General features: G+C 32.3%; 3 protein-coding genes across 3 annotated transcripts; 1 reads left to right on the top strand and 2 right to left on the bottom strand.

Annotated features, from left to right (window-relative positions):
• The first annotated feature begins 24,563 nt into the window (after positions 1-24,563).
• Positions 24,564-26,327, top strand: LOC7485458 (UDP-glycosyltransferase 75C1). Its single transcript, XM_002308934.4, has one exon. The coding sequence runs from the start codon at positions 24,658-24,660 to the stop codon at positions 26,074-26,076; it is 1,419 nt and encodes a 472-aa protein (XP_002308970.3). The 5' UTR covers positions 24,564-24,657; the 3' UTR covers positions 26,077-26,327.
• A 7,038-nt stretch (positions 26,328-33,365) lies between these two features.
• LOC7474665 (carboxyl-terminal-processing peptidase 3, chloroplastic) lies at positions 33,366-37,391 on the bottom strand. The gene is made up of 12 exons (XM_002308015.4): positions 37,007-37,391; positions 36,741-36,822; positions 36,471-36,601; positions 36,249-36,335; positions 36,014-36,092; positions 35,658-35,746; positions 35,087-35,122; positions 34,789-34,908; positions 34,574-34,660; positions 34,318-34,467; positions 34,107-34,214; positions 33,366-33,833 (listed from the first exon to the last, which is right to left on the bottom strand). Exons 1-12 carry the CDS (start codon positions 37,343-37,345, stop codon positions 33,585-33,587), a joined length of 1,557 nt encoding a protein of 518 aa, XP_002308051.4. The 5' UTR covers positions 37,346-37,391; the 3' UTR covers positions 33,366-33,584.
• A 996-nt stretch (positions 37,392-38,387) lies between these two features.
• LOC18099840 (DNA-directed RNA polymerase I subunit 1) lies at positions 38,388-60,048 on the bottom strand. Its single transcript, XM_024603698.2, has 21 exons — positions 59,875-60,048; positions 59,371-59,537; positions 57,733-57,892; positions 57,257-57,574; positions 55,409-55,633; positions 55,105-55,278; positions 54,632-54,791; positions 52,382-52,566; positions 51,488-51,724; positions 50,336-50,424; positions 50,033-50,180; positions 49,705-49,923; positions 48,980-49,342; positions 48,730-48,877; positions 47,805-48,013; positions 46,295-46,497; positions 45,110-45,308; positions 44,712-44,995; positions 42,779-42,919; positions 40,091-40,952; positions 38,388-39,312 (listed from the first exon to the last, which is right to left on the bottom strand). The coding sequence occupies exons 1-21, from the start codon at positions 59,887-59,889 to the stop codon at positions 38,716-38,718; spliced, it is 5,103 nt and encodes a 1,700-aa protein (XP_024459466.2). The 5' UTR covers positions 59,890-60,048; the 3' UTR covers positions 38,388-38,715.
• Between the last annotated feature and the right edge of the window lie 12,041 nt (positions 60,049-72,089).

The following is a 72,089-nucleotide window of genomic DNA, read 5'->3' as shown; positions in this document are numbered from 1 at the left end:
ACTTGTGAGATCACAAGCTATGCACCAAAAATTGAAAGAACATATGACATGAACTATATAAGTACCCTCGTAGATTCCATAGTTTCATCATCCATGCCCGTTGCCTCATCACACACATTAACCCCAGCACAATTAGTACTTAATCCATCAGCCCCCTTGTAGATTTTTGTCTCTAGATTTCGGTGATAAGCGATTATGGCACAGTTTGGTGGTTCATTTGTTCACATTGTGATGGCCATGGTGGTTGTGGCATTGTTGCATAGTTGTGGAATGATGGCACAGAGCATTGCTCCTACACCAGCAATGGACGCTGGAGCTGGGCTTGAGTTGCCAGTTTCCATGGCTATCATCTCTTCTTCAATGATATTATCTCTCCTTGCTCTTATGTTGCAGTAATTCTTACAGTTTTTGGGGGTGCTGAGATCATTCCTTTCTTGGGATATATAGGTTGTATGCGAGTTGGAGATGATATTTGTGGTTGCTGGGTTTGAAATTTTTTTTTTTTGTATCCATTTGACATGGTTCTTGTTATTTTAGTAATGTGATTATAGTATACGTACTGTAACTGGTGGTGTTGGACATCGTAAATAAAGAGATACCCGTTTTTTTTTTTTTTTGTTGATAAACTTGAAGTATGATTTGAGTTGAGAATGCATTTCCTATTTATGTTTGTTGTTATTCTTAATTTGTAGATGAAAATTTAGGGTTCACACAACCGGATTGATAAATATATTCTTAGAATGCATTATTATTTCAGATTTTAATTCAAAAATACATTCCAAACAACAAGGTAATTGAAGTGAGTTATATATATCTTCTAAAAGCAAGTAAATCATACGTCATTTTTAATTTTATTTTTTATTTTTTTCTCATCTCTCATTTTTATTTTTGAAATTTATATCAACCTGTTTTAATTATTTTGAAATGTCCCTATCTTCTACCGTGATATTTGCCAAACTATCTTATTTTGCTGAAATATTTTCTACGTGTGTTAGTTTACTAAAATATTTTCAAAGTATGTTAGAAATGTAATTTATTCTTAGGCCACCCATATGTTGCAACGTGTGATGTGCATCACTTTCACACGCACACGCATACAAACAACAGCTGTTACTTGGTGAACGTTGCCAACCAAATTCTAATTTTTTAGTGGTGTTTTTTTAGAGTATTTTGGTAAGCACATAAAAAAAAATTATTTTGTAAAATAACATAGGTATAAAAATATTTAAAAAATTAACACAACTAAAAATGTTGCAATTGACATTTGCAACACGCGAATCACAGATGTTATCTGTGACTTTATTTTCATATATTTTATTTGTAACACGCGAGTCGCGACTCTTCTAACAAAGACATTCTAGGATAGGTTATTCTACCATCAAATCCCTGAAGAAAAAAAAACAGCAATTTGTATGATCATAAATAACTAGTTTTTCAAAATCAAAACACAATTTACATAAAAAATTTAGACTGACAATTAATACAACATAATATTTTATTAAAAATTAAATTAACTATACATCTATTCATAATTCTCATAACATACAATAACATGTAAATATATCTAGTAATCTCTTCAGCTAGTAAAAGAACCTGAAACACTTGTGGATGGGCTTGAAGCACCCATGTAACTATATTTATTAATCATCCCAGCTTGTCAAACTCAAGGATAAGCCTGTAATGTCCATACAGGTGTGTGGAGGACCAATAACATATCAGTTCATAGACGGGTCTGGATCACTCATAGACAAACCTGAAATGCTCATGGATGCACCAATATCCTTAACATTTTCATAATAAAAAATCTCATTTTTTATTAATATTCTCGCTCAATCTTCTCAACCTCTTTAATTCAATTCTACCAGTAGATAAATTAAATATAGTATTGTTCACAATATATCTAATCTCATTTCTCATTGACACCTTCACGTATAAAAAAACTAGAGCGGACAATGTTGGACTCTTGAAAAAGAAGAAAAATTATAAGAGAACGTGAAGGAAAATAGCGGATAAATTGTGCCGACCATCACAAAATATGACAAGACAGCCCAGCCCACATTACTTGGAAAGTTCACTGGGCTTTGAATCCATCGTACCTTAAGCCATGGGTTTGAACTTCGAAGTCACCCCTGAGTGAAGAACCTCCCTCCCGACATGGATCTACCAAACAAAAAAGACTTCCCATCTGCTACAACGTGTAGACAACAATGCGGCGCCGCCCCCACCGTCCCAAACTTGGTAGAGTAGTTTTTAAAATATTTTTTATTTATAAATGTATTAAAATAATATTTATTTTATTTTATTTAAAATTTATTTTTGATTTTAGTATATTAAAATCATATAAAAAAAAATAAATTTAAAATAAAAAATATTTTTAAAACGTAAAAGGAAACCAGCTCTGAAGCTACTTATCAAACCCCCATGTCCAGTCTGTATGACTTTCATACACAAACACAGCTGTTTTTCTGAAGGATTAAATTATTCTGATTCTCAATCCTTTATTCTCTGTCGACGAAAGGGTTTCTTAAGCCTTTTTTCTTCATATGTGTAATGATGGATTTATTCTAGTATTGAATATTGCTTTTTTACATTTCTCCCGGTAATTCATTTCATTGATGTTGTTAAACATTCCGACGCTACCGAATAAGAAAGATAATAAAATTTGTTATAAATCGATAAGAACACAAATACTTAATTTTATTGATTAACATCTCACTTATTAAAAGATTATTATAATTCTTTATATAAAAAATCTTAAAAAAGCTCATTAATACCAAATTTTCAAGTACTCGTTATTATCATTCGAATAAGTGCTTTTCACTCAGAAATGTATTAAAATAATTTTTTTTATTTTTAAAAAATTATTTTTAATATTAGTCCATCAAAATAATCTAAAAATATCAACAAAAAAAAAACTTAAAGAAAAAAATTAAAAAAATTAATTTTTTTAAAAACACTTTTATTTTTAAAACACAAAAACAAATATATTCTAAATAGAGTAATTGTTGCAAGCTACTAGGGAATAAATAAGGCAGGAGGAGCTGTTTGGAATAAGTGTGTGTATAGACATGAAAACACGAGTAGGGTTAATATCGAATGCATAAATTTTATCAAATAAATAATGGAAACACAGTACCATGCATCTTATTTTATGCAATCCATTTATAGATAGGAGGCGTTTTTCTTTTTATTTTAGTTTAACGTGGGTGTTCGGGTCAGCTTGCGTGCACCTCGACTAATCCCACGGGCCCTGAAGTTAACGACCATGTAAACCTCTAGTGGCCATCATATAAGCAACCACATGGCTCGAACCTGAGACCACAGAGGTAACAAACCTCTTGATCCCAAGTTCTTACCACTGAACTAACACCTAGATGGTTATGCGTTTTTCTTTCTAACATGATTCATGTACATTAACATTTTCAAAACTCTTGCAACCATAATTAATTAATGTACGTAGATCTTGCCATCTACCACAATTTAGCTCTAACAATTCAGCAATGGTGTCAGCTAAAAGAACCTCGTTGGTGAAGCTTAACTGATCTTTATTGCATTTCATTTTAATTTTATCTATCCATTTATATATATTCTAACTTCAAGGGAGCTAAATCCATTAGTAATAATTAGCTAGCCTTGGCTCAACTTCACTGCAGGGATATTATTATTTTCATGGCTAACATCAATATTATTATTATTATCATTATTATTATCACCATTACTACCACTAATTTAATTATCATTATCATCCTTACTAATTTAATAATAATAATAATTATTATTATTATTATTATTATCAATAATATTATTCTTTTCATTACTATTTTTTTATTTCATTATCATCATCATCATCATTATTATTTTCATAATAATTATTATTGTTGTTGTTGTTGAAAAAATAAAAACCATGAACATGATTTGAAAAACAGAATTGAAAACTATAAAAACTTTAATAAAAAACCAAGAAAAATAATAAGAAATCAAAAGAAGAGGGACCAAATAAATGTCACTATTATTATCATTGAAAAAGTCAAAATCATAAACTTGATTTGAAGGATAAAATTGAAAGCCATAAAAACTTTATCAAAAATAAAAAAATAAAATTAAAAGAAGAAGGACCAAATAAAAAATCATTATATATACAAATTAGAAACCAAGGGTTAAATTAAAAACACATAAAACTTTAACAAAGGGGAAAATGAGAAAAATATAAAAATAAAACTAAAAGGACTGAATCTGAAATATTAGTAGCACTAAGGACCATAATGTATTTATCGAGGTAGGAGAGAGAAGTGAGGGGGGAAAAAAAAGGATCACTAGCGATAAACTGAGAATATTTAGACTACACGTGCTACCTAGAATGGAAGAGAAGACAATGGGAAATCATACTATATGGTGGAATCCCATTTTTGGCCGCCGAGAGATGCTGCATGCGTTGTCAAAAAGACACGGCGTCTCCCACTATCTGACACGTGCACAACACACGATAACAATTTTTTTAATTAAAAATATTATTTTAATGGTAAATTATAACACTACTCCTATGCAAACCAACAATTGACAAAAATGTTGAAACCAAAAGACTTTAATACCCCTGACCCTAGTGTATTAAATTTATTGGATCCAAGGGCACATTTGTAATTCAATTGTACATAAATAGCTAAAAATACCTTTATACCCTTACCCGAAACAATTGATTTTTTTTACTTTTGAGAGTTTTTTTGTTATTTATTATTTATAAATATACTGTATAGACAAAAAAAACACCCTCACACAAATTAATAATAACAAATGAATAGTGTAAAAATATCAAAATATCTCTTAATCAAATTTATTTTTTTGTCGAGGCCATAGACATCACTTACCATTGTATTGAAAAGTGAAGTGAGTCTATAGCTATGGTGATTCTCCCGTGTATTTTAGTATATTTATTATGTCACATATTCAATAAGAAAAAAAGTATTTTTCGGAGTACGGAAGAAAATCTAAGATACTCTTTGTCAATTTTATGCCCAAGATTAAAAAACTTTTCATCAAGAACAATGCTAAACTATAGAATTATTAACAATATATACTTACAATTCTAAAGATATATTTTGTTTTTTTTATAAAAAAAAAAAGCATATTAAAAGTAATTGATTTATCCTTCACGCAAAGGGCAGCATACGACTAGTTTACTTATTAAAATATCAAATTTTTTTTTTTAAGATTTTAACATGTACATCGGATAATAGAAAATCTAAATATACTCTTTGTTAATTTCAATTCTTATAGAAAAACCAACATTGAAATTTTAAAAAAAATATATCATTTTTTTTAAAAAAGACTACGGTTATCGAGAATCAAAGAATTAAGTATAGGTTTGCAAATATGAAGGACTAATTATAATGAAATGAAAAATATAAGGGACTAAACAATCATTAATCTTACTTTTAATTAGGTGAAAGGTTGCCAACCCAAATTCTAAAATTTTATAGTCGTTGTGAATTATTTGAAGTCGAAGGCACCCCTTTTAGGACCTACTCCCCGCACAAAATCCACTATAAAATCTCCCTCTTTCTTACAAGCCCAAAGACACAACTCAACTCTTGTCTAAAACCAAAACAAAGAAACATATAAAGTCTAATTTAATCTCTCTTGTTTCTCTAATCTCCTGTATTATTAGAAATGGCTGCTCAGGTTATTATCCCCAAGGCATTCTTGCTTTTTCTTTTGATTGCTGCATTCGCTGTTGTTTCTGCCCAAGATAGTGAATCAATGGCTCCTGCACCTGCACCAGGAATGGAAGCTGGAGCTGGGTTCTCTTTACCAGTTTCTGGTGCCATGGTTGGGTTCTCTCTTGTCGTTTCTCTTCTTGGTTTCTTGAAACATTGATTCATTTGTTGTTTTACTTGATTTTTTTCAAGTTATGAGGAGGTTTGGTTGTTAATTACATTTGCTGTGAGGGTGAGATTGAGAGGTGCTGGAAAATTGTTGAATACTGGATTCATTCCTTGTTACTATTTATTTGCTACATACAATTAATGAATTAAATTAATTAATTATTTTGATTTGTTATCGTTTGTTTATTAATTACTGTTACTAAATCCGGTCCATAAAATGTGACTCGAACTGATTTAATAAATAATTCAGTTAAATTTGATTTAGAATACTTTTCATCAACATTAATTTTTTTTTATAAACAATAACATCATTTATGATAAAAACATAGGTTAGATTAACCTAAGTTGAATCTACAACCTATTAACCTGGTACCTTTTCAGATTAGATCCTGGGCAATGCAGTGACACTCTTTTTTTCGATTATGTAAAGGCAACCTTCGTATTTTATCAATGTAAATGCATATACCGACTGGTTTCATAGGAATTCATTCATATGGTGACAATAGAGTGACCGATTTTATGTTTGAGTTTTTTCAACAAAAATATAAGAAATTATTGCTTTTACTCGACCTTTCATAGTTATATATTTGGCAATTTCAAAGGAAAAAGAAGATCAATTTCAAGTTAGAATTCTCCACGATTTACCTGACACCTTCCCACGTTATTGAAGTCTGAGCACAAACTTCTCCCTCGAGGGTTGCTAGACCAATGACCCTAAAAACAACCACAGTAATCTCTCTTGCTCTCCTCTGCGTTTGTGTATGCTCGCCTTGTACAGGGAGATTTCATTTTCTCTTTTATTTCTATTAAACAGTACTTTACTATTGAAAAATGCAACCAACTACATTTGTTGTTTTTATTTTATTTTTATTAATATGAGTGTTCGGACTAACTCTTTGTTTTCTTGATAATATATGTTATGAACATGCTCTACTTGTATTTTTTGTAATATCTTACCAGATTTTTTTATTCCATACTCTTTTTTAGATAAGCCACACACCCACTTGAATATTTTCCAAGACAATCTCAAATTTAGACAATATTGTAATATTCTACTAAAATATATATGGGTTTAGAAGTTAAGATAAACCACTCTCCTTTGTAGTTCGGGTTTCAGTAAACGTCAAATGAATGAACTTGTTATATTTTCGGAGACCAAATTAGGGTTCTAGAAATAGGTTTGTGAGTAGGTAGTATTATTAAAGATAAATAATTTTTTGTTGAATATAATGAATAAATTAATAAGTGGTAGGTCTACATATCATAAGGGCCAGGATATATAATTTTCAAAAGAAATTTCAAAAATGTTTTTAGTAGATTTGAGACTTGAAAAAAAACTTAAACTAACATAAAACATTTGCTCGAATTTTGGTGTCATAACCACATCCTCATGCTTTGAAAGTTTGGACTTTGGAGGGCTCGAATATTCAAATCTGGACACACTTGCTTACTTTATAGGTTTCTTCCTTAAATGCGTTACTTCTAAATTAATGATTTATATAGTATAATGATGTCCAATATAATTTAATTTTTAGTCTACAAAATAAAAGAATAATAAAATTTAGGTTTTTTTTTCTCCAAGATTTTTGAGATATTTTTCACTTGTCAATTAAATAAGTGTCGAATAACCAAACAATGAGTTATTCTATATAGAATACTTATTTATAAGATTGAGAGTTTAAATCGTACTTATTATAACATTTAATTAATTGCATATTTATATTTTTACAAGTGATTGTAGTTATTATTGATAAGATTTTAAAATTCGGTTTTAACACAGCTATAATAAATATTTCGTACAAAAAAAATGACACATAATTGTATAAGTTATCGATCGTTGAAAAGATAAAAAGGTGTGAAATAAAGAGTAGTTCGCAGGCATCATTACACTGCAGGTTGAATTAAAATTATTTTGGACGTGAAAAAAGTATAGATTTTACGACGTTGTTTAGTATTGTTATTAAAATTATTAGTTAATTTTAAAATCTCAATTCTAGACTTTTTTATTATATAGTGTAGGAATTATCTGTATAAATTAATTAATTTAGTAGGTTCAAAATCACCCATAAATAATAGTTTGGATTAAAAAATTAAATTTAAGATGATATATTTTTTTAAAATATTAAAATGTTAATATATTTGATTGATTCATATTAATTTTATAACAAATTATAATAAATTATGAAGATAAATTTAAAATTAAAAAAATATAAAAAAAGGCAAAAAAAAGGCAAAAAATTCTTCTTCACTACTTATTTATGTGAACAGTAAATGGAATGGTCCCACATAACAATTTGTATAGTTTAGAGTATGATACGAAACAATGTTTTGTTGAAGAAAAAAAGGCATTCAGTAAGTAAATCATATCTATGTTAGAAAATAATATAAATTATATCTTAGAATCTCATCTATCAGTTTAATTTTTTAGGTTGAACTGGTTCTTTAACATGGTATTAGAGCCTTAATGACTAAGTAGTCACAAGTTAAAATCTCACCATCTTCATTTATTTGATAAAAATTAAGCACATGGTAATATGAATTTGTACAAGTTTCAAGTTCAAAGGACTTTCAATGAGAGGGTGTGTTAGAGAATAATATAAATCATATCTTGAACTTTACCTAATAGTTTAATCTATCGGGTTGAGATGATTTTTTTGACAATTGGTACATTCAATTTTTTTTATTCATAATTTGTATCCAAAGTTGATAATATAGGAGTATAAACACACTTAAAATGAGAATCAAATCTATGAAAATACTGATAATTATTGAAACGAGCTAAATGCTAACCCACAATTATTTGAACCATGGGCTCGGAGTCACCGCTGAACTTGCCGACATACATTTTCGAAAAGATCGCCCAACTGCTGCGACGTGCAGGGCAACACTGCGGCGCCCCAACCACCGAAACACCTAGACCGCTACATGTCATCGTCTGATAACTTTTTTGGTCGGAGTCTGTATTCCTTTCACGCATAAAAAAGATAGCTAGCTGTTGTGAGTGTTAAGTGAACGTTGCCAACCAATTATTATTCTAGAAAATTTAAAATTTCTAGTCGTTATAAAGTACTATAAAAATCAAGGCAAAAGATACCTTTTAGGACCCACTAGCCACACAAACCTCCTATAAATATAGAGTTTAACCTAGGTCAGAAAACATAAACACATACACCTTGTCTAAAGCCAAGCTCCAGCCCTAAGCTTTCCAAAGAAACACATCAATCTCTCTTTTTTTGTTCTCTCCAATCTCTTTGTATCATTAGCAATGGCTGCCACTCAGGTTACTCTCTCCCGGGCATTCTTGCTCCTCCTAGTGATTGTTACATTCGCTGTTGTTTCTGCTCAAGAAAGCGAGATGGCTCCTGCACCAGCACCGATGGATGCTGGAGCTGGGTTCTCTTTGCCAGTCTCTGGTGCCATTGTTGGATTCTCCCTTGTTGTCTCCCTTCTTGGTTTCTTGAAACATTAATTATTATTTTATTTCTTTCTCGATTGATGAGGAGTTTTGGCTGATATATTAATTTGTTGTGGGAGAGTGATGAGAGGTGAATGATATATTGTATCATATATATATATATATCGATCCATTCTTTGTTGTCTATTTATTACGCCAGCAATGAGATATTGATTGTTTTCGTTATTTATCAAATTGCTCCACTCTCTATTAACACTCTATTTACAGTTGCGTTTGGAAACTGTTTTAAACACAAGATTTGGAAATTTGAACATTTGGCATGATGGGCCTTTTGTAAATGGGATTTCATATAAGATCACAAACTTGGGCTTCAATTCGGGGCTAAAAGACTTTTCCTTTTGAGAAGGGACTCAACCAGCGAAGGCATCTTGGGAGTGCTTTTCAAAATCACTTCTTAAAAAATTTGAATTTTTTTTTTTTTTTTACTTTGAAGTAATACATTTTTGATATTTTCAAATTATTTTGATATGCTGATCTCAAAAATAATTTTTTAAAAATAAAAAAATATTATTAGTACACTTTTCTGAATGAAAAGCACTTTGAAAATCAACCATATCCACACTCCCAAACACCCCCTAAACACAGTGAAGGCATCTAAATTCATATTAATAATAATTAAAAAAAAAGGACCACTTTCACAGTGAAGGAGATGAGCCAACATCCCGACTTGTTTAGTTTGGTGTATAACATGAAATAATGTTTTGTAAAAACAAATATAAGGCATTCAGTAAGCAAATCACATCTAAATTGGTACATTCAATTTTGTCTTTTCGTAATTTGTATCAAAAGGTATGAAAATAGGGTGTTTGTTCTGAAAGGCTAAGAGGATATTTTTCAGTGCTCCTAGTGTATAACAATTCACTTTGACTTGTTTTTATAGTTTATATATTTTTGTATTATCTTTTTTTATTGTTGTATTTATGTTAATCTATTTTTTCAATGATATGTGATCGAATAAAATATTTCGGATCCTTTATAACTTTATTCTTTTCTATTTTTTTATTTTTATTTATAGAGAATATAGATCATAGATATTTATAATCAATCATTAATCAATTAGGGGAGTAAGAATAGTATTTAATTGCTATAAATATAAAATTATTGAAAAGAATAAGATATGTATTTAGATATTTCCCTTCAACTAAAAAAAAATATTATTTATACTTCTTGAACCTCGTTGTTTTGTTTGTTGGAGGAGTGAAGAGTTATTTCCTTTTGAAAACCTTTATAATAAGAAATATTTTTTAAATAACATTTAATGTTAATGGAAATAACCATTACATCAATAATAATATGTTAATCTAAATATCTCTTATATAATATTAATGTTGATGAAAATAACCATTACTTCAATAACAATATGCTGATTTAAATATCTCTTACACAATATTAATGTTGATAGAAATAACTCTTATATCAACATTAATGTTAATTGGAACATGACATCTTGTTGAAAGATTTTTATATAGAGAGAGGTGTAGAGAAATGACTATTCTAGATTCTTAGAATCATAAAAATAGCTTTGTAACTCGTTATGAGGCCTATAAAGACTATCAATTCTATATGTATCTGGTCTTGGAATGATTCCAAATCAAAGAATGTTGGATTTAACATCGTACCAGACTAATATGCACTTGAGATCAGCGTGTGGCTGAATTTAAGAGTGTTGACTCTAGTATCTTGCCAGACCTAGAAGTATTTGGGCTCAATGTGTAGCTGAGTCCAAGGAATTGGGTATGACATCTTGCTATATATATATATATATATATATATATATATATATATATATATATATATGCTCTTGATCTACGCACGTGGCTAAACAAAAAAATATTGGTTTTGATATTTTACCAGAGCCATGTTATTCGGGTTTAACTTTCTACCAAACCCAAGTATATTATGTTAGTATCTTGCATTTGGCCCTTTCAATCATGGATTTCTTGAAGCAAATGAATCATAAATAAAATACCTTGATTCATTATAACTAAAACTGTTTTTTTAAATCAAACCAACCAACAAAAAATGCCAACCCATAATAATTTTTTAAAAAAATTCATTAAAGTTTTGCACCTATCTCACCTTGAATGATGGTCTTGAAATGTTTGGTACCGTGATAAATATTTTTTAATTAAAAATATATTAAAATATTTTTTATTTTTAATATGAGTATATAAAAAATATCATTAAATAATTAAAAAAATATTAATTTAATAATCTTAAAAACTAAATATATTTTTAAAATATGCTGGTTCTAAAAACAAAAACAAACATTCAAGAACTTGCCGACATACATTTTCTCGCAGATCGCACAACTGCTGCAACGTGTTGGGCAACAATGCGGCGTCCCCACCACCGAAACACCTAGACTACTTATCAAACCCACGTGTCATACCCTGTTAACTTTTTTGGTCACAGTCTGTATAACTTTCACGCATAAAAAAGACAGCTAGCTGTTGTTACAGTTAGGTGAACGTTGCCAGCCGATTATTATTCCAGAAAATTTAAAGTTTCTAGTCGTTAATAAAGTACTAAAAAAATAAAGGCAAAGGATACCTTTTAGGACCCACTGGCCACATAAACCTCCTATAAATAGAGAGTTTAACCTAGTTCAGAAACACAAACACATTCTCTTTGTCTAAAGCCAAGCTCCCAGACCTAAGCTTTACAAAGAAAACACATCAATCTCTCTCCTTTTCTTCTCTCCATTCTCTTTGTATTATTAGCAATGGCTGCCACTCAGGTTACTCTCTCCCGGGCATTCTTGCTCCTCCTAGTGATTGTTACATTCGCCGTTGTTTCTGCTCAAGAAAGCGAGATGGCTCCTGCACCAGCACCGATGGATGCTGGAGCTGGGTTCTCTTTGCCAGTCTCTGGTGCCATTGTTGGATTCTCCCTTGTTGTCTCCCTTCTTGGTTTCTTGAAACATTAATTATTATTTTTATTCTTTCTCCATTGATGAGGAGTTTTGGCTGATATATTAATTTGTTGTGGGAGAGTGATGAGAGGTGATGAATGATATATTGTATATATATATATATATATATATATATATATATATATATCGATCCATTCTTTGTTGTCTATTTATTACGTCAGCAATGAGATATTGATTGTTTTCGTTTATTTATCAAATTGCTCCACTCTATTAACACTCTATTTACAGTTGAGTTTGGAAACTGTTTCAGACACAAGATTTGGAAATTTGAACATTTGGCATGATGGGCCTTTTTGAATGGGAACTCATACAAGGTCACAAACTTGGGCTTCAAGATTTTTCTTTTCGAGAAAAGGAATATTTAATAATCTCACAAATATTTAATAATATTTCCTCTTACAAAAAAATGAAAAGATAAGAGCAGTTATTCTTAAGTTTTTCCAACTCAATTCACACAATTCCATAACGAGTCTTTTTGGGATCCTTGATTTCAAGTGATTTCAAAATCTCTTAATTTTCTCAATATTTGTGTTCGTGGAATCGTATAAATCAGTCCCAAGAGATATTACTCTAGTTTTAGATACGCTTCCCATGCATGTCCTCATGTTCATGATTTAGGTTTGAACATGTCGAGCTGTGTTAGAGAGGATAACTTATTAGACATCTGCAGTTCACAGCATAAAAAAAGACAGATGAATTCGCAACAATCTTTTGTGAGACCATTTAAGTCATCAAAAAATTATTAAAAGTTTTACGAATTGCTATTTTAGAGCTTGAAACAATAATACCCTATCACTGGATTGCCCTCTGCGAAGTTGAAGAACAGGAAAAAAAGAGGATGGAATTCTTGAGGTCATCTTGAGGTTAATTGCTTAATTTGCATAATTCTGAGCCAATATAAAAATATTTTTGTAAATGATGTGACTTAAATGAACATCTTTAAAAATACAAGGACTGAAAAAACTTAAAAGTGGTTTATCTACAATAATATAATTGTATGTTAATTTGTACTGTCTAATATTCCATCACATTTTTTTTCCTATGATAGTGTTAATATATCCTGAATATATTAAGTACCATTTGTTGTTATGCTTGTAACAATTAGTTTAGTTTGAAATTTTTTTTATGTATTTTTATTTTTTTGGTAATCATGGATGTTCAGGTCAGCTTACGCGCATATCGACTAATCCCCAAGACCCTAAAGTTAATGACCATGTAAGTCTCTAATAGCTCTAATGTTTGTGACACTCGAACTGATAATTTATGGAGAACAAACCTAAAATCTAATCAATTGAACTACACTCTCCAAGTTAATTTTACTATTTTTTTATTGATTTTAATGTATTTGTATTAAAAATATGAAAAATTATTTTAAAACAAAAATTATTTTTTAAAAAAATACCTTATACTACAGTAATAAAACACACGTAAAAGTATCTCGATTGTTTTAATAACAAACCAAGAATAAACGTTCTGCCACCAAAGGTCAAGATTTCATATTCATCCTTGAACTTATAAATTTATAAAGCCAATTACTATATATTTTGGCTCCCCCACTTTATAAATTCTAGATTCGTCCCTGCTTGTATCGCCATTGAAAGCAGAAATAAAACCTGATTGTTTAGTACCCATCGCCTGTCTCATATTTATCAGTACCGCCCTAAAGTAGAGAGATTTACCAAAAAATGGAATTTAGTATTTATTTTCATCAAATTTTCAAGCCATGGTGTTTTTTCAGACAAACACTATTAGAAAGTTTTGAAGAAATAACATCTGCGAAATTTTATTTTTTTAAAATAACATAATTAATGAAAAATTGCAAATGAAACACGTGATATTCAAAAAAATTGCAGCTAGAAAATGCAATATTTAAACAAACGGCATATGAGTTTTTTTTTTTAAAAAACCACAGTTCTCACTTGCTGTTTTTTTTTAAACTGCAATATACATGGGTGGCTTTGGGGTGTTTGGGATTGAGTTTTATTTTTTTTTTTAAAATTTTTTTTTTAGTATTTTTAAATTATTTTTATGATATTAAAAATAAACTTTAAAAATAAAAAAATATAATATTTTAATATATTTTTAAATAAAAAATACTTTAAAAAACTATAATATTAAAACACTTATTAAAAAAAATCTGGCCCTAGCTTAGCTGCCATGCCCACTGGGCACAGCTAGCCCACCCACATGGTGAGTTGGGTAAGATCACATGTGCCCATATAGAAACCGGCCGACAGATTTAACAGTGAAATGCCACCTAATCTTTTCTTTTGTGTCAATCTCCCATTTGACGCCGTCCATTTTTTTGACCACGCCAAGTGACCCAAAATCTGAGTTGTCCTACATTTTCACATCCAGATGGCAAGACCCATGCTAGGCTGTTAAGGACCCACACGGACCCTATCAATTACAACCATATACACCTTCCCCATAACATCATCTCGACAACAAAATAAATAAATAAATAAATAAAATTATTGAGCCTACAGAGTTATTTCAATTTGTTGTGTTTATTTTTTGTACAATTCCTTCGTCATTTTCAGTCATGGCCAAGGTTAGCGTATCCAAGGCAGTTCTGTTCACGTTCATTGTTGCAATGCTCTCGGTGGCCGCTTCTGTGTCAGCTCAACTGGCACCGGCTCCGGCACCATCTATGAACACTGGAACAGGGTTCTCGTTGCCTGCTCCTGGTGTTATCGTTGGATTTTCTCTCATGGTCTCTCTTCTTGCATTCTTGAAGCTTTAGATTATAATGACGTTGATTTTTTTTTTAATTTCTTATAATTGGATTGGATGGGTTTGGTGATTGAGAGAGGATAGGGGATTGCACGCATGTGATGATTCTTTTGCTGTTAAATTTTATCTACACATACTATATTATGAAATAAATTATTCTCTCAGTATTTTTTTTTTTTGAGAAATGATCTTTTAATTTCACTAATGCATTTATTCTTCAATATGGCAAGGGCATGATAATTTTAAGAAAGTATTCCCTTTACTTGTATAATATTTTTTATTTTTTAAATTAACGTATGAAAACAATTCGAAAATGTTAAAAAATAAATTTTTAATCACTAATATTTTAATTATAATGGCTTGCTCTCGGAGCCATGTAATTATCTCGATCTAGAGTTTTCATCTTGTTTTTTTAATATTATTAATGTGGATGTTCGGGTCAGCTTATATGCATCTTGACTAATTCTACGAATCCTAAAATTAATAATAATGTAAGTCTTTAATAGTTAATAAGACTCAAATTTGCAATGATTAAAAAAATAAATTTAAAATGTAAATGGCTAAGCTATATTTAAGAGTTTCGCTCTTTTCTTTCTTCCTCCCACTTGTGCCTGCATTATCCTTGGACAGCAATACAGTATGGGTGTCTAAACTACCAATGGATTTTGACATATGCATTGGGCCCATGAAAAAAAAAATAGTGTGCTGAACTTCATGGAAAACGAGTTAAAGCACGGTTCAAATAAAGATGGATTAGAATTTATTTATTTTTATATATTTAAATTATTTTGATATGATTTGTTGATTTAAAAAATAAATTTTAAAAAATAAAAATATTATTTTAATTAATTTCTGAACAAAAAATATTTTAAAAGATAATCACCGCTATACTTTTAAATACTTTTGAAGTTCCAAAATTATTATAATATTACATGATTTGTATTATCATGTTCCTTACTATTATTTTGATTTATTATGCTCCTCTATTATATTTTTATATATCTGTAGGAATCATATTTAGATTAGGATTAAAAGATATCATGTATCGAGAACTGAATTAAATCACAAAATAATTACAAGATTTTCACTTTTTTTCAGAATTAACGCAAAAAAAATTGAATTTTTATCAAAAACATTAACTAATACAACCTTTTCTAATTAACGACAAATTTAGCTGCTCTCCTATTTGGGTCACCTTCCACCCTGGCTCCCTCTCCATGCATTAGTTTATGGTCTCTTGTGTTTACAGACCATTCTTCACCTTTCCTGTAGCTAGCAAATCAAGGAGATTCGGCTTAAAAGCCTACGGGTGTCAGGTTGTTCAGCTTCGGCACTTCCTACACGGATGAAGTAAAAAACAATTTAGCAAATGTTTGTTTTTATGTTTAATTATATTTAAAAATAATAATTTTTTTTATTGATTTGATATTAAAAATAAATTTATAAGAATAAAAATATATATTATTTTGATATATCTCTAAAAAAAAAATATTTTAAAAAATATTTTTTATATAATATCATGAAAAAAATCATAAAAAAATCCTGCAGCAATTTATCTGGCACCTGAACCAATAGCTTTTGAGCCGACTAACTGGTGGGTACGGATTCAGGAAGATAAGGATAAGAAATGTTTGATAATGTTATAATTGTTGTTTTTTTTTAAAAAAAATTAAAATATATATTGTTTTATTTTTTAAAAAATATTTTTAAATTTAATACATCAAATCATTAAAATAATTTTAAAATATAAAAAATTAATTTTAAAATAAAAATAAAATTTAATAAAACCACGTTTAAAACACAATTCCAAAAGCCATATAAAAACATTGAGATGCTGCATTAACGACTATACGTCTTTTGAGCTAACTCAAGCGATGAAGCAAGTAACTTCAAGAAAAGTCGTAATCGTTTGACCGACAGGAAAGTTAATATATTATGAGCACGTCTTTTTTGATATTTTTAAAAGTTTAATTGCGGTTATTTTTTAAAATATATTTTACTCGAAAATATATTAAAATAATATTTTTTAATTTTTAAAAATTATTTTTGACACCAACGTATTAAAATAATCTAAAAATACTAAAAAAATATTAATTTAAAATAAAAATAAATAAAAATGTTTTAAAATTTTTCAAAAACATTTTTAAAACACAAAAACAAACAAGCCTTAAAGAATTAGCATATTCCTTCCCGTTACAAAATAATTCCTAACTCAACTTTAAATTTAGCTCAATTCAACGTAAAAAATAATTTATTCTATAAAAAACACATCCTAATCAATTTTCACAAAATTAACTCCAGACCTTAAATTAAAAAATAATTATCTCTTAACACCGAAGTTACCAACCAAACTTTAAATGGAGACAATTCAACCAATTTTTTTTATTTATTTATGAAAAACACATGCTAAAAAATTTCTTTCAAATTTACTCCAAACCTTAAAATATAAATTGACTTATTCCTAACACAGTGAAATTTCAACCATAACTTTAAATTGAGACTCAATTCAGTCCGAACAGACATGTTATTTATGAAAACACATTACATTTTTTTTTTTTATGAAAATTAACCCAAACCCAAAATTGCAAAACTTTAAGACGTAGAAATAAAATCTACAATTGTCAATTTAAAGTGGAGATTTGAGAAGGAGTTAGGGTGGAGGGTGAGGGGGAAGTTGCCTGCCAACACTGCTGGACACTTATGGTATTTAGAGGGTATTTAAGAATATAGTAGTGATTGTTTTTTAAAATATTTTTTATTCAAAAATATATCAAAATAATATTTTAAAATAGACTTTTCATCCCTTCAAAATACCTATTTACAAGACTTAGAACGAAAACATTAATTATTTATAATTCATAAATGTTTATTAATTATAATAGATTTTCATAGTTAAAAATTATTCATAATTCATAATTCATTGAAAAATCACAAACATATTCATAACACATTTTAAAGACTAAAAATTATTAATCAAATAACTTAATAACAATTTTTTTTTATTAACCAAACTCATGAGCCCACAAGCTCATCAATCACCACCTGTATAGCTATCTTGAGTTTGAAACTATTGCTATCTAGAAAATTTTTAAATATAATTTTTTATTTGTATTTAATTAATTTTAAAATTATATTAATATTTTATATTAAAATAATTATATTGAGTTACAAAATCCAACATGAACTTCAATCATAAATAAACTTCATATTTAATTTAATCTTAAAAGATCAATTATATATTTTATAAAACTAATTCCAACAATCACGTGGATAATAGACTTTTTCTAGTAGTGTGTAAACACTCCTCTGCAAACTTATCTTAAAATTAACCTTATCTAATCCAGAGATATGCACTATAATTACATATTTTCTTAATCCACATTATATCAACTTTCATATAATTACATCTATAATTTTAAGGGATTAGTTTAGAAATAAAAAAAAATTGGTTAATTTCTTAATGATACCTAACAAAACTTAATTTTTTCTTAATACAATGGCAGATCTGATAACACTTTTACGGCCTTTACCATACAGCCAGATATTTTTATAATTAATAATAATAAATAAATAAAGGTTAGGCAGTACCAAAGAAAATATTTTAACATTCGGGGTGAATTTTATATTTTGCAGTGGCAGAGCTCATTCAAGATGAATGGAGTTTTGGATAAAATTATAAAATTATAAATAAGACCCTTTAAAATATTTAATTTTTTTTATATCTTATAAGTGAGGTGTAGGATAGTTTTCATAATGACAATATTCATTTCCTATAGTATAATTAATAAATATACTTTATTTATTGTTGGGGGCTTTATGTTAAGTAGAGGTTTTGGATCATTACCTAAATAGCTCTTAAGCTTTGGCCAACTCTGCTGTAGTGGTTAAGTATTAAATTAAATTAAATTAAATGATTGTCTAAAACCATGTGCAAAACTGAAAATTTGGACTATTTCTTCCATCAATAAAGTAGCAGTAAAGGGTTTTGACTTTTGAGTACAGTAGGAATTATTTTTTAAAGTATTTATTGTTTAAAATATCTAAAACTACTAATAAATCATACTATGAATTAATTGGTAAGTTGGATTCTTCTTTATGACATAATCAATCCTATCTTAAAAATATATTTGAATTTTGTCCTGTTTCTAAAAAAAACTTACCAGTCATGTTTCAGATTTCACAATCAATTTTGAATTTAATGATTTAGATAGGAAAACGAAAATAATAATAAAATAATCTGTCATTCTTATCACTACTTAATTATATCCAAATAATTTGAACTCAATAATTACATTTTAACTGATAAAACAAGACCGAAGGAAACACAAAGGACCCCCAATAAAAAATAGAAGAAATTAATTGACTACTAATTAATAAACTATTAAATTACTAATAATTCACATGAATTATATATGGTAAGTTAGGTCCATATCTTCTCTGTACACAAACAATATTTCCTAAAAATATGACCTGCTAATTAATTATATTAATTATATACGGAAAGACGGGCTCTTATTTTCCTCTATACAGAAAACATTTATGATTTACCAGTTTCAACGTGCCGACGTGTCCGTTTCTAATGTCAACGTGAGTAGAATCAACTATCCAATTATGATAAGTATGAAAATATATCCAAGTGTATTTGTGGTTGTTTTTATAAATATTTTTTTATTTTAAAAATATATTAAAATAATATATTTTAATTTTTAAAAATTATTTTTGATATAGAATATCAAAACAATTTGAAAATACAAAAAAAATTAATTTAAAATAAAAAAAAGAAAAAATTCATTTTTTTAAATATGTTTTTGAAATATAAAAACAAAGATGATAAGTATCAAAATCAAACAATATATAATACAGACGTCTTGGGCATCCAGCCCTATTATCCTTCTTAAAGAATCTCCTGTTTCTTGTAAATCTTTCTTTCTGTCACCTTCGCTTCCATTTGTTTCTCATAAAATAATTTGCTTTAACAAGATATTTTTCATATCTTTCCAAAAAAAACAAGTTATTTTATAATATTTAGATAAGATAGTAAGAATAGGAGCGGTTTGGTTTGATTTTGCGTTTTAAAAATATTTTTAAAAAAAATTGAAATTTTTTTATTTTTTTTTACTTTAAATTAATATTTTTTTTTATGTTTTCAGATCATTTTGATGCGCTGATGTTAAAAATAATTTTTAAAAAATAAAAAAAATATTATTTTAATATATTTCTAAATAAAAAATACTTTAAAAAACAAACATAACCACACTTCCACGCATGTTATTAATCTTGATTAAAGCCTCAAGTTTAGAAATTCTAGAAGGAAAGATATAGCCTTGTAAGAATGAGGCTCGTGAAAAAAAATTAAAATGTAAAAGATAATGTTTGAGATACTGATTTCTTTATTAAATGACTGTCTAATTTGTATTTTTTTTATTATTAAATCTTATAATTATAATTATCGCATTAAATGTGATAAAATATGTATTTCATAATTTTATTTTATTTTTATAATAGATGTCACTTCATTTAATAAGGAAAAAAATTTGGTACTCCTATCACTATCTATATGTATATTATTAGGTCGAGTTGTCATTATTTGTACTTCACCAATTTGATCACGCTAACCTCTATAATTTTGTGATGCTAACTTTTAAAATACTTTTTATTTATAAATATATTAAAATAATATATTTTTTTATTTTTTAAAATTTAATTTTGATATTAATACATAAAAAATTAAAAAAATAAATTTTATTAAACTAGGATTTGGAACGAAATTCCAAACATTTAACAAGATAAAAAACGTGTTTGCCTTTGCAAAAGGTTTCTCCTTGCTGTCAGGTGAGGTCGGCGCTAAGTAACGGACGCCGGCAAATAAATGAAAGGTTCATGATACTGCATGAATGATTGGTCAATAAAAATTAAAATAATATAAAAATATTTTTTAAATTTTTTTTAAAACAAAATAAAACAAACATGCTGTTTCACGGAGGAAAGAAAAAGCGTATGAGAAGAAACAAACTTTCAAAGAAACAAAAAAACGTGTTTGCCTTTGCAAAAGGTTTCTCCTTGCTGTCAGGTGAGGTCGGCGCTAAGTAACGGACGCCAGCAAATAAATGAAAGGTTCATGATACTACATGAATGATTGGTCAATAAAAATAAATAAAATTCTGAATGAATAGATACTAAATTAATATTTCAAGAAATCTTGTACAAAAATATATTAAAACTTACGAGAACAAGTTTTTTAATATTTATTATCAAATATTAAATATTTCAGAAACATTGTAAGAAAATAAAGCTAAAACCATAAGAAATATGAGATGATTTTTTTAATAAAAGACTACTTTTTTGAATTAAAATTTAGTATTTAAAAAAATAATTAAACAAATGCTAGATGAAATTAATAAGTTTTTCCAGGCTTTTAATTGTACGTAGATATTTTAACTAAAACAAACACAATTCTTTTCGTGCTTGTTTAAATTAATTATAGTATAAATTGTGTTTAAAAATGTTTTTTTTATTTAAATATATTAAAATAATATTTTTATTTTAAAAAAATTATTTTTAATATTATCATATCAAAATAATTTAAAAACATTAAAAAAATATTTTTTAAAAAAATTCAAACTTCGAGCCACAATGCCAAATTATCATCATGCTACACAGCCATTCCTTTCCTAGCTAGTTGAGATCACCAACATTTGACCAAAAGAAGAGCAATTGAGTGGTTTTATTATTCATCATCTTTTTTAATACAATACCAAACCAAATCAAACACGATCATAAATATTTTTATTGACAAGGCTTTGATCTAATCTTTTTAATTGAGGGACGCCTGGACTGGGTTTTGATGAGAATTGGTGATAAAGAAGGCAACGACTTGTCAAGCGCGGCACCACATACTGGGAGCGGGAGCAGGGACGTTCTAATAATAACTCCGAGAAAAAGAAAAAAAACGTGCAAAAGTCCGGTAAAAAAAAAAGTTTAGGGTTCGTTTGTTTTAATTTTTATTTATTTTTATTGTTAAATCATTTTAATAAATTGATATCAAAAATAATTTTTTAAAAATAAAAAAAATATTATTTTAATATATAAAAAAAATATTTTAAAAAATAACTATAAATACCAACTCAAAAACCTCGTGCTTCTGTTCCCAGGTCTGTGGTCGTATTTCCCACCACTCAACTCAACCTTACATTGTACGATATTTCCCCATTTCTTTTAGATTTTCTCTTAATAAAAAGAAAACATAAATAAATTTGCAACACCTTTCAAATAATTGCACCGGATCCCTCCAAATATATACAGAGCAAAAGATGTATTTTTTGTGGTAGACATGTATTAAACCTATTTATACATGTATTTTTATGCACAATTATCGTGAACAATTTTTGTGTGCTCCTCCACCCATTTGCTAGAACCAATGCGATTTTTCACGAAACAAATTTAAATGATTTAAATAGCAGGATTACACAGTATTTTCAGTCGATATAAAATCAAAGAACAACATTGAAGTAAAGAATCTTAAAAAAAAAAAAATGAACAAAGAAAGAATGAAAGATTGAAAGAAAATTATAAACCTTGCAATAAAAAAACAATAAATAGCGTGTGAGTAAATCATTGTAGCCCAGACCAGTGTAAACTTATACTGTAGACTTTCACAATACAATTTCTTTTTAATCCCAAAAGTTTTTTTTTTTCATCTTTCTAGAACCAAATTGAAGGCCAATTCATATTAATTTGCTAGGAAAGTGTAAGATTGAAAGCCAGGGGATCAAAGTGAAAAAAACAGAAGAAATAATTGTCTTTTTTGAACTTTTGGCAAAATATTTACTATATATATACTCGTACATTCTGAATTATTCTAATTTTTGAAATTAAACAAAAATTAATTTTAATCTAGAATTTTATTTTTTTTATTGTTCAGTCCCTGGTTAGAGAGAAAAAAAAAAGTTATTGGGTTCCTACAATAAAAAGAGAGAATCATTTTTAGAGTCGATTCCTCCAACCAAAATACATGATATTTGTTAATCAAACTTTAACAAATTTAGAGCTATTTTTTTATTTCAATTCTACGCACATCCTCTATTTTAACTTTTTTTTTAATAAAATTGCTGTTTTATATATAAAAAAGTTACTTGGTTGACATATAATTGAATGAAAAATAATTTTGTGAATAAATTTTTTTTAAAATAGTGCATGGCCTGAATTTTAGGTTTGACAAGTTAATTTTGGTTAACTCGTGTTTTATTTTTTTGTCATTTGTTGAATTAAATATTTTTATTATCAATTTTTTCATTTATTTTTGTTGCATTTATTAAAAGAAAAACACGTTTAAAGAGCTTGAAAATTCAATTTTTTTTTGGCTAAAAAAATTATTCAATCATCAAAGACAAAAAGCAAAACTATGGCCACTATTGTAGGGTCGAAACCTTGGAGGAACATGGAAAAAAGGTGGGTGAGCAAATACATCATTTGCACGAGAAACTTCAAGAAATGACAGATGAACAAACCCAGAAGAATTAACATTTTAAGTTGCTGTTGGATAATGAAATGGCTACGTATTTTGAAGTCTTTCATGACCAATAAAGCATCGGAGAGGGAAAAAAGCAACAACTCAGTTCCTCATGGGGAAGATCATACGGTTATAAACTTGAGATCAGGAGAAGGAATTAGTAGTGATTGTTCCCGTGGCACTAGATTATCCACCCCTCTCTTTGACTCTGTCTTCTTTTCTTTCTGATACTTCGAATGTGAATGAGAAATAGTCAACTATCAAGAATGGTAAAGAGGTTAGGTTATTTTATTTATATATATGGTAATTAGTTCGATTTTTTTTATGACATAATCCATCTTTTCTTAAATATATATATTTTAATTTTCTCCTGTTTCTAAAAAAACATACTAGTCAGGTTGCAGATCTCACGGTTCACAGTTCAGTTTGAATTTAATTATTTAGATAGGAAAAATGAAATAATAAAAAATTAAGTAGTCATTTTTATCATCTACTAATTATTATATGCATTTAACTTGAATTCAATAATTACATTTGGAATGATAAAACATGACTGAAGGAGACACAAAAGGATCCCCAGCAAAGAAAAGAAGAAATATTTGACTACTAATAAACTATTAAATTACTAATAAATTACATGAATTATATATATATGGTAAGTTAGCTAGGTTCATATATTTTCTGCACATTGTACAGAAACAATTCTTCCTAAAAATATGACCTGCTAATTAATTATATACAGAAAGTTGGGTTCTTATTTTCCTCTATACAGAAAACATTTATGATTTGCCTTTTCTCACTACTCTTTTTTTTTTTTTTTGTCAATTTATGTAAGAAAACAAAAATTGAGTTGTCAATTTCGACATTTTTAGGGAGGCCTTGCTCACGTATTCCGTAAGAACGTTACCAAACACGCATTTGACAATCGTACGTCATCTATTTATCCATGCAAATCGTCATGTGATTAATCGTCACCACTTGCGTAAGTGTTTGTGTGCCAATTATGGTATAAAACCATTCTCCCACACCCTCAAGTACTCACAAAATATCCCACACTCTATTTCAGCAACAAAAATCAATCCAACTTACATACTTCTTTTTCCCTACAATTCCAGCAATTAAGATGGGAGTCACGGGAGTACAGCCTCACATCCTCCTTGTCACATTCCCAGCTCAAGGTCACATAAATCCAGCCCTTCAATTTGCCAAACGTTTAGTAGCCATTGGTGCACATGTCACCTTTTCTACAAGCATGGGTGCCGCACGTCGGATGTCCAAAACCGGAACTTATCCTAAAGGCTTGTCTTTTGCTGCCTTCGATGATGGTTCTGAACATGGGTTCAGACCCAGTGATGATATCGACCACTACTTCACCGAGCTCAGGCTAGTTGGCTCAAAATCTCTGGCTGAACTTATTGCGGCAAGTTCCAAGAATGGCCGGCCATTTACGTGTGTGGTTTACTCCAATCTCGTACCATGGGTGGCAAAGGTGGCACGTGAACTAAACCTCCCTTCAACGCTTCTGTGGAACCAATCTCCTGCTCTTTTAGACATCTTCTACTACTACTTCAACGGCTATGGTGATACTATTAGCGAGAATATCAATGATCCAACGTTTTCGCTGAAATTACCCGGATTGCCTCCTCTTGGCAGCCGCGACTTACCCTCATTTTTCAATCCTAGAAATACACATGCTTTCGCAATCCCGGTAAATAGAGAGCATATAGAAGTCCTTGATGAAGAAACCAACCCAAAAGTTCTTGTCAACACATTTGATGCATTAGAGTGTGAGGCTTTGAATTCAATAGGCAAGTTTAAGTTGGTTGGTGTTGGCCCTCTGATTCCATCAGCCTTTCTGGATGGAGAAGATCCAACGGACACTTCTTTTGGTGGTGATCTTTTTCAAGGCTCAAAGGACCACATAGAATGGCTTAACTCGAAGCCTGAACTCTCTGTGATTTATATAGCATTTGGAAGCATATCCGCTCTGTCAAAGCCACAAAAGGAGGAAATGGCTCGTGCCTTGCTAGAAACTGGCCGTCCATTTTTGTGGGTCATAAGAGCAGATAGAGGAGAGGAGAAAGAGGAAGATAAGCTGAGTTGCAAGGAAGAGCTTGAAAAGCAAGGAAAGATAGTGCCGTGGTGCTCTCAAGTGGAGGTTTTGTCACATCCATCAATAGGCTGTTTCGTGACACATTGTGGGTGGAACTCAACTTTTGAGAGCTTGGCTTCTGGGGTGCCAATGGTGGCTTTTCCACAATGGACTGACCAATTGACGAATGCTAAGATGGTTGAAGATGTATGGAAGACGGGGGTGAGAGTCACGAGTTCTAACAAAGAAGGGGTAGTTGAAGGCGAGGAGATAGAGAGGTGCTTGGAGGTGGTCATGGGAGGTGGAGAACGAGGAAATGAGATGAGAAAGAATGCCAAGAAATGGAAGGAATTGGCAAGACAAAGTTCTAAAGAAGGTGGCTCTTCTTACAATAATCTGAAGGCTTTTGTCGACGAGATTGCAGGAGTAGCTACGTCGTTAGAAATATGAGATTTGGTTTTCATGAATAATCTACTAACCAAGGAAGGATTAGAGAACCCTTTGAAGTTATTTCCTTTATCATGCAAACAAAATCTTAACCTTTAAATTCATGAATTATGAATGGTTAAGATTTCTTCATATAAAATAAGTTCTTATTTTTTATTACTAATAATAAAATCTTTCTGTACTTTGACAAGAAAATGAGGCATACGTGTTCATTTTGTAATTAATCAAGTCCCTAGCTTGCCTGCTTGATGCTACCTTCCCAATGCCGTTCTCCAGATCTACTGCAAATTTCATTCCTTCACGTATTATTCTAAAAGGCTTGTATGATCTGTTTTAAATAAGATTAATTACCCAAATTTAGTAAATGAGTTTTAAAATGCTAAATTTTGAAACGTTTAAAATTAAGCATAAAGGCGACGAAAAAAATCTCCAAATCCACCAAGGCGAAAGAGAGATTTGAAACGAACTCATCCTACCAATGTCAACATGCTAGCGGAAGTAGAATGAACTGTCCTATTACGGCAACTATCCTTAGGTGTTGTTGACTTAAATGGAAGGTTTAGATGATACTAAATGTATATATGATTGTGTGATTAAAAATAAATAAAATCCTGAATGAATAGAAACTAAATTAATATTTTAAGATTTCTATACGAAAATATATTAAAACCATGAGAAATATGAGAAACAAGTTTTTTAATATTTAAACCCAAGTATTTCTGAAATATTATAAGGAAGTAATGTTAAAACCATAAGAAATATGAGAGTTTTTTTTTTTTTTAATAAAAGACTACATTTTCGTTTGTTGAATTAAAATTTAGCATTTTGAAAACAAATTAAATGGAATTAAAGTGTTTTTCCAGGCTTTTAATTGAACGTAGATATTATTGAAGGTTTCAACTCAAGCAAACCCTATTCTTTTCATCATGCCACGCAACCCCCCAAAATCCCTTTCTTAGCTAGTTGAGATCACCAACGTTTGATCACAAAAGAAAACAAAAACCAGTTGAGGGATTTTACTTTATATTAATTGTCTGAAATTCCCCATCTTTTTTTAATACAAAACCATACCAAAAACGATCTTAAAGATTTTTATTACAAGGCATTGATCTTTTTAATTGAGTGACGCATGGACTGGGTTTTGGTGAGAATTGGTGAGAAAGAAAGCAACGACTTGTCAAGCGCGGCACCACATAATGGACCAGGGACGTTATAGATTAATAATAAGAAGAAAAATTAAAAGACGTGAAAGGCCGACAAATAAACTTGGGTATTTATTTTCATCTTTGCATGGCGTCATTGTTGCCGTAACCGTTGAAATTTAAATTAAGGCTTGCGGAAGCAGCTTGTTGAAGCAGCGTCAAGGCTGCCATTGTTGAAGAAGCGGATATGCTGACGTGAGTCATGTGACGAGTGAAATCTTTTCTTGTGCGTCAATAATATGTTATTTCCAAGTTTGGGCGCTATTCTAACTTGAAAAAAAAAAAAAAAACATCCAATATTAATGCCAAGTAACAACATCCTCAAACAGGATATCTTGTACACCACAGAAACTCAAACTCAAAAACAGAACATGGAATAGTTATAAACTAGATGCGCTGCCCGCGCTACGCCGCGGGTTTGCAAGTGAAAATGGCCAACTGAAGAAATAAAAAAAGGGCAGTCAAAGCAACTTTTGTTTAAAAAATTGAAGGTGTCAGGGAGGAATCTAAATAGACATTAAGGACATGTTTGTTTTCGAAGAGTAGTCACTTTTCAAATTTTCTTGTGTTTATTTACTATTAAAAAAGTTGGTCAACGGAAAACACTTTCCAGTCAAAGAAAAATTTGATTTGGTTTTCAAGAAAGTGTTTTCCCTTTTGACTGTGTTTGTTTTTGTTAGAGAATAATATAAATCATATCCTGAGACCTCACCTAATAGCTTAAGCTATTGGGTTGAGATGATTTTTTGACATGGTATCATAGCCTTGATGACCAAGCGGTCATGAGTTCGAATCTCACTATCCCCATTTATTTGATAAAAATTAAGCACAATGTAAAATGGGCCTGTGCAAGTTTCAAGCCCAAAGGGCTTTCACTTGAGGGGGTATGTTAGAGAATAATATAAATCATATCCTGGAACCTCATCTAATAGCTTAAGCTATTGGGTTAAGATGGTTCTTTGACAGTTTTCCGAAAAGTGGTTTCCGGGAAACCACTTTCCAAACTTTCCTGTGTTTGTTTGCCATTAGAAAAGTTGGTCAACGGAAAACACTTTCAAGTCAAAGAAAAATTTGGCTTGGTTTTCAAGAAAGTGTTTTCCTGGAAAATTTGGGCAGAAAATACTTTTCGGAAGTTGTGAAAAATTTAGAAATGTCATTATTTACTGATTATATCAAATTTGATCCTCAAACTTTTGATTGCTATATATAATTTGTTTTGAATATTTATTTTTCAATTTCATCTCTTAAAATTTAATTTTTATATTAATTTTGACTCTTATTTTTATAATTGCTATTTGCTTTTTCCTTATCATTTTTTATTGAAATTTTTTATCTATCAAATTTGGTCCTTATTCTTTTGATTATTACTTATTTTATTTGAAATAATTTATGAAATGTTAATTATTATTATTTTAATTTCTTCATCTTTTATTTTTTTTAATTTTTTTATTTGATCTCTATTATTTTGATTATTATTTATTTTATTTGAGATAATTTATGAAATTATATTTTTTTTCAATTTCATTCTCATTCAACTTTTTAATTTGTAAGATTTGTTCCTCATTATTTTAATAAACTTGAGAAAAATAAAACATTAATAAGTTATTTTCCAGCTCATTTTCCATGACATAACCAAACACTGAAAAATATTTTCCAACTTATTTTACATTACACTACCAAATATCAGAAAATACTTTTCCGGAATTCACTTTCTCGGAATTTATTTTCTCTAAAATTTACTTTTTTAAAAAAACTACTTTTCAGCAAACAAACAGAGCCTAAGAAAAACATTTCAGGTTGAGCAAGCTTACAGTCAAGGCAAATGCAATGCTAAAAGCAACAGTGACAGACAATAAATATAAGCAATGACCTAGCAAGCTAATAAAACGAAGGAGCAAGACAAAAAGCACATGCGAAAAGAAGGGCAGATCAAGCACATTAAATCAAAACTGTAGCGAAGGTGGTTCGCCAAAGCCTGTGAGCTTGTCAAAAAGAAACATATGAATTCCTTGAACAGCCCATAACATCACGTACTCAAAGATGCATTGTTAAGTACCCTAGATCAAAATGAATATGTTAAATGTTGCTGGAAAGTGGAACAAAAAACATGAAAGATTTGAGAAGCAAAACACGCTAAATGGTCAGTAAAGAATGTTGTGCAGCACTGAATGGAAACTGAAAGCATGGTAATCAGTTCAATGGCAATTACTTAGGGTGAGGAAAGAAAGGAGAAGAAACAGAGGCAACTAGGCAAGGATAGTTGTCATAGGGTAGCAGGAGACGTGGGAGACTAAGCTATGAACCTGGATACAAAAAACACAGGGGCACGGCTGTTACTGCTGTGACAACACTAAATGGTGTTGTTCTCCGAATCAAAGAAGTTCAGGAAATAGAAAACCATAGCAGAAAAGCAAGCAATTTAAGACTAAGAAAGCTTGCCATGGAAAAAACTCATCATCATTAGTTTAAAAAACAGATCATAACAGCAGCAAGGTAAGCTTGCTGAAACTGAACAACGATGCATCACAATGTAAACCGCGACAACAAGAGGGCATACCCCAAGCAGCAAAAGAGAAAGGAAGCAAGATGAGCCTCTGACATGATAGCCTCGAACTAGACAAATCAGCAGGCAAGCCGTGTTAGGACAAATGCAAGCTTGGGAGCGTACCTGCAAATCTGATTTTTTTTTCTTATAGGAAGGAGGGAAAGTAAACCAAAAACATAGTTAGCCAAACAAAACAATAAACAAAAAAGCTCTATGGAAAAAGAGTAAAGAAATCATGAATGACAGTAGCCATTACTCAATACAATACAAAAAATAGAGAATCAATTGAAAAGAGAATTAGCCAAGATTTAAACGCGGGTCGAGAAGGTGAATGGAAGAAATTGAAAACAACACATAAATTGCAGCAAAAAAAAAAAAAATCAACAACAAAGGTAAAGATGCAGATGGTTATCAAACAAATGATTCACCAGCCAGCAAGGAAGATCGAAAGCTAATTTCAAAACCCCTTTAAACACTACTGTTATTCCTGCCAAATGTTATAGTAAAGTGACAGAACAGAACCAAAAAACATGATTAGAAAAGGCAGTATAGAAATAAAACCAAAGCAATTCAAGCAAGAAACGCAATCTGGACAAACCAAGCTCAACGATACCCCTCTTTTAATAGACTTGAATTGTTCAGTAGTAAAAGAAGAAGAAGAATAACAACCAAATTGGTTTGACTAATTGCAAAAGATCCTTATCTTAGCTCAGATTCACCAGAAACTTCTATCCAATCATTTCTCTATGTATTACACAAAGCTAAAACATAAAACAATTTTTTTCTTTGCATCGGCAGGTAACAATTTCAAAGCTCGTAAAACATCTTTGTTCATTATTAGCCAAATCAACCATGTTCATGCATAGACCAAATCAGTGAATGGTGTCTTTACCTCCACGATGGAAAAATACAATCAAAGGGAAAAACAGTAGCACACAAATGTATGACAACTCGAGAGACTAAGTAGACAGAGCAAAAGTGCCAATCAGAGAGCAACAAAAAAACAAAACAAAAGACAAAAAGGTAGGAAATGGGTCTAATTAGCAAAACTGACGAGGAAAAACTAACCTTGCAATCCCATGTAATCACCCACTGTCCAGGGAAAATTAGACAGATGCTCACGATCCAAAAGAAAGCCTCCCCATCAATAATACCACGTGGCTATTCAATGAAGAGATAAGAAATAAAAAATAAACATGGAAAAAAAATTCAACCAAAAACAATGGCAGCCAACGAATTCAGTTAGTAAACAACGAGCTAAATGGAGAGGAACATTCAATTCAAATCTGAAACACCAAACATAGTAACCACCTCAGCAAAATTAGAAATTGAAACAACATAAAAAACCAGTCAAAAAAAAAAAAAGAGGAGTAAATGAGTGGCTAATCAGCTATTATCAGTTGATACTTTTATTGGTTGATCGAGTAGAAGGATCGAGGCGGCTTGCTAACTGGTCTCATGTTCAAAATTTACACCATAAGGGGTTTCGATATGTTCGAGTAACCATGTAAAGCCAATTTGATATAATAGATCCATAAGTTTAAGTTGCACCAAGTGACCGATAAGAGGTAAAGCTTATATAAATACTCGGAAGTTCCTGCTAAATCTCACCACCAAAGCCTTGAACAGAACTAGAACGAACAGTACTGAAACTTATCTACCTAGGTTTTCTGCTTGCTAAAGAAGGCTAAAACATGGCCAGATTGATGGTTTTCTGTTCTGTTGCTTCATGGTTTCCATTTGGTTCTTTTGCACGTTCCTTCTCAAATCCCTAAAGAATCACACAAGTTTGTGGAACCAAAATTCGACGCCCACCAAGCCAGCTTTACCTATCATCGGCCACCTCCATTTACTAGGCTCAGATTTGGGGACTTCCTTGCATAGGCTAGCTCAACGCTATGAGAGTTCACCTTATGAAGAATGCTAACATGAATGCTCATTGAAGAAATCCATGAGAGTCCACCCTATCAAGAAGTCTATGGTGATGTTCTTTTATTGCTAGCTAATTATATGCTAATACTCATGTCATATTCTTCACTTTGTAGTGTTTCCCCTTGCCTTTCAAGATTGAACTTTACGTTATAGATTTGTCAACCAGGATGATATATATTCTAACAAGAAAAAAAAATATTCTGGTAGGGATTTCTTGAATTTTTACTTTTCTAAGAATAGTGGCTGTGACTTGTGATGTTAAATTAGAGTCTTACATTTCTGTCCTAACCAGTAGCCTGACAGTTCATTAAACACTCTAAAACTGACAATTACATTAGGCTAGTAGCTTAATCAAGTTCAGATTAGGGAGAAGCAGACCACTGTAATGTAATCCCTGCAGTTGTCTTTATACATATATATATATATATATATGTATCCTGTCTTAGTGGAGAACGTGCCAACCCATTATTCAATACAGATAAGTGATGCTCTTGCCCCATGCCAAGCCAAGGCTGGCAAAATTCTAGCATTTTATTCTTTACACCAATGGCTGCTATTATTGAATGGCATTCCCTCGTTGATGGGTGCATATGCGGTCTAGAGGTTACAGTTTGGCACTCCGGTGACAGACCAACAAACATGCAACGTGTCAGGATCCTATACAGCGACCCATCATTAGTGGACCAATCAGATTTTAGCTGTAACAGTTCAGAGGAGGGTCCAGACTCCCCACAAATACTCCATTATATATATGTTTGCACATTCTGCACAAGCTTGCGTACACTTAACTGATATCTTTTTTCTCTATTTTGCTTACAATTAGCATCTCCTCTGCAATCTTCCATAGACTGCACTCTTCTTATTCTTCAGAAATGGCAAAAGTCAGGATCTCCAAGGCCATTATGGTTATCTATGTGGTGGCTCTCTTCATGGTAGCTACTAATGTATCAGCACAGGTGGAAGCCCCAGCACCATCAATGGACACTGGAGCAGGATTCTCTCTTCCAGTTTCTAGTGCCGTTATCACGTTCTCTCTTATCATATCATTTATTTCTCTTTTAAAGCTTTGAGTTCTCTATTGAAGATCAAGGATGGTGATGGATCTTGTTGTTAATTTGGGTGATTTCTTGGTTTCCTGAGTGGTTGTAGGATTGCGTTGGACTGATTCTTTACTGTTGTTATTCACTGTTAAATGATGGCAACAATTTTTTTTTTATTGTGTGTAATTTATTCTTCACTAAATCAAGATTATGCTTTACAACTAGTTCAGACTTTCTCATTCCCTCTTTTCCGTTTCACTCTGAAAATATACTATGAGAAACGTTGTATGATTTATCCACCATTATATAACCAGCTGAAGTTGTGGGATTTCCACATGCATTTCACAAATTATTCTATCATTTCCTGATAAAATTGGAACAGCGCAGATCATGCTATCGTAGACTGGTAATATATACTGAAGAAAATGCAATGATGTTGAGTGAGTAAGCGTTCAGCAGAAACAATTGATCGGCATGAAGGTTCCAAAACAGATCAAAGCTTATTGCTGCAAGTCAGGAGGAATTTAGGAACTTGTAAAGAAAAGTGCTGTGTCACCAACTAGGGAGATGGTATAATGATAATTTGGGATCGACTCAATGCAAATTTGTAATAAAGAGCAACAAGAAGTTCTGTGCAAATTTTTCTGACTTCGAAATAAGCCTTGGTTACTTTCGCTAGAATAAACAGTACATGTATAAGCAGGTCATTACCCTGATGTCCATGAATTCTTCCTAGCTATCTATACATTTAATTTTCATGTACGAAGTCAAATAGCAGCAGAATCCTAACTTTCAAGATGCAGTCCCTCCGAACTCTTGAATGTCCAATTCATGCTCTGCCACCAGGATACAAGAATCTCCTTCAAGAGATGAAGTTGAGCTCTCGTTCTTCAATAATGAATCCCTGGGTGAGTTGAGCATGTCTGTGGTACACTGCACATCAGGCATTATCCCAACTTGATCTATGTCATGAAGTGCAGGCGATAGATACTTTGCAACCGTGACAAATAGAGCCGATCCGTCATGCAACTCTGTGACACTCTGCAGGAAGAAAATTTAAGAAAAATAGTAAGCTCATGCAATTGAGGACATCGGTTTAGACTTGATTAAGATGGTGGACAAGGTTGCAATAAAGCTGCATAAGATGATAACTGGAAAGATTAAAATTAGCACTACAAAAGTTTTTCTTCCATATTTTGTTTATGTTCTCGTTTTTAGCTTGAAAGAATTTCCATACCTGATAAAATGATTCAAATCCATAATATCATGCCACTACCAAGAGGTCCATGACTCAATAACATCAACAAACAATACCTGAATTTTTCCTTTGCCAAAGGTTTTGTGTCCCACAAGGATGGCTCGCCCATTGTCATGCAGTGCTCCAGCTAGGATCTCACTTGCGCTTGCACTTCCCTCATTGACCTGTTCCAAGTAGTAAAACGTTTCAGAAGCCATAGGTTCGAAGGCATAATATGTACATTGTTAACAAACCAAATGAATTAGAAACTTATCAATTGGTTCTTACAAGCACAACAAGTGGATCATGTGTTATGGCATGTCCATCGACCATGTTAATGGGCAGCATATTTCCATCTCTATCAATTGTGTTCACAAGAGTCTCATCTCCGTCCAGCCAAATTTGTGCAACATCAAGTCCAGCTTTTACCAGCCCCCCCTGTAAAATGAATAGAAGGTAAAACAAACAGCCCCATGAGTAATCTAAAGGAGGCCATGAAATTTAACTTTTCTAGCTTTCACAAATACAAAAACTAGAAACTTACCGGATTGTTTCGTAGATCCAGTATGTATGAATGTACACCCTGAGTTTCCATGTCCAGTATTGTATTTGCCATATCAATTGCAGCACTCTGTCAAAACAGACAGAAAGAAAGAAGATGTTTAATAACTATAGTGAGAAAACTAACATCCATTGTGCAAGATATAATCATAAAAAAGGAAACTCTAGTTTGTCTTAGAGGTGTTCTGGAATGACTACCTGAGAAAAGGCTGACAGCTTCACATAACCAGTCTTTGTTAGATGGCCATCCGGGGTTTTATGGGGGATGATGGTGCTAGATATCGGGGACAGCGTAATGTACTCACGAGGTAGATTGACCTTCAAGAAGATGGAACATATTTCAAATATCAACCCGTTGGAGAAATTATAATGAACTTACAATAAACAAAGCTAGTCTTGTGCCATGCTTTTGCATTAGATGATATGGAGAATGCCTTATTTGACGAACAAACACCAAGCCATGCTAATCTATGCAGGACAATGAAAGACTTGATACCTCTCTGATACCGGCATCCCTACTTGACTCCATGCCCTGGAAAAAAGAATGCTGAATTATTAGTTATCTAAAGCAATTGGCAGTTTTCAAGAACATCAGCTTTTGGAAAATGACACTAAAACAGGAAAATCCATTATTACCTGTGGAGACTAGGAATATCATGCATTAGGAAATAGTCAAATCAAACATTTCATTTTTTGCTGGTTCAGAAAACACTAAATAACATGTATGATGTATCCATACATTAGGATAGACTGAGCCTGTAACTAGTGTTTGCCACACAGCCTAACTATCTGAGCTCCATAAATTAGGATACAGTGAGACTTCACTGTCAGGACTATAATTTAAGGGACTATCAAGGAGCACAGATTTTCAAAAGTAAGCATAAATCAAAGTTCCTTGCTATGCATCTGGACAGATACAGCAGTTTGGATAGAACATCAATATAACAAGCAAATTCTCATGATTCTAAATAAATGCAGATGCCCTTTCAGTAACGGTACATCTATCGAATCATGTAAATATAGTGAAACCCAATGCTGACAGTCAAGGAAAGAGCATAGATGATTACACTGTGGACTTTTACTTTGACAGATGTTCCAGCAGTCCCTCTAAGCTTCTGTGCTGCAGCTTCACTAGTAACACCATCAAGCCTCTCCCCTAAAATTGTGTGAAAGAAATTCAATGGTTAAGATGGTTTAATTTGAATAGGAAAACTAGAAAGTGAAAAAAGGATAACAGACATTCATAATCGACAAAAAAAATTTCTTTGATGACTCTCCCTCGAGTGAACTTGGAGCATAAGGCTCTGTCATAATTGCAGTGAAATATCTAATTGTGCAATGTAGTCTCATCCAATTGAATTACAAAAATAAAATAAAATTAGAGCCATAAAGAGAAAAATATGATATATTAACAGTAAAATACCATTAATCTCAATCAATTCATCTCCTTCATGTATACCAGCACGAGCAGCTGGGCTACCCTTTACACAAGACAAAACAACCTGCAATGTCAACAAGGAAAACATTAGTTTAGTCAAGGGAAAGACTGCCACAGCATAACGGCCCAGCACCTTAAATATCCTGAAATTAATTAGCAATCAATATTTCACAAGTCACAAGCCATTAAAATGAAGAAAAGTCTCTCACACATCACTAACCAAATGGCCTGTCCTTGGTTCAATGTTTATGAAGATCCCAACTCCTTGCAAATTTCCATCACTACCAATTCTAAAACTTTGGTACTCCTGTAAATCCAAAACCAAGCAATTTTAAGCTGAACCGCAATTAAACAAAATAGGCGATGATTCTCAAACCTAGTGCACAACAGTGACAAATGACAACTAATACAGCAAAGACAAAAAATTGCAACTTTATAAGACCTTTGGACTGATAATCCGAGTAAAAGGATCCCCGAGAGTAGAAAGCATCCCACTAATTTTTGTATATGCCACATCCGCTGAATTTAGAGGAAACATCTCCACCATTGTTTGTTGCAACTTTAGGTCCCAATCTATATCAATAATAACCAATAAAACTCATTAGAAACTTTCATTTCCTTCTCTGCCTTAGTTTCTACTCTATCAAGCAAAAGCAAAATGATATTCCACAAGTTAGATTAACAAGATCAGAGTAAAAATATCCAAAAATACCTTGATGATTAAATGTTGGGTCTACAAATGTTTCTCTAATCAAACCCCATGCCTCCACAAGTGTTCTTTGCACTGTATTCACCTAACAAAGAAACCATCCTCACTCAGCAATTAACCTTGCTAATACCTCCAGTACTAACTGGGGCATCAAAACCATACGTGTATTTGATGGGTCACATATGCTTAGCCCATGATCAGATATCAAAGTCACCACTAACAGTAGCACTTCTGTACAACAAATTAATATAAAGAAGAAGAAAAGGCACCTCGGGAGCGCGGGAAACAGGAAAAGCGACCGTTAGAGACTCTGCAAAAGCTGGAGCATCATAACAAACCGAAGCCAAAGTTGTAGCGGCGGCGGCAAAGCCAATCACACCTTTTCCGACAGATTTGATAAAATCTTGACCGTTGGAATGTAATTTGGACTCTGTTTTTTTCACCGATGGAGACGATGAACAAACACAAGGCACGGACACACTCCATTTTTTGGTTATAATGCGTGATTTTAAGCTCGAGAATCGAGGTGAAGAGAGTAAAAAGGATGTGGGTTTTGGAGATTTTGTTGAGATTGGTGAGAGTTCAAGATTTGGAAACAGAGATTCCATGGTTTCTCTTTCTTAAGCAAAAATATGTTTTTTATTTTAATGTTGTTGCTTTTTTAATGAAGGGAAGGCTAATTAATTACTATATTTTCCTAAGAAAAAAAATGTTAATAAAATGATATATTTTTCGTGAATATGGTTAACCGTTATTTGTTGATGGGGATTCTACCTGGGTCCACAAGAATCTAATGACTTGTGGTAATGGGATCTGTTGCGTTGCGTGTCTGAGAATCCCAATGGGCAAGTACACATGTAAAAGCAGGACTTCGAACTCTTTGAGTGAGTCGCCACAGAAGACAGAAACTTGAGACTTGAGAGAGCAAGCAAGGAATTTGAGACAAAAAAACAAAACATGGGAGGAATAATTCTCGAAGATTCAAAGCAAATAATAGAAATGATTGCTTGTGGTATTGGGTAATGGGTTTTGCTTCCCTTTAGTTTAAAGCATAGATCATAAAAAAAATATAACTTTGTGAATTTTTTTAATTCGAATATCTTATGCTTGTTGGGAGTTTCATCGCTTAATGAATAGAGCACGAGGATAACGCCTCAGTAAAGCATCTGTCGCATAATTTTCTTGGCATGCATCAAAGCTGTAGCATATTCTCCCTACCCTTTGGTTTTCTTTGAATGTTTTCTTCTCTGTAACGTGCTGGGGGTGATATTTCTTACCATATAGCTCTCTTTCATGCTACATTCAAGACTTAAATTGGTGACAGATATATTTTTGTATATACATAATTACTCTTTATCACATGTCTTAACGGTAACCGTGGACCAAATGAAATGCTTCCTCTCCTTGCCTTGAGCAAAAACTTTTAACACAGACCGGTCTGCACCTCAAAGCACAGCTCCAAATTATTCGGCGTATTTATGAATTTATAAACGGGAACTCGAATTCCCCTAGTAAATAAAAATTAACTGCTGACATACATGAATTTTTGTCATTCAAATACCTTGTGAAATACATTTTTCTCAAGACAGATACATTATCAAAATTGCATGTTAGGAATTCAAATTTGTCTTGGAAAGGAAAAAAAAGTCATGCATGAAAACTATAAATTCGAAACGATAATGATTGATACAATCTCTCATGTCATCGAAAAAAAACATCTCTTAACCCCTCTTATCTAAACAAAAGTATGATTTGCTTACACCTATATTACAAGGAAAAAGATAACTTGAAAAAAAAACAATAAAAAGAATTTCCAAGAAAAAGAAAAAAAATTAAAAATTACAGGGGATCAAAATTTCTTAACATAAAGGCGCGCGATGGACTAGAAACGTTCATCAGAATAATTAACCAGGAAGCACCTCAGAGCCCCCCTTCAGTATGATTTAACAGGTGAAAAAAAATTAAAAATTACAGGGGATCAAATTTCCAGTTTCTGCATCAAATCAAAAGATCCAGTACCCATTTTCACTGGCAATCCAAGACAAACCCTTGCAGATGGAGCTTCCAAATTATCGACCTCCCCGTGCAATGCTGCTTCAACTATGAATTTGGACGCTGTCTCAAAAGACATTTTACTTAAAGGTGATATCGACTCTGATATGCCCCCAATACGGCTCATCGGACGGTACTCACCGGTATGGGTCATATAATCAGCAATAAGAGACAAATGCCGTGTATTAACGGATATTCCATAAGAATTGAACACGTGCTTTATCTCCCTAATGATTGTCTCTCTTGCGGCCTCTACTCCATAAGCTTTCAACATACCATGAATGCTATTTGAATACATATACCTAACATCAAGGTGATCTTGCATTTTCCAAAATGTATTGAAGTCCACTCCAATTGTATGAAGCGCTGGGATTTTTTGTTTTTCCCCAGGTTCAATATCAATTCTTCTCTTGGGGTCTTTCCCATAGTAAATCACTTGATTTTCTTTGCAATCAGTCACTTGACACCGTTGAACCTTCCCGGGATTCTGGATACAGACCTTCTTGGCTGTCTTCTGAGCAATCTATATAAAATTAAATGAAAAACTTTAATTTCATCTTTGGACAAAGTGATTAACAAAATATAAAAAATGCTTGAATGTTGAACAAACAAAGCAATAAATGCACACAAGCATGTACCAGCATGATTCTCCCCCCGGGGGATGTTCTAATCCAGCTAGTTGTTGAAATAAGATGATTAAAATGATGCTAAAATTACCTTTCTTATTTAGGCATTTATGTTAAGAAATTTTGAAGGCCAATCTAACTTGTATTCAAAGCATGCTAGAAGATCATGCAACTTATATTTCCAAGTGTTCTATCTGCTTTACATATGATGTTATTCCCGCAAAAGTACAGAGACCAAAGCAAATGATAAATTGTAGCCCTGAGAAAAAAGCAAGCCATAAACGTGTAATTTGTGACCCAAGTTGCAAGGAATATTGAACATAGCTTCCTATTTATCTCAACTAATGCTAAGAACAAAAAAATTGCATAAGCATGTATACAAGTGCCTGCATATTTTTAAAGTTTCTTGGCGGAGGGGAGGAAATCCCACTTTGAAGAAGAAAACATAAAAGTAAATTTCAGCACCAACCAGAGAGTAAACAGAAAGAGATACCAAAAACTAATGTTTTCAAGGTCAATTTCCATAAATAGGCAACGAAGACAAGAACATAAAAAAACAGAAAATTGCAACCTATCACAGAGAACATACTTGGCTAGTAGATTGAGTGCCCACAAACAAATAGTCATATAAATAGATTCTACAATGGAAGCTCTAAACTCTATATGATAACATACCTCGGCCAGTAAAATATGAGGCTCATTGGTGAATTTAAGATGGATTTCAAAGTGCAATCCCTTGGCTTCCACAAAGATTGATCTATCAAAGTCCTTTTTAACTAATTTCGATCTAACTTTCTTTCCCTTGGCCTTTTGTTTCTTCTTTTCTGTTGACTTTAGCTTAGAATGCATTTCGACTTGTGATGAACTTTCTGAGGTTTTCTTCCTTGACTTTGGCTTAGAGTAATTTCCAAGATGTGTTGGCTTTTCAAAATATTCACTGTCATAGTCAACCATATCGGTATTACTGATCTCACTTTCTTTATCAGCCGGTTCAGTATCACTTTCAGATCCAGATGGAGCCTGGCTTCCTGATAAATCCCCTTCATCTTCATTCAGTACCCCCTCAGAGCCATCATCATAATCCATCTCATCTGTAACTTGCTGTTTTCTTTTCTGCACATCTAAACCTAGATCATCAGCCTCTTCCCCTTCTTCATCATCACTATCATCATCGTTTTCACCCTCGCGTGATATGTTGCCAGAAACATCTTCTTCTGCTTCAATTGGCGTCCCTGAATGTGATTCCTTCAAAAAATTCTTAATGCCGCTAATTTTAGAAAGCAAAACCAGATAATTTTGTATAGCATCCTCCAACTCTCTCACAAACAACACCTCAAGGGTTTCTTCCCAATTTTCTACTGATATATCAGCATGTTGTGGGTAGTGCGCTGGTGTATAAAGCTTCATTTTAAGCTTATAAATTCTGCAAATGTCGTCATTCTGAACAGCAAATGGCATGACAGATACTTCCATGCTCTCTACTATATCGGCTACGGTGACCTTCTTCAACTTATCAGAAAGGCGCTCAGCATCCTCTCTGCAGAATACAATATATCAAGAACTCAATCAACAAATTCTCTCATCTGTACAGGGGTGTGGCCTAGATGTCTATACTTAAAAAAAGGATATGACAGAAAAACCTGTACAGATAAGTTGTAAGAAAAAAATGAATTTGAAAATACAATAGAATACAGCTCTTGGCAATCTAAATGTTGATTTTATAAGAAGATAATGCCTGGCTGTCTAGAGACATGTTCAATGACCAAATACTAAACAGAAAACATTGGCAGTCATAAAAGTTTGTGCAGCAATTTAAAGAACTTCAGAGACAGAAAATTTACATGTTTGGATAATGGATCAAAATGCGAACTTCTGTAGAATTTAGGTGCTGATGATGAAACCATAATCTCCATCGGCCTCTTCTTTTTTGTTTTTATTAATTCCTTACATAATTAATCTTCTGATTTATTCATCATATGTAATTAAACAAGCTGCAGTATGCCACTAAACAAAGCAAACTAAAAGCTAAAGCCAGCTCTTTTCCGATACCCCTCATAACTACTCTTAATAAATAAAGACAATAATTGGTAAAAGAAAACCTTCAAGCAGAAGATGGTTGATGCATGTTTCCACCAATGTTACCAAGAACACGGATCACAAGTAACAGCAGTTAAATGGTAACTATACATAACAATTTCCATAGCCAGTTGAAACAAATTACCACTTGCAATACTAACAATTTGAAATAATTCTCATCATTGTCAAAAGTTCTGGGTTAATATGTAATAATCTTGAGGAGTTATATTTAAAAAGATGTGAATTTTTAAGTTAGATCAATTTCAATTTAGTGGTCGTTACATTTGTGTTAGTGTATTTTAAGTTAGTTTGGTTTAGACATGATCTGGACCGTCCACTAAAACAAATGGCACATGCCAAGCACTTAAGACTTGAATACATATTATTTTAGTTGGTAGCATGGTAACGCTTGCAAGGGGAATAGACAACAGTATCTAGGTCTTATCTGGGGCAAATGATGAAGCATCTTCTTGATCTATTTCTGGAGTTTTAGGACCTGGTGGATGCTGTCCTTATTTCCCCTTTTCTTCCCCTCCTTTCCCATTTCATTTCCTCTACCTCTATTGCAGCTTTCTCCCTCCCCTTTCCCCTTTACTTTCTGTATAGTTTCAGGTTCTTTCCCTAATTCCTTACTGTATCAGTAAATTGAAGCACAAAAAAGTTGTCTCGGGCTCTCAGCTAGTTGCTTAGCTTTTCCTTCCAATCAGCTACAGTCTACATCAGTCTTGATGCCTCAGTTTAAAGACAAGACTATATCACTCTTACACGCATGGACTTTCTCAACTTGCTTTCATCCTATCCTTAGTTCACTTTAAAAATAGACAGATTGGTTTTGTTTAACTACGTTCAGACTAGCTTGCTGTTTAGACAGTTTTCAGCTTGTGTATCTGGGTTGGAATGAAATATTTAATCTGACAAATGCTTGAGTACAGATATAGCTTCATTATTGACGCTGTGTACTTTACCATCTTATGATCTCTAAATTAATATGATAGTCCTGAAGCTGCATCATAATCTCATATCACAAAGTTCCACTGTTAGAATAAACATCCCATATAAAGTTGCTAGCATTGGGGATTTATGGGTAGCTTCGGTTTACATAATGTCACTGCAGTCCTAAATTGATTATCAAAACCAATATTTCTGTGAAATGACATACGAGATGCTTTGATGACATTAAGTGGAAGCAACAGACAAGTATATGTTACTCTTATAAGAGACTGGCCAAATTTGTTGACAGTAAAATAAACAGAAATAACAGATGTCAGTAAAGATTTAACAACTTACTTAGTTCTCCCTTCATGCAAGGGGCAGGTCATAATCGGAGTCTTGATATCAGCTGAAGCAGTCATCAAAATCTCTTGGAGACGTGGAATTCCAAGTGTTACATTCATTTCACCACGCCCGGCTAGATGGAAAGTGTTCAGCCTGAAAATTAGGAGCAATATTAAATAACCTGGGGAAAATGAAGAGCACATATTGATAATTGATGTTTTGCTTAAACAAATAAAAGAAAATTATAAACTCTACCCTACAAAAATAAATATTAACTCTGCCTAGTAATGCCAGATTTGGAGCCGCCCGATCAATGGGTGCATTGTATTTACAAAGCAAAAGGAGAAAAATGAACCATTTCATCTCAACCATACACATATTAAATACATATTATGAAGTGGTTGTTTTGAAAATAGGGGATTAATTGTTGGTGGAGAAATTCTTACATGGGTAATGATTAAGGTATAGTTGGTTTCCCAAAATGATTGGTGAATTTGCTTATTCTAAAGGGCACAAAAAAAAGAGATACAGAGACTAGGGATGTGTAAAGGTCAAATAACCGACCAACGAGCAACTTTCAACCAAACTGAATAGAATCTGCACAAAATGAGAATCCACCATTGAACCAGTTGCTGTGATAATCACCGGCATTGAATTATTTTATCAGTTTCATCTGCCACAACAAGCTATCAGGTTGATGCAGGAGCTTATGAAGTCCCTTTGCTTTCCCTTTTAGTTTCAGTGTTCTTATGTGGTATATGAATCATTTTGATATTTGCATCTTCTTCTTGTCATGATATTGGCACGAGACTTCCAATCAGTTATTTCTTTTCCAACAAGTATTAGGAGGGCTTTAGACCATTATAAATAGGTTATCAAGGGATATTTTACTAGAAAATCTTGTTTTGTGTTGCTTTCTCTACTCAAATGAACAGCCCATGGTCTCTATCTCCATCAGCCATCTCTATCACCAAAAACAAACCCATATAACCACGAACTCCTACATACATTTGAAATTTAAATCTAACAGAGAAGCAGACAACAAAAGAAACAAAATTATCTTATTTCTGTGTGATTTTCGTAGGCAAGGGTGTTTATGTAATTTCCAGATTTGCTGGAAAATATGGAAAAATGTCTGCACATAGGTTTAATTTTCTGTTTAGGATATTACTATTCATAAAGTAATTAGATTTTTTTCCTATTCTAAATAGGACTTGGTATTTTCTATTATAGGATTTTAAAACCTAGAATTTTGACGTAGTCTTTCTAGTTCTTCAATGCAATATTATCCAAGAATCAATTATCCCTAATCAACTTCTCACACACACCGAACCAACCTCACAGCAATTACCCATCAAATATTCAGCTTCATATCCCCTAAACCACTGTTCACGGCCCACAAATATTCAAACCCAGAACAGGCCCTATGCTGTCCTGGGTCAGAAAGCTTAACCAGAACTGTCAGCTTTCCTTTTTCTTAACAATTTAGATTCACTTTAGCAGAAAACCTGGGTGGGATAAAAATAGATATTGAGAGCTGAGTAGACAATAGAGATTTTATATGCAACCCTTGTGGTGGATGATCAGCCACTAAACCTCGAACAAAGCTTAAATTATTATAAAAAATAAAGATGAATTTTTAGTAGGTTTGCTCTTTGATTGATTCAAGTAAAAGATCTGCAACATCGAAATATATTAATGCTATTAGCTGCAACTCTACAAGGAGAAAAATCTCACACTTAATTACAACGTCGTCTCTACAACTATGGATATCTGAAAACCAACATGGCCCTATATCAGGAACAGAAGCAACCCATTTAACAACTGTAACCATGCTCATGCACTCATAATATGAACAAGCATACAAAGCATCTTTTCTTGGATAAAGAAAAAACAGAAGCATTTATTAATAGAAGAATAGACATAAAAAAAGAAGGAACCTTACGTCATCTGTGTTGATGGTTCTCCTACAGACTGAGCAGCAAGGACACCAACTGGTTCTCCTGGTTGTGCAAGACTCGTGAAAAACTTTTGCTTCAGTAACTTATAGAAATCATGTTCCACTAAATTAGAACTCCGATCCTTTGTGGGATCATGTAAAGAACTCTGCTCCTTTGCGATTTTACGTAGGAATGTTTCTGCTTTTTCTTTAAGAGCTTTAGGCAATTCCGAAATATAAGCATTACATGTGCCAAGCTCATCACTTTTTTCGTATATTATTTCTCGATTCTGAACATAGAAAATTAATAAGAAAAATCAAATTTGGAATCTGGAAATCATTTTACAGTTCAGAGACAAGAAAACAGCAGAATATTCAGATTCTGCATACTGTAAAAACCTCACCGCTGCCAAGGCTTCAAATTTAGCAATAAAGCCCGTTTGATGAACATCCACACCATCTTCTCCATAGTAAAATTGAACAATTGAGCCATCAGCATCACGAACTGTATGATCATAGCCGATTCTGAGGCACTCAAGATTTTTAATCAGGCATCTTTGGAGGTATCCACTGCGAGATGTTTTGACAGCTGTATCAACCAACCTATAAAAAAACAAGAAGTGCTATAATCAATAGACAGTTAATCAAATGATTAACCATGAAATATCAATTCGACCAATATCTAGAGACCGCATCTTGTATTTTTAACATTGATAAAAAACAGAAGCAACATCACTGAAGTATTATACAACAGGTAGCCCAAGCACAGGTATTAATTCTGATGTCAAAGCAAAACATTTTGAAATGTCATGAACCATGAGAAGAATCCTATCGCAGTCTGCAACATTATAAAAAAAGCTAAGAGTACTAGGTAGAAGCTAGACTCATAGCACCATGATGTAATGATGTTTTTGTTTTCTAATATTTTATGCTTGAGAATTTTGTTTCATTATTTTTTTGTTTGTTTTCCAAGGTAATCTTGATCTTATAACTTAGGTTACTGATTTTGAATATTAGCACAATTTAAGTGCAATCTTTTTTTCAAGTCTTTTTTAAGAAATTAATTTGTTTTTCAATTTCATCATTAAACAATGGGTTATGTGCCCTTAAGTTTAGTGATTTTTTCTACTTCTTTTATTGGGTTATTTTGATCTCATATCTAGGGCAGCAGATTAGTCGAGTTAACCTGAGTTGACTTGGATTTTTTCTCAATGATTTTTTTTTCAACTTTCATCCTTTGGCATTAAATTATTGCACCCTTGAGCTTTGTGATTTTTCCACTTTACTTTCTGTGGGGCTACGTGAGTGTGGGTAGTCAAGTTAACATGGGTTGACTCAAGCTTTTTTAGCCTTTTTTTATTGATTTAACTTTGATATTTTTTTATAAAAAAATATATAATTTTTTTTATCTCAATCTCATTTTTTCAGGTTATTACAAGTTGACTCGGGTTATAATTGTTTGGATATTTTTTTTTACGTTAGAAAAAAATTCACCCAACCCGTAGCATAACGCAGGCCACCTATCTAATATTACTTAACAGAGATTCAAAAAAGGAGTCAAAAATGGTTGAGATTGAATTTCCATTTACCCTTCACGACCAGCCATACAATGGAAATAATATTCTTGAGGACGCAGACCGGTGAGAAAACGATCAATAATATAGCCTCCAGCACGGGCTGCCCAATCCCATGGATGAAAGCAGGGCAATGTCTTTCCAGAAACCATTCGAGGAACTCTTTTACCTTCCAACTCCTGTTGGCCTAGAAAAGAAGATATCTGTTGGAAATTGACCTGCCCAAGGAATATTGCAATTAGCAAATAGGACTTCAACATCAATAAATAATGTAAAACAATACGGAGTTGAAGTCATAACGTGTTACATAGAAACTGAGATCCAACCCAATATAGCATAACTGAATTGGGCACCATAATCATCAGGACTGATGTGATTTCAAAAAAAAAAAAAAAGGTAATTCTTATAGTTCACAAAGACAGGCTATTTCAAAAGGTAGTATCTGTTGAATAAACATGCACAATAAGTTGATTAATGCAACAGAAAATGAAACCAAAATTTACTGCAGAGCAACATACTTTTCAGAATCTGATTCAATCTCAAAAGGAAGAAAGAACTTTGATTTTGTAAAAATCATAATCTTGATTTTCTCCTCTTCAAATCGCACATGGTTCAAGATTCCTTAATTCTCAATTCAACTATTCTCTAACCCAATGAGGTTGTAAGACCCCATAAAGGCCTAAGTAACGTCCTCACCAATTGGGAAGAGGAGATCTCTAACCCTGTTGTTAACATCAGAATTAAAGCTATATTCTGTATCAATGGTCACTCAGCACAGCTTTCTCTAAGCAGTTATCATTCAGCCAGTATTTGCAAGCTGCTTTTCTTCCATCACCTTCCCTACTCCAGCACTCCTTTTCCATTTCTTTTTATTTCCTCCCTTGCTATGTTTGCTTCCCCATGAACCTTTATACTATCATTTTTAGTAGCAGGAATTATTATGGAAGTAACTCCAAGAACTCCGGGACTACATCAAAGATTACTGTTTTAAGTTGGATGTCAATAAGTCAATAGATTGCAACTGGCAATTTTGGGCAAAATATATAATTTGAGAACTCCAGAGGGCATTAGATCGTTAGATTGTGCTTGTGCATGTGCTTGTGCTTTAGGGTAAAAGCCCAAAACCAGATGCTTTGGCCGTTCTATAATAGTGGATAAAACAAAAATCAGGTCACAAGGCTGTGGACAATTAGGTTAGCTGTTTGGTCGAGACAACAATCATAGCTTTCAAAATAAAATTTCAATATCAGGGGTTGCATTATAATTTACAAAACTCAAGATTCAAGTCAAAGTTGTAGTGAATATTTAATTGCTGAATTTTAATCTATCAACACACTTCTTAAACAAGTTCAAATTATTGTATTCGAGCCTACCCTATGTTCTATAAGGAATTCAACTTATTATAACCTTGTATCAAAACCATGAGAGATAACCACAGATCTAAAAGAGTAAAAGTCATCAATTACTACAGCTATTGCATATGAGAAGGATTATTCAAGCATCGCCGTAATGCAAAAAAACTTACCTTGCTACCTTTAGCCCCAGATGTAGTCATAAGTGATATGCAATTCTTTCCAGAGGGTTTTAGCAACCCTTCAGACAACAGCTCATTGATGACTCCTGAGCTTGTTTTGGAATTTAGTTCATTTGTCATCTGCCTATCCAGATATGTCAAGGCAGACTCACCATCACTGCGTATAGTTTTCTCGATATTTGATTGTAATTCCAATGGATCTGCAAACCAAACAAACAAAAACATAAAAAACACAATCCTTGGAAAAGGGGCATAACAATACATTATTGCAGAAATGTTAAAAAGCAAGGGCATGGAGAAATTAAGGTGCTACTAAATCCATTAAATTTAATTAAACCAGTTATCTGGATTACAAAAAATAGCTTGGCTACAATATTCTTTGAAGCCAAAGAGTCTGGCGATGACACCAAATATGATGTCAATGAAACGTCAAACTCCTGTCAGTGCAAGTCTAGAAGGAGTAGTAAGACAATTGAGCTCGACATAAACAAACACCATAACCTAAGCAGGCAAATCTTCAAGTTAGAAAACAAATGAACTCGTGCACCTGTATTGTTATTAATCAACCAGGTCCAGAACCAATCAAGCAATCTCTCACTCTCTCACAAGTCTTTTCCAACAATTCATTTAAATTTGAGGAGGAAAGTTGAAAAATACAGGCAAACCATTGAAATCATTCTTTGCAAATTCAATATATCCTTTCCAGCAATTCATCTAATTTTGCAGAGGAAAGTAGAAAAATATTGCCATATCCAGTTGAACCATCCTTGGCAAATCCAAAAATAAACAGTATCACTCAGTTCATGAAAAGCTATTCACCTAAATCACGAAGGATGACATTAACCTATGAACTTGATGGAAATTTTTCTGAGCTAAAGAGCAGTCATCTAAGAAAATACCAAAAGAAAAGGCATACCTATCTTAATGTTCTCATCCTTGATTCCGATAAATTTACGATGAATTTGTTCCCCACACTTTTCACAGTTTTCAAGTTGCTTCTTCCTTTCGTCGTCTTTAATTTTCGTTATCAAAAGATCATCAACTCCACATGTGAATCCATGCATCTGAACCATTAAATAAACCACTAAAAATATGATAATGCATGATAACAAACTTGACACAAAATTAGCACTTAAAGCAAAGATTTTATATTTAAGCTCCCTGACCTGCAAATAAGCAGTGAATAAACGACTGAAAACAGAGAGCAGGGTGCCAGCTGCTTTTGCACCAAACAATTCTTGAACTGTGTGCACCAAACCATACTCACCAAACTGGGCCTTGTCAATCACCCCTTGGACCAATACATTCCTAAAGATAATCATCTTATCATCTTCAAGCTGATTTTCTTTTGGATTGACTTTGCCAGACTCTTTTTCCTTCATTGGTTTGCTTACACCAACTTTTTCTCCATTGCTAGATTTGCCATTCTTAATTTTACTCTTAAAAAAATCATACGAGAGCTTCCCACCTTTCTCAACAGTGAATGGTGGATGGCCCCTTGTAATGTGATTCAACACAGCAGTAATCAACTGAAAAGGGCAAGGTAGATCTAATTAAGTTAAAAATATAGTTCCCATTAATTATATGCGGAGCACTTCACATCCTTGCACTGCTATATTCTGGTTTTTGTTGTTGGTTACTGCATCATAGGCAGTGATATTGCATTGCACTGAAATTGTGCACAACTAAATGACCACATCAAACTGCTAAGCAACCAAAAAAATTGACAGAAGCATGACCCATGCTGAAAAGTCAAAGAAGTCTTTGACCATCATATTCATGCTTCAGAATCCCAAATAAAAATGTCACGTATTTCTTTCACATTTAAAACTATTTAAAGAGTACAAAAAACTATTAATAAATCCAGCTGGTATTGTGATAAAATGCTAACCTGTTTTCCTGACCACAGATAAATGGGTTTCCTTATTGCAGGATCAACGGTTTCAATCTCATCTTCATAACTTAAGAATATAACTTTCCGGCCAGCTTTGCCACTGAAAGATGTTGGACGAGCATTTGACACGCCAGAACTATAAAGCAGTTGATAAACTTCATCCTCAGTCAAAAAAGTGTCCTTCTTTGTTAAAAGCACAGCACTAATAATATGATCCTGGTACATTCAAGAAAGAAATATGATAGTTCAGTGACATGTACACCAAGTGTATCGAGCAAGACAAGGGGAATAAAGGCCATGGTTAAGGGTAATCATCATATGAAACCTGAATCAAGGATCTAATTGGTTCGCCATTGGAAGGCCTGACATATTGATTATTTGCATTAACAATGTTGTAACCTTCAGCTCGAGAAACTTCATCTTGTGGGAAATGAACATTCATTTCATCACCATCAAAATCAGCATTGTATGTACTGTATTCAGAACAATAATTGAAATTAGGATTGCAAGGAAAATCTCCTAATTTATCTAAAAAATGGTACAGGCACACATGCAAGTACATTTATGCATATGTTCATGCACTGCACATTGGGTATGAGCATGCATGTATTATATGTATAATATCAACCTGCAATTTGCATAGTGCATGCGTAGTGTCTTCTCCCCCTTCAATACACGAACTACATGTGCCATTATACTTGGTTTGTGAAGTGTAGGCTGCAATGAAAAATTCAAATCAGATAAAAGCAATAACAAAGAAACAGATGTGAAACATTATGTAGAACAAGTTTTAGTGTTTTCTTGAAAGCAACAGAAAGCAGTAAGCACAACTTCACAGCCTGGATAAATTAATACTCTTCTTGTGATAGAAACCAATTTGCATAATCAAGCAGGGTTAAGAATGTTTTTAGGGAAAAAAAGCATTCAAAGCTATAAAAAGACACTTCTTGAAAGAATGCTCTGCCCAAACATTTCCCTTCAGCTATTCAATTCAGCTATAAAAGGACACTTCATAAGTCTTCCACCTAGGCATCCCACCCTTTACTGATGGAAACTTGGCTGCCATTATCTTCCTTCATTACCTCTTCTAAAAGCCAAATCTTAAAAGATAAAGCTCAAATATGCTTGTTGTGTGCCACACCCTGTTAAAGATCAAGACTGCAACTTGTATGCCTACCATTGACATAATGAAACAGGGTCCTAGGCATGCAATTGAATCCAATGCTGCAAACAATATTGCAAGCCATGCTAGTAGAAGATGATCAAAATATATAAAGTATAGTTACCAATACCAGCATGTACGAGCATAAATAAGAGCTATCACCAGAAACAGAATCTTCATGTCAAATTAGATCTAACAGACTACAGAACACTTTTTTTAACTCATAATTATGGGAACTTAAAGAATTATGACATTCAGTGAGATGCAAAGAAATTTAAACAAGTTGGAGAAAAATGGTAAAAGGATGATTGAACAAGGAGTCATCCAGGCATCACTTCCATGTGAGAATATCTCCAGAGTTATCCATTCTCACAAACAACTTTCTTCTTCAAAATTTAGAATCTTTATTCACCCAGAAGCACAGATTTTTGAAACAGTCAGCAAGTGAAAACATAACACTGAATATAAGCCAAGTATTAATTAACAAAACAACAGATAATGCTTCAACTCAAACAAATCCTGTAATTCTAAATATTAAGAATCACAAAGACAAATCTTCCATGTTTCATCATATATATGCATACTGAATGAGAGAAATCAAGTTGGATGGTTATTCACCTGTCGATTGACAAGCACAATATCTCCATCTTGCAAATGGCGATATACAATTTTCCCTTCATATTCATAATCAACACTCCTCCCGGATAATTTCCTTGCTACAGAAACACGCATTTTTCGATTCAGTGGAAGCTTAGTAGTAGACAGCTTATCCACATAGTGTGTAGCTCCAGGATGACTTTCAGCACCATTGATTACAGCATTTCTCAATTTGGCAACATTCCAGGGTGTCACTCTCTGCAAGTACATAACATCAATAAATGCAGGGAAAAGAAAGGAACAAAGTAACCAAAGATGATAAGTGATTAAAAGAACAATTAAAATCTCCATCAGAAGAGTTTGTGTGCCTCTAGGAAGCTTAAATAGAACAGAAATCAAACAAATCCTATCTGTTACATAATGGAGTAAATTTTTTGTTTGGTATTGCAGTGCAAGGCACTTTTCAAAAGTGCTTTTAGCTTGAAAATGCATTAAAATGATTTTTTTCAGTTTTGTTTTTATTTTTGACATTAGCACATCAAAATCATCAGAAAACACTAAAAAAGCATCAATTTGATTCTTTTTCAAGCCAAACGCACCCATTTTGAAACGCACTCAAATGCAATTTCAAACACAAAAACAAACGATGCTTATAAGACAGGGAATGCATATTCACACAAACTGATGGAATAGATATCATCAGGGACACATTAATCAGCATGTGTTTAAGTATATGACTTTAAATCGTGGACAGTTCTAGATGGAATCAAAACCATATGGTACAAAGAAAATATAAAATAAACAACTAGTTCACAATTACAGAGACACAGTCAACCATGTCTTGGCATGGCTAACCTTAAATTAAAATGACAAAACAAAACAAATATGTCAAATTTATACATAAAAAGACCTAACCTCAGGATATGTTAACTTCACTGCAAAGCACGGAGGAATTCCAATTTCGTTAACATCTAAATAAGGATCTGGGGAAATAACAGACCGGCATGCATAATTAACCCTCTTTCCCATCATTTTCTGCCGAAACATACCCTCCTTTTTCTCAAGTATCTGGCATATCCCAGAAATCACATCCTTCTGACCTGGACCCACAATTAATAAAAGGAATCCACTGCTTAGTTGGAGTTGATAGCTTTATAGGTAACATTTGAAACAGTGGACATAAAACAATTTGATGTGGGCATAGACAATACAAACATAGCAGGAACAGCAAGTAACACTGTTGCATAATGTTCTGCTTACCCTTCCTGTCTACCACTATCCCAGGATTATGTAGGAGCTTTAAACATGGCAAGGAAAGTTTCAATGCATGATTTTTAAGAAAGATAAGAGCATCGGATATCAACTAGTGTAATATACAACCATGCAACCATAATTTTTAACCAAATCCTAAAAAACACATGCCACCAGCATTATTTTCCATCATGGATTTCAACATAATTATCCTCGTCACTATCCATAAATTCATAGAACCGGGGGGGGGGGGGGGGGCGTTTGACAGCACAAAACAAGAAAGTTGATGCATTGCTAAGTTCCCTCGAGGCTCACAAGGAGCAAGAATAATCCTAGAATTGACATGGTACAAGTTAAGAAAACCCAAAAAAAGCTCACGCCCTAAAATATACACTTACATTAACATGGCATAGCAAGGAAAGTGGGATTCCACGGCATAGCAAGGAAAGTGGATTCCACGCATTGTTGTGTTTGGTATGCCTTAGGAATCCAAGTTCCTAAGTCCACTTTCCCGTCTTTGGGGGGAAGTGATTTCTTAGCTTAACCTAAGAAATCTCACTTTCTCAAGTGCTAGAAAGTGAAATTTAATATTACAGATTAATACTAGAAACTAAAAGGGTTTATATTCTACTAGAAAAAGTTTTGTTAATTTTTTTTATAATGAATCAAATTTATTTTATGGTATTAAATTACTAATTTTAAGTATTACATTATTATATTAGTTTGTACGATAATATTTTCCGAGATCCCTTTTACTAGTACACATTTTTTTATTTTTAAAAAACATTTATTCGTACAACTAATTAGACATTAATAATAATTTATTGTATGACAATAATAAAGCATAAGAGACAAGAATTTACTTCAAATATCTTTAAAATTTTCAAAGAAACAACAAACAAAAAATGATGCTTACCTAGGAATCCTATATTGTAAAACAAAACAAAAAACAAATTATAAACTCCCAAAGCGTTCCAGAGGGGAAAGTACTAATCCATGAATCAAACTCCACCTAATAAAAATCCAGTCTAATATGGCAGTCATACATGACTTGATCCTGGATTGGAAGAAGAAGTTCCTCCACCATGTAACAAGCAACTAAATTCAACTTGATCACAGCCTAAAAAACCACAAAAAACAACTAAATTTAATTTGCTGAAAAGCATTACAGTCACCAAGCATATTGGTTTTTGTTATGATCAACAGCCTATAGAAATTTCTCATTGTTCGACTTCATGAACTTTTGGGAGACAACATTTGTCTAAGTTTTTCCTTCTATTGCAAGGCTGAGAATAAGAAGACACTAAAACTGCTTGGGGCTTGGGAGGATAAAATGCGAAGGGAAAGGAAGAGGTTGAGAGGACAGTGGCAAGAGCCATTTTTTCCTTTGTTTGGATCCAAATAGGAAATTCCAGGAATGAATATGGGGATATAATTATCCTCCCAGACACACCAAGCCCACTCTCCAATAGCAGAGAAAATGGGAGAGGAATGTTTTAGAACTATATTTTTGCCCCCACTTTTTCAAAAAAAAAAGGACGTTTACATGCATAAGAGGCATGAAAGCATGCCAGTTTTCCAAATGATCCACTTTTTTTTTTATCGGAACAATTAAAATCTACTTTCTGCTTTTTTTTCCCTCCCATTTCAATCTCTCATCTAAAAATGTGAGCATCAAAATATCTTTTTTCCTTCATTCCCTCATTTTCTTTCCTTTAATCCATCATCACCAAACAAAAGTTTAAAGGGGATAACCCCTGCTTCCCTACGAATTCTGGAAAATTCTTTTGCTAATTACTTTTGGTTTTAGAGATCAGTTGAGAGGTATTGAGGCAATGCTCTAAAGCCTACTACAAACTGAATCTCAAATAAAGGGAGATAAAGACAGCAACAAAGAAAAGGAGATGAAATTACCCTTGGCAGTATTGGAATCAAACAAGACATTTAGAGATTGCTGAAGTTCCAACCACCGCCTAGCTATTAATGGGAAATCATTGCTTCTATGCGCATCTGCCAAAGATCCATTCAATTCCAGCACCTTGCTCAGCAAAACAGATAGAGGATGTTCCATCACCTGCAAGAAATGCCAGCACAAGTGGTTACCTAAAGAGGAGGGAAAAATTAAAACCTAACAAATACAGGTTAGTGAGAAAGATAAGAGCATGCATCTACAAGTTTATCAGACTCTCCCTCCAAGTAATGCTTAGGAACAAAAACTGAAGTGGAACAGTCCTAAACAGAATCCAGAAAGTGCATCATATCTTACCAACCTCCCATACCATATATTTAAACAGTCCTCCAACCCCCCGCCCCCCACACCTTCCCTCCTCGACCTCCAACACACACAAAGAATAAATAAATAAATAAACAATCTATCAGGTACTTACAGAGTCGCCTCCCTTGGTCGGAGGCCTGAATTTGATTGGAGGCACTAAAACAGTGTTCAGAAAGAACATAGAATGTCCTGCCTTTTTCTTTCCTACTCCTTGCTGCTGAATGTCACTCATCAATGAGCAGAGTCGAGCTTCATTTTTCCACAAAAGCTTTAAAATATCCATCGCCTGAAATAAAATCAAAGCTTCAAAATGCTTTCCAATTTAAAAGGTTTCATCACACAATATAACCAAAATGACAAAGTAACAACCACCAAAGACAAACAACAAAACAAGTTTGACAGTGCAAGAAGCATACTTCTGATGGTAATAACTGCGAGGACAAAGCATCTTTCTGGCTAGTGAACTGATGTTGCAATTTCTGGTGTTCTTTCAAATTCCTGTTTGTGGCAGACTCTTTGTTACTAGGAGATTTGGTTGCATCTTCTGCATCTATCAACTCTTCAAATGCACCCCCAAATGGCCCTTCAATTGTCTGCTGCTTAATCAGATTTGATCTAATAGCTGCATTTGATAAACCTGCCTGCAACCATCAATCAGCTGGGAAAAGTGATTACCGGCAGGGGAAATAAGCTTTTGGTACAAAGTAGAAAATCATAATTGGACCAAGTGCTCCAATGAAAAAAAATAAAGAAAACTAGGATATTTCTTAAAGACCCCCCCAAAGATGAAAAGAGATCAGGGAATGTTGACACATGTGAAATGTATAGTATTCATCAACATAACAAGGGGAACCAAAGAGGAACAACAAACAAGCACAATGACAAGAAAAACAAAATAAACAATTGCATCATGCCTCATTACAAAGATAACACAAAATAAAAAGGTAAAAAATTGGAATGCTAATCACCAAATCTATGTTTGAAGTTCCATTTGCATACTCAGGAAATGGAGATAGGAATGACAACAGCAGCAGCAATAATAAAAAAACGACATCAAGTGAATTAGAATAAATCAAATTTTAGCAGATACAAATGCAAATGTTACAGCATTGCAGCTAAAAACCAAAACCTTTTAAGATACTGAAAAGAAGACATATAAATTGTTTAAAGTTCCTTAATGCCATTATTCAAGTACAACTGATTTTCTTGTAGCCTTAGGAGTTAACGAGGTTTGACAATATGGTTAGGAAACATCTATTAATAACAATCTGAGACAAAAGTTAGAGAAAAAAAAAGTGTCATAAAGCAAGAGCATTGCAATAGGAAAAGAAGTTCTGTAAAAACATGTCCACCATCACATAACCAGGAGACAAATCTATAACCAACATCCACTGTATAAATTGTTAGAATAAAAAGGTTTCTATTAAGGAAAGTGAGAGAAGTAACACAAATATCAAAAAAAAAAAAACATCATCAAGGGAAAATAAGTTTACAAACAAAAAAGACCCATGGAAAAGAGTGTCCATGCAATCAGATTTTATAACTAGAAAAACCTCTAAAGAATTACACTCACCACAAGTTAACCAATCATTTGTATTTTAAGAAATGTTAAATATTTGCTAAGTTTAAGAAAATCCAACCACACCATTCCTAGGCATCTGCTGAAGTTGATAAACTTTATTCTGAAGGCCAGATATGAACATTAAAAATCTCTTATTTTGCTTATAGACTGTTTATTCTTCAACTCCTATTGTATCACTGCAAATTTCAAAAAAAAAATCATAGGAAAAAAATTCCTCATATAGTGTATATAAATTTCAACATAAAACCTGAAACAATACACACCATACAATATCAACAACTCTCATAACCAAAAAGCCCAGGTGCCTAGGAACCATCTTTGAGCAGAAAGGAAATTGTTCTCCAAATTTTGAGGATGAACACCAACGAATTTATCTCAACTAAGTGTATGGTGTTGAGTGCTTATCACATCAGAATCGATTATTTCTTTCTATTAATATATTTTTTCACAAAAATCCAATTCAATCTTATTCTTCGTACATTTGATACATGCGTATCATTTCTGCAATTTTGCATAAGCACAAAGAAACAAGTTGAAGCATTTGTACAAGAACACACAAAAACAAGTTAAATCATTTGTATTAGGACTTAACATGCATCTAAGAAAGCAGAAATGTATGTGATAAGATCTAAGATTTCCCAAAAAGAAATGAGAAATTCAAGCAGAGAATGTGAAAATATACCCAATGAAACCAACCAAAAGTAGGCTTCCGAATATTAGGATTTGATGCTGAACAGTTCTTGCACTTCTTTGATTCCAACTTCAGAAAATTATTTAAGATAGACATTGCTTCAGATAACTGAAGGGAGGTCCATTCGCTCTGCTTTGACTGCTCATTGTTTGGATGCCGTGCTCCTGAATGAATTGTAGAACAAGATTCACTGCTGCCATCACTGTCTTCTGGCAATGAGGCTTCAATTGGCGAGAAAGAATCCAACCTTTTAGCCCCAACAACATCACCTTTTATGATGAGTTCCAATTGAGAAACAAATTTCTCAACCTTTGTAGAAATAAAAAAATTCAAAGAAAAAACCCTCAGATACAGAAGACTGGTTAAACAAGAGGGAAGAAGAAGAAGAAGAAGCATGAGGAAGCATTAGGGATCAAAACCATGCAATTTATCAAAGCATCAACATTGACTGAATGACACAAATATACCTGGTTGCTATCTGCTCTAAAATGAAAGCAGAAGAAACAGGTTCTTTGCAGAAGTTTGTGAAGAAAATTAAAGAGCAGAGGATTGTAAACTGGACTAATCAGATCTATATGGCCACAATGACCTGTGCAATTAGTTGAACGTTGACCGCATGTTTTGCAACTGCAATAAAATGATTGACAAACTGTATCAACAATGTGACAAAGATATGAAAAAGATACTGCAAAGGCCAAGTTTATATCAGCTATCATCAGAAAATTTAAATAACTTGGTGCGATCTCTTTTTCTGTCTATTATTTACTGCGATCCAAAACAGATGCTACCCCAAATTAATATGAAAATTCAAAAGTCTCGTGCACAAAAAGAAAGAATAAAGAAGAAAAGGTCACCTTCCGAGTACTAGAGAGCAGAAGATCATTGTGAAATTTATTTATTTTTTTTAGATAAAAAAGATTGTTGTAAGATAAGTTTATAAGAATGATGTGGTGAGGAAACAAAATTGTCCAGTTGTTTTATATAGATTGCATGGATTGTTTGCCATTGGAGGCAAGTCATGGTTAGTCCAAATAGGATCAGATCTATTGATGTTTTCCTTTATGGCTTTAAAGAAAATGGAGACCATAGAATCTAGCGGCATTAAGCTGTTTCAGTTATTTTTTGAATAGAGAAGAATGCTAAAATCTTTGAGAACAGAATGCTTAAACGCTGTTTCAAGGACCTTGTATCTTGAACCTTTATTGGGTAATGCTGAAAAGGCTTTTATGGTGAATGGTTGTTGCTCTAGCTAGTTATAAGAGGAATTGGAACGCTCCTTTACATAGAATTCACAAAACCTTACTATCATTTCTGGTGGTTGAATTAACACACCTACCATGCTACTCCTTATGGTTAATATCAAGTTCATCTCCTTGCCAGATCACTTCACTTCCCACTACTTTCATATTCACGTTCAAAATACTACCTAGGATGATGGTCTTGATATCTTCTTCTTAGCATGGCCTTGCTGGCAGAACTGTTCTTGCTGACCAATGAAAACATAGGTCAATTGAAGCATGGTCTCGGCACTCTCTTTTTTCTACTTTTCCCTCTCTTTCCTTCTACTTTTCTTTTTTATTATTCAAGGATTTCCTATTCCAAATTGTGCTAATGAAATCATACTGTAAATGCTTCTCTAATCCCAAGAAAAACTTAAAAAGAACCAATAGAAAAGTCCACCAGAACCCATTTTATAGCATTTTTTAAGAAAAATAAGAGTTTTATCCACTAAATACAAGCCCTCTAGGAAGTTCCACGTTGAATACAACACCTCTTCAAAACCTTAATAAAAACAAGTCATGAAGTGACAGGTAAGGGTAGGGTTATCATTTACCGATCACTAATCGTGGAACTCTAAACGGAGAATTCTTCACTATGAAATCATTTTAGCATAGAGAAAAATTATTGAGCTTTATATTGAGAAATTAATCAACAAGCGAGCAAAGGTCGTAAGTGCTGGTGCATAACAAAGAAAGCAACCCCATGTTCAAGCACATACAAAAAAGTTGACATCTCAATACATGCACAGGCAACATAACCCTTAATGTCAACAAAATTGAGCATTGAATGCAATATCAATGAACAAATGGGTTTCTGATACTTACGGCTCATCCCCTAGAGGCCCCATTGCTGGGTCATATAATCCACCAGGCACAGGTTTGTCCAAAGTATCAAGCAATCTCGCGCTGGTAATCTTTACAAAACTATGCTTATGAACCTCTTCATCCGTTAAGAAGCTAAACGCTACCGAATCAACTGACACAGTTGCACCCTGCAAAATCCAAAAAAAAAATCAATAAAACCCTCAAGGAAAAAAACTACGATTTAAATAATTTCATATTTTAAATTTTGCCAAAACCTTCCAAAAAAACCCAGATAAAAAATTTCAAATTACTTTCAGCAACACTAAGCAATTATTTTCCAGTCTTGATTTCACCTTTTTAAATTGGATAAGTGTACAATAACTATAAATAAATTCCACTTAATTAACCTTATTAATAAAAAAAATCATTAGCTTACTGAAATTAATTCCTTTCAAATTTAAATTAGTAAAACAAAAAGGACAAGAACGCAAGAAGCTGACAAGAAAAAAAGACAAATAAAGAAACCTCTAGGGCAGCCATGGAAGTATTCTTGCAGCGGCCGCAACAGAGGGGGAGGTGATAGAGTGACGGAGAGGCGAGAAAAGACGGCGCCGATGAAGTTTTTTTAAGGGAAGGGCTTAGAGAGGGTTTAAGAGAGGCGTGGGCTGTGCTGCCCTGCTTTTCTTTTTAAGTTTCGCAAACATTGGAGGCAGTGGTAGTCAAGACGTAGAGTATTTATTTGTCGGAGGCGACTGTCGATACTCTTTGTTTTTGTGCTGGCCCAATTAGTGTGGTATTGGACTTTTTGATGGGCTTTTATCTCCAATTAGGGCTTCGGCCAGTTTTTGTAATGGGTTAGAATTTGGGGGTGTATATATATATTCTACATTTCATGAAAAAATTGTGGCAAGAAATATTCTAAATTTCGAGAGAATTATTGGTTTATGAATTATTCTCATTCTTCGATAGTGAAAACACTAAATATAAATGGATTTGTTTTTTTGTTAAATTAGCTTGCTTTTCTGATTTCTTTTTGGTGTGAAATTTGGGATTTTGTTTTTGTATCAAGGTTAAATTATTAAAAAAATATATATGTTTCGATAGAATTAATCAAGTTTATAAGTACCAATAAATTAAAAAATTTATTCTTTTTTCTAAATATATTAAAATCATTTGTTTCAAAAAAAATAAGGGATAACACACTCCAATTTCCAAAATCTTAGTTAATATTTATTTTATTTTTGTTACTATTACATATACTTAGCAAATTATTTTATATATATATTTCAACAATCAAGCACTAAACTCCAAGCATTTATATTACTTAGATCCAAAAAAATGTATAGATTTATAGGTTAAGGTAAAACTTAGGTTTTGTTCTTTTTTTTATTAAAAAAGAGCTTCATTAAACTTAAACTTAAAATTAGAGACTGGCTCCAACAAATAAAATGGAACGCGGTAGCAACATATTTTAATAAAACATGAGCTGCTTTGTTAGCATTTTTAAAAATATAATTGAGACTGAAATTTAATTGCTTTTGTAATAAATTTTTGCAATCCTCAAACACAACATTAAATTTAGAAATATTAGTGCACGGCTTAAACATTCCATCAACAACAATCTTTGCATCTAATTTTATACCCACATCATGCATACCTCTATACATAGTTTTAAAACTCGGCCCCAGCCTGGCTGGTCGACCCAGGATCCGGCAGGGCCCGGGGCTGAAATCGGGTCGGGTTGAAGAAAAAACAGGGGAAGAAAAAACCCGGTATGACCCGGTTGACCCGGCCAAAAACTCGGTTGCAGCCCGTTGACTTGTGTTTTTTTACTAAAACAACTTTGTTTTGATTTTTTTAAAATAATTGACCCGGTCAAAACCAGTAACTCGGGCCTTGAACCGAGCTGGACACCGGGCCGGGTCTAAAAACTATGCCTCTATAGATCAAGAACTCTAAGACACCCTTGAGCCTCGGTGGTTCAACCATTGTTGGAGAGAAAGAACCTAAAACCTTCTAGCAACCACATAACTCCACAAGTTCTTTGTTATTTCGCATGATAAAGTCAACCCTCTGTTGCACCTTTTCAAGTTTAGATACTTGCATCCACATTGCACTTCACAAAGCCTACAGCAGGTTTAACCCATCTGTGATTAGGATGATGAACTGAGCTTAACCTTTTTGAGGCTTGTCGAGCAGTCTTCCATTGTTGCCAATTTTTATCTCATGTTTAACTAGCCAGTTCGCACTAGACACATACTCATTCCAAATCTACACATTCATTTGACTCTAGATCGCCCATACAGACACAACCAACTTTGACAACTACTCCTCATCTAATAGTTGAACTAAATTGAAAAAACAGTGACCAAATTCACGATAAAACATCAGTAACAAAGTCACAATCAAGAAATAGTTGCTTCCTTATTTTGCCTGATGTAATACAAAAAATACAACAATTATGAACCTCAACTCCTTTTTGTGACAGCCTAGATCTAGGAGGCAAACAATCATGACATATTCTCCAAATAAAATACTTAATCTTAGGTGGTATCCTAAGATTCCAAAGTTTCATTCATACATCTGGTACTGCTTCCCCCAAATTAGGAACCTCAACCTCAATGGCCACCTTATAGGCCGACTTCACACTAAAAATCATTTCCTTATTGAAGTGTCAAATAATCTTATCATTTACATTTCTATTGGATAGAGAAATAGCTTGTATAACGAGTTCATCCTTTGGCTTAAATAGTAAGTTAATCATTTGCAGATCCTAATCAAAACCAATATCCGAAATAAGATCACGAACACGTAAAGATTCTAGCCCTTTTATTATAGGTGTTTCAACGAATCCATTTGCATCATACATTAACCATACATCAAACTAAACTTTAACATTATTACCCCTACTAACCCGTCATCTACTACATTTCCTAATCACTTCTTGCGAGTTATGGATGTTTCGCTAAACAAAACTAGGTATATGCCTCAAACTAGCATTCATAAAGTCCATTTTAGGGAAGCATGTTACTTTAAGAATCCTCATCACTAACGAATGAGGTTCAACAATTAATTTCCATCCTAACTTACCAAGAAGAGCCAAGTTAAAGCAATGTAAATTCTTAAAACCAAGACCGTCATCTTCTTTCCTTTTACACAATCTGTCTCATCTCTATCAAATTATCCCACAACCATTTCTTTGATCACTACCCCACCAATAGTTATAGGTCATTTTTTACAACTCATCACATAAAGAAACAGGCAACAAGAAAACACTCATAATATATATTGGTAAAGCTTGAGCCACTGAGTTAGTCAACATAGTTTTTCCAGCCTAGACAATAATCTACCTCTCCACCCATGAACTTTCTTTCATATTCGATATCTCAAGTAAGCAAATATTATGTTTGTTACATTCAATAAAAAAGAGCAAACCCAGATATTTTTCATGATTCAAAACAGAAAACATATGGAGAAGACGTGAAATATGTTGTTTGCATGGTTCCTTGACATTCTTGCTAAAATAGATTCTTGATTTCTAGAAATTAACACGCTACCCAGAAATTAGCTCATATTGGTGCAACAATTATTTCACAACATAAATATCCTGAAGTTGCGGCCTTAAAGAGGAAAAAGTTGTCATATGTAATGAGTAAGTGCAAAACTAATGGAGCACCTCTAGCAACCTTGCAACCGTGAATTAATTGTTGTTATTCAACCCTATAAAATAGTGTTGAAAGCCCTTCAATACATAAAATAAACAAATAAGGCGAGAGAGAATCCCCGTGTATGGTTGTATAGGACCAACTTCACTACCATTAAAACACACAAAACATCTCAATGTAATGACACATAACATTATTAAGTCCACCCAATCAACCACAAATCCTAACTTTAACATAATAGTATGCAAGAAATTCCAATGAATCCAATCATAAGCCTTGCTGATATATGTTTTTAAAGCTACCCACCCACGATTCCCTTGATTGTGGCTTTTCATGAAATGAATGGTCTTAAATGTAATCACTACATTATCTGTAATGACTGTTTGTGGCACGAATACTGCTTAATTCAAATAGATAATGAAAGTTAGAATCTCTTTCATCCTACTAGCTAGGACTTTAGATATTAATTTATATAATACATTACAAATAGGAATAGGTCTAAGTTCCTTCATACTTTATGGATTATCACACTTAGGAATTAGGACCACGAAAGTGTTAGATAGAGTTACAGGGAATTCCTTTTTAATTAACCAACTTCAACAAGCATTACATATATCAGAACCAACTAAAGATCAAAAGTTCTGAAAAAACTTTTGGGTGATCCATCTAGACCTGGGGATTTATCTAGAGCCATTTGAAATATTGTTATTTTGAACTCATCATCTTGAAAAGGGGCAAGTAAGGAATCATTCATACCCGAGGTAACACACGGTATTACATAATCTAGAAGATAAGGATCCCATTCGAGATTATCTGCTAACAACTTTGTGAAGTAATCGTGGATTAGATTGTGCATTCCTTTATCATCCTCCAAAATAGTTCATTCTTCATCCACTAATCTAGTTACTTTGTTCATTCATTTTCTACTTGATGTAACCGAGTGAAAATACTTGGTGTGCATATCACAATCTGTCAGCCAAAAAGACTTAGCTTGTTGCCTCCAATAATCATCTTTCAGAGCCAATAGTTTAGCCAGCCTTTCTCTACAAGATGCATACTCTAACACAGACTGATTATCCTATAGCAATCAAAGTGCATCAAGTTTACTATAAAAAGCTGAAATTTCTTTTTTGAAATTCTTACCCAAATTATTTCCCCGCTCTAAAACCTGACTCACACAAAATTAGAACTTGTTTGTGAGATCCCGGTCATATGTAATGTCCCAAGAATAATTCAAGAGTTGTTTCAAATCTGGTTCCCTAAACCAAGTATTTTCAAATCGAAACCTGTTGTGCTTTAAAAAAAAATTATTGCTTCCTTACCACTAGCAAGATTAGATCATAGTCAAATGAGGAGCATGTAAAATTGTAAAGTTTAGCGTTGTCAGAGTAAGAAAGTCAATTATCCATGCACATAGCTCTATCTAGCCTCTCATAAACCCATATATTTGTTCCACACCCCTTCCCCCAAGTGTAAGGATACCCAATTAAGGGCAGGTCCCTCGATTTACAATCCATAATTGCTTCTCTAAAACCCAGTATAAAGCATTTAGGTGAGGATAACTCCTTGTTTTATCCTCAACCCATAACAAGTCATTATAATCCCCAATACAAACCCAGGGAAGAGTTGATCGACAACTCAATGCTCGTAGCAAATTCCAAGACTCCCTCCTTTTGTGTCTTTCGGGAAAGCCATAGAAACATGTAAATCTCCATTTGAATTTATCCACTCCTACCACAGACATATCCATATGATTATTAGAATAACCTAATAAAGAAACCAACTCTAAATTCTTCCAAAACACAGCTAAACCTCTTCCTCTACCCATTCTATCCACCATAAAACACCAATCATATTTAATATCAACACGTAAACTATCAATTCTATTAGCATCAACCAAATTTTCTGAAAGAAAAATAATATTTGACTTTGTTTAGAACACTAGCTCCTTAAAAGCTTGAACTGCACGAGGATTGCATAGCCCTCTACAATTCCAGCTTAAGTAACTCATAATTCATGGCAGGCCCACTCAACAAGCTTTGTCAGTATCATAGAAACATGGTCTGGACCCTCAATCCTCTCGTATATGAAAAAAAGCCTAGCCGAAAACCCATGAGTTTCCAAATTCATACACACAACCCCACCTTCTTTCAAGCTCATAAGCCTTTTTTTTCTTTCATCCACTGGTTGTAAGCCCATGTCCTTCAACTCATCCATCACGACAATCTTTTCAAAACCCAAATCTTGTTCCATTTTAGTTCTAAAAAAAAGCAATGATTAATTTTCAAAGAATCAATTATTTATAAATTTTAAATCATTATATTAATTTTAGGATCAATGTATTAGGAATAATTAATTTTCAAAATTTATGTTTTAAAATTTAATTTTATTAATTTATAATTACTATTTAGAGTTTATTTTTTTCTATTTATTATGATTAATTGCAATTAGATAATAACTAACTAATTTCTCAATAGAAAATTATTGAAAATAACTAAATATATGTATCTTAAGTTGTTGTATTCTACATGATTATAAAGAAGTTGATTAAGAAATTAAATATTACAATTTAAAGGAGATTTACTAATATGATCTATAAAATGTCCCCACAATCCAATCACTACAAAATATCTCTTGCGTGAATAAAAGTTTTTTAACCTATTGCCCCCGCTCATAAGAAATCCTACCTTCCGCACTGCAGCTATGTGACGTGGCTAGTGTTTTGTGTAACAGTCATGTAGCATTATAGCTCTCTGCATTACCTAAAAACAAAGAAATAATATTAGAGCATAAAAAAAAAACACTAAAAAATATCATATTCTTTTAAATATATTTTTAAAATACAATTTCAAAAATAAAAATAAACTGCACCGAAAGAACATAAATTATTGTTGGATTTTTTCAGTGATTAGTGGAAACAAATCAGGGAAGTGTTCAGAAAGCTTGCATTATAAGTATGAACGGTTAGAGAAATTCTCCAGCAGAACAATCCACCGACCATCAAATCAGCTGGCCCACCCAGGGCACGAAGGTATTTATCCAGATCTCTAATCAGAAAACATTCACGTGTCCTTCACAAGGGACACCATAACTTTTGGTCTAGGTTTAAAAAAGACATTGCCTGAAGAGTTGAAAACTTCGCTATAATTTCAATCAATCACGTGGGTTCGGGTCTTTTTCAGTTTATTCATGTCGCTTCCAAATTGCCTTGTCCGAAAGGGAAAAAATTACCCCTTCCCCGTATTAATTGCTGTCGTGGAGGCCAGCATCAACATTAAATCATATAATTTTACATTTCAATATATATTCAAAATCATTTAACGATTTTAATATCGATTTTACAGCAATTCAAAATTTTCAATTATTATGCTTATCATTATATATTCTTTTGTTTAGGTAGCATGAGCTCCATGAGCGCTTATATCCATAATTTTTTTAATCAATAATATAAGAATAAAAAAAATATAATCTTGCTTAAACTCTTTTTGAAAAATAAAAAATTATTTGTTATAAGACAGAACATTAAAAAAATATTATTTTATAGGTATGTTTTTATGGACAAAAGTGAGAGGCTATAATTTGAAGTTTGATTTACCATGTGCTTATGTCTAAATACTATAGTTTTTTAAACAAGTTTACAATATTACGATTTCTATATAGAAAATTTCATAATTTTGTCTAAGATATAATGTAGCAAGACACCAAACTCCAAGATTAAAAAAAAGTCATACTTTGAATTGTTTGATTTCTTTGTTTTAGTTCATAAAAAATCCGTAATTTCTTACTGATTAATTCACTTGTTGAGATTCATGGTGTGTAACAAACAATATCTAAAACTTATTAAAGTATAAGGATGTCTAAAATAAAACATAATAATATCTAAAAGTGTTGTATTATTCATCAAAGAAAAATACATCAAATAAGTCAAAACACTACAAATGATCATGTATTTAGAGGGAGTATTAGAACTAATATTAGCAAACAAAGAAGCATAGTTGTGAAGATATAGATATTTTCGATGTTTTTTCTTTGATGCGGAGTCTTATCAATCACTTTCAAATTTTTTTCTTGAATCTTACATGGTAGGGTTTTATCATACAAGAACAAGTATACCACATCTTTAATGATAAAATTACTTATAATTTTACAATATATTTATATAATTCAAGTTTACATTGTGTTTTTTTTGTCATGTCAAAAAAATATTTTTAAGGACGCTGGCCAACATTTCTTCAACATAAAAAAAAACATCACCTTTATTGCGTGTATTTGAAAAATGAGATATGAAATGTTATTTGTGTAATTAATTAATTGTAAAATAACATGTAATTTCTGTTTTAAGATAAAATAAAATAGCTTTGTCATAGAATATATGTTTATTTTATATATCTCTATTTATTTAAAGAAAAAAACATCACCTTTATTGCGTGTATTTGAAAAATGAGATATGAAATGTTATTTGTGTACTTAATTGTAAAATAACATGTAATTTCAAGATAAAATAAAATAGCTTTGTCATAGAATATATGTTTATTTTATATATCTCTATTTATTTAAAGAGATACTTTTTTTTAATCTCTTACGTATTTATTATTTATTATTTTTGTTTGAAATATTAACTAAACATGATCAAAGAATTGTGGTTGTATTGATCAAATAGCTATCAATAATGCGGTGGCCATAAGCCTTTTCAAAAGATTAGAAAAGTTTGTGTGAATTTTTAACTAGATTTGTTTTCTGATAAAAGCTAAAATAGAGCTCATTAAAAAATAAAATAAATAAATAAACACGAGTTGACGAATAACAAGAGTATGTATATGTGAAACTCATCAAATAATACAAGTTTAGTTATTTTTTCCTCCAAAATATGACTGGTAATGTAGTACAAGTGTGAATATAGCTTGTAAATCATATTTTAATTCTAGAATACTTTTTTTTTTATGGTTTTCTAATTTATTTTTTTGAATTTTCAAACTATTTTATTTTTTCTTTGTATTCAATGTAAATCTCATCAAGAAAATAATATAATAAATTTTAATTCTGTATCTTATATTTTTAAATATAAATAATGTATGTAATATTATTTAAGGTTTTTAATTAGAAGTAGAAATTTTGATCTTAGCAAATTATTGTAACAGGGTTATACGTGATTAAATTTTAAAAATTTAAAGATCAAATTTAGGAATTTCTACCTTGTTTATGTGGGGATTATTTTTCATAATTTTTCTAATTTTAACTTAAATCTTTTAAACTCTGATCAAATTTTTAAATGAGTTAATTAATATCGATGTGCCTAAACCCATGCAATAATATTATCTCATATCAACTCAATTAAATTACTCACAAAAAAAAATTTCATGCCTCATCTTATCAAAGAATCATTTTAACCCAATAGCTTAAACTGTTAGGTGAAGCTCCAAGATATAATTTATATTATTCTCTAACACACACCCTCAAGTGAAAGCCCTTTGGACTTGAAACTTGCACAAGCCTACATTACCTTGTGCTTAATTTTTATCAAATAAATGAGGATGGTGAGATTCGAACTCGTAACCGCTTGGTCAACAAAACTCTGATATCATGTCAAAGAATTATCTCAATCCAATAGGTTAAACTGTTAGGTGAAGTTCTAAGATATAATTTATATCATTCTCTAAAACATCTCCCAGAAAAAATTACACAAAAAAAACTTTATAATACATGTATCCCAGGGGCAAATTAAGCACCCGATTGTCATTTGTATTTTGAAAAAGTCTACCAAATATTTAGTTAAAGTCAAGCAAGAAATCAGGCATACCAGCTTGGATATTTATGATCTTGACGCATAATTAATTAAAATTCCAAAGAAAAAAAGGGGACTATATGAGATTCGACGAGAGAAGTGACCCCTTAGACTTTGATTGATACTTGAATCTTAGTCGCTAATTGTTTTACGGGTGGGATATTCTTGAATCGTTGACTGAACTAACTCACTTTAATTTCCCACGACAAACCCTAATATGTGAAGTTTGGGTATAACACTAGCTAGGTCCCTTGTGTTTGATATTTTATTTGCATTTTTTATCATTTTGTTTTATTTTAGTTAACTTAAACCTTAGTCATTGCTTTTAATAATAACGGTTAATTAACTTGAGTTATTTTTTAAAAATAATAATAATTATTATTATTATTAATTTTTAAATTTAGTTATAACTAATTTTATCTGGATTTGATCGAGTTACTTGAAATTAACTAAGTTAACGAGTTAGTTCAATAGGATTTAATGCAGGTTTGGAAAAAAAAATTCGAGGAAAAAGAGGTTGTAATGTCTAAACCTAATTAACCAGCATCACTAAGTTCTAACAATGGCAATTCATGGTTTTCATGGATCAATTAACCAATTTTATACAGTTGGAAAAGGATCATTATATGTTGGTGTCATATCATTGAACTTTACTGGCAACAGATTTTTTCTGAATAAGAGATCATGAGGATTGTTACGTGTCTTAATTCCGATTCTCAAGTTTTTGCTTCTCTCTCTCTCTCTCTCTCTCTCTCTAGATTGTCCTTTTTTTTACTTTTAAATAATTAAAGGCACAAAGAACTTGAGAATCGAGATGGACAGCACGCTACCAAAAATTTATCAGCTAAAATATACAGACGGGGCAAGTTGCAATGAGCTAAATATGGATTTCTGTGATATATAAGTGAAACTAGGTTTTGAATTGATCCTCGAGATCTAGGTCATGCGGGCGAGAAGAAGTTTAATAAGTTTGCTTTCAACATATTTATAAGCTACATCTAGCTAAAATATTTCCTTTAATCTTTCATCTTTCACTGCCAAAAACCAAATGCTAGCTTGCAATGAGCTAAACATGAATCTGAGTAAATTATTTTAAATTAATCTGAGTAAGGAATAAAACCAAGTTTAATAAGTTTACTTTCAACATGTTTATAAGCTACAACTAGCTAGCTAAAATATAATTCCTTCAATCTTTCATCGCGAAAACCAAATGCTAGCTAGCTGCAGTAATAATGTTGTCATGCATTCTATATAATAAGCTAAAGAAAATCCTTATAATTTATATATTTCAAGTGAAATATATAAAATATTAGGATATTCATGATCAGCTTAAATACTCCTTACATTAAGTTTCTTCGTTTACTTCGTTGGAGCACAGTAACATGGCGACACATCGCCGGAGAATGTAGAACCTTGCCCTTAGCTCCTTCACAACTCTACAGCACCTCTCACCCAAGGATCTGCACGAGTCTCGCACGCGCAGCTGGTCACCAAAGCTTGTAATATTCTCTGGTTTCATGACCATCAATTTTCTTGCTGTGTCTCTCTGCTGCTTAATTCCTTTTGTATTGATAGAATTTATTGTGTTACGTACCAAAGAGTTGCCAAAGAAGCAACAAATGGGGAGAGAGCTAGCTAGAAGCCAGTGTGCCAGTGTGAAGGAATTAGAAGGGTTTTTTAGCCTTTATATATACCAGTTCCATTTTGATCCAACTTCGTAGTAGTTCTCCTGTGTATAGATGATTGAATAGGGCTGATGGCTGATTGATATTTGCTGAGGAAATATTTTTCTGTCATGTTTTAATCCGTTGAAATCCCCTAATAGATATTTTCAAGCCTTTAAAGGACAATGTGAGCACCCTTCTGATCAATATAATTGGTAAAACCATCCACACATCCATATTCAAAGAGTTAATTAACTCAAATTCTCTATAAAATTCGAGTATATATTTTCAAGCTTTTTTTTTTTTAATAATCATCGAGAGTATATTAAGAAGGCCATAAAACCAATAGCAAAAAAAAAATATAAGGGATAAAAAAAAAAAAACCTAAAAAACTGATCTACTACAGCAAACAACAAAAAAACTATCTAAGATTTCTTAATATTACACCACAAAAAGCCTTAATGTTGTTTGTTGAGTATAAAGAGTTGAAATATATATATATACATTTTCCTATCTCCACTTTATCAAGCAACTTGAGATTATAAAAGCAGCATTGATAAATAATATTATTTGCATGTATATGCATTATAGTAACAGCAACAAACCAGTGGTAAAAACTGAGACAAAGTACAGTATTTCTCAATGCCTTCTTGTGGGTGCAACGAGGCTCCTAAAGTGTGAAAAGCCGTCATTCTGAAGTCTAGTCAAGACGTGCCTTACCATTAAAAAAAAAAAAAGCACCCACGTTTGAATTTGTGTTAGATAACGAATATTGGGTCTCACTTAAACAGGGCCTTTTATCCATCCCTCCCCTGAAAAAAAAAAAAAAAGGGTGTAGCATGGAATATCATACTTAAACAGTCACGTATATTTAAAAGGATTATTTGAAAATCCGCTTTGATTTGATGGATTAACCCGAAGATACTGAAATAAACTTAATTTAGATTGAGTAAAGTTTTATTTGGATAGACCATGTAATTGATTGGTAAAATTATATTGACTTCGTAGATATCTGGCCTTTAGATTGGGTAATTTTTGTTTGGATAGGCCATTTAATTGATTTGGTAAAACTATTAACTTCATAGATCTATATTGTTACTTAGAAAAGATCGGATCAATTTTTTTTAAAATGGTATCATTTGTTTTTTTAAAAAATATATTTAAAACAATACTATTTTAGAAAAAAAAATTAATAATCATTAACCCTAGTTAATCAATGACCTAAATTTAAAAAAAATCATTAATCCTGGTTAATCAAAGACCTGAGCCTTATACAAGATTATAAGTTAATCCTAGGTTCATAACACCAGTAACCATGAATTTTAATGCATTGCAATGAAATGGGCCCGTCGTGATGTTAAGTAAAGCTCTTGGTTATATCACATGAAAAATATAATAAATAACAGCACCAATAAATATATATTACTAATTTTTTAAAAAGTAAATAAGATTTGTTAGAGACTTACAACTTAACTTGTTAAACTCATAATTAAAATTATTTTTTTATATAATCTTGGTTTTAATAATTTTATTTTTAAAAAAATTATTATTTTTATTTAATTATATAATAACATAAATAAACATTCATAAAACTGGAATCAAAAGAAAGAAAAAAGAAACCGAAAGAAA

This window comes from Populus trichocarpa, chromosome 6, assembly GCF_000002775.5.
Source record: "Populus trichocarpa isolate Nisqually-1 chromosome 6, P.trichocarpa_v4.1, whole genome shotgun sequence".
Classification (NCBI taxonomy): domain Eukaryota; kingdom Viridiplantae; phylum Streptophyta; class Magnoliopsida; order Malpighiales; family Salicaceae; genus Populus; species Populus trichocarpa.
The sequence above is the reverse complement of the archived record's forward strand: the minus strand, read 5'-3'. Positions and strand labels throughout refer to the sequence as shown.

Excerpts from the sequence above, each read along its gene's own strand:
- LOC7485458 (XM_002308934.4), top strand. The coding sequence starts at position 24,658 with ATGGGAGTCACGGGAGTACAGCCTCACATCCTCCTTGTCACATTCCCA.
- LOC7474665 (XM_002308015.4), bottom strand. The coding sequence starts at position 37,345 with ATGGAATCTCTGTTTCCAAATCTTGAACTCTCACCAATCTCAACAAAA. Across the intron at positions 36,602-36,740 it reads CCCAACATTTAATCATCAAG|ATTGGGACCTAAAGTTGCAA; the intron begins GTATTTTTGGAT and ends TTATTGATATAG. Across the intron at positions 36,093-36,248 it reads AACCAAGGACAGGCCATTTG|GTTGTTTTGTCTTGTGTAAA; the intron begins GTTAGTGATGTG and ends TTGACATTGCAG.
- LOC18099840 (XM_024603698.2), bottom strand. Across the intron at positions 57,575-57,732 it reads TTAGAGCAGATAGCAACCAG|GTTGAGAAATTTGTTTCTCA; the intron begins GTATATTTGTGT and ends ATTTCTACAAAG. Across the intron at positions 54,792-55,104 it reads CGACCAAGGGAGGCGACTCT|GTGATGGAACATCCTCTATC; the intron begins GTAAGTACCTGA and ends CATTTCTTGCAG.